Source organism: Meleagris gallopavo, chromosome 2 (genome assembly GCF_905368555.1).
Source record: "Meleagris gallopavo chromosome 2, MGAL_WU_HG_1.1, whole genome shotgun sequence".
In the NCBI taxonomy this organism is placed as follows: domain Eukaryota; kingdom Metazoa; phylum Chordata; class Aves; order Galliformes; family Phasianidae; genus Meleagris; species Meleagris gallopavo.
In genome coordinates, this window is record NC_139405.1 from 72,553,564 (window position 1) to 72,625,652 (window position 72,089).

The following is a 72,089-nucleotide window of genomic DNA, read 5'->3' on the forward strand; positions in this document are numbered from 1 at the left end:
TGCATATAAAGACTATCATTTCTTCAGAAAATTTAAAATCTAAGATTTTAATAGCATCTATAAAATGAAAATGAATGTGAGTTGAAATAGTATATGAGCAGAAAAAACTGGCAAGAGAGTGAGATTTGTCATATAAGTTGGTTAAAATGGCCTTTGTGCTGTCATAGTTAGTTGCTGGACTAGCTAAGTATAATAGTGACAAATTATTTTATTATATTTTTTGTTCATCACTGCTTGAGGTGACTCTACACTACTATTTTTATACGAAAAATTGCGCTGATTTCTCAGACTTTCTATCTGAGGTATTACTGATGTAATTTAATTAAGTGCACTTTTTTTTCTTACAGTTGAGATGGATCTATGTTGAAAGAAATAAGTTATAATAATTTAAGATTCAATCATACTGTAATAGAAGCTTCCATTTTCAAGCATTTGATCAAATATTATCCACTTATTTTAAAGATATTTTTATAAGATTTTGCTCTGTACTATATGCTTGAACTTTTCTTTTTGTTATACTTTGTGTAGTTAATCTTGTATTTCTGAACCCCATCACTGGATATCTTTTTTAAATAAAGCAATTTAACTTTATGTGACAAAAATGAAAAACACTTCTCAAATCACAGAATCACAGAATGGCCAGAGTTGGAAGGGACCTCATGGATCATGAATCTCCAACTTCCCTGCCACAGGCAGGGCCACCAACCTCCCCATTTAATACTAGACCAGGCTGCCCAGGGCCCCATCCAATCTGGCCTTGAACACCTCCAGGGATGGGGCATCCACAACCTCTCTGGGCAGCCTGTTCCAGCACCTCACCACTCTCTCTGTAAAGAACTTCCCCTTGACATCCATCCTAAATCTTCCCTCCCTCAACTTCAAATGATTTCCCCTTGTCCTGCTGTTATCTACCCTTTCAAAGAGTCGATTCCTCTCCTATTTGTAGGCTCCCTTTAGGTATTAAAAGTCTGCAATGAGGTCACCTGCAGCCTTCTTTTCTCTGGGTGAACAAGCCCAGCTCCCTCAGCCTGTCTTCATAAGGGAGGTGCTCCAGCCCCTGATCATCCTTGTGGCCCTCCTCTGGACCCTCTCCAACAGCTCTCTGTCTTTCTTGTACTAGGGGCTCTTGACTTGGACACAGTATTCCAGATGGGGCCTCACAAGAGCAGAGTAGAGAGGGACAATCACCTCTCTGTCCCTGTTGGCCACCCCTCTTCTGATGGAATCAAGGATGCCATTTGCTTTCTGAGCTGCAAGAGCACACTGCTGGCTCATGTTAAGTTTTGAAACATCAGATCTGATATGAAACATGACCTCAGCTAAGGGCTCAGTCTGATAAGTATTATAAAATATCTCACTGACATTTTTAGAGATATTAGTCTCTTATGTCTCCATTGTTCTGTAAGAGCTGTTCAGTACTGTTTTAATTATCATACTCTCTACTTTTAAAGTTAGCTTAGGACTACAGAAACACCTCTGTATTGTAAATCTGAGCACAGCTTGAACCTAGGAAATTGGTAAAATGCACAACAAATTCCAAATTAAGTGGCTATCTGTTTGATTCTTCTTTTTTTTTTTTTTTCCTTCACTCTTTCTCTTTTTCTCACTTATACATAATGCTGATGTAAAAAAAGTACCAGATAAGAGATACAGCTCTATTTCACATTTAACTAGGACAGGAATGAGAGTCCACTTTCAACACAGTGAAATATATCACTATCAGTCCACATTTTTCTTATTTCAGAATGATCCTTCATAATGATTAACACAATCAGACAGAGCACTATGCTCTTTCACAGTGGAAGTAAAATTACATCCTTACACCTGATCTTCAGATTATGTTCAAAAAATTTTGCAGACTTCCCTGGAGCAGCAGTGAGAGTTCAGATTGAATTGTTTTTCCATTTTGGAGCATTTCAGCTCTTGAATAAACTGAAAGTGTCCCAAGATTCATCATTTTCTGGCACAATGGTGCATTAAAAGGGGGCATACCTGAAAAGAATGAAGCTCTACTAAATTTTGCTGGTGCCAGTGTCAGGCAGTTTTATAGCAGTGACATAGACAAGATCTGGAATAAACACTGTTCTTTGCAATACCCACTGAGAATTCACTGTTCTTGAATCCAAAAGGGAACTTGTTCCCTGCCCAGGATGATTCTGCTAACAGCCTTAATGGCACTCTGGCTACATTGCTCACATGTAATCTGTATGTGCCACCACCTAGCTAGGGTAGAAGTCCTCTTCCCACTTGTGAACACTATGGTGTTCCAGTGTGGGGTGAAGATAATGCATTATTTATACCTTTCAAGTGCTTATCATCCAGTTGAAAAATAAACAAATAAAATATATTCCATGGAAATTATTTCAGACAGCACCAATGTCGTTGACAATGAAAATTGTCATCCTGGAGCTCTTAAATCATTGCAAGTGAATAGTCACGAACCACAGGTGGGAATAACATCAATGTCAGAACTTACAAAGAAAAGTGAAAAGTAAATTCACTGGCTGAAATGCAAAAAAATAACCCTTCATTAATGTAGATCATTCCATTTATGTTTTCAAAGTCTGCTTCACTTTTAACAGGTGACACATAAATTACGAACATTAAAATTCAGTTGTAACCAACTGAAATTGGTCCATGATAGTACTTCACATGTGCATTGTCAGAAGCAATTTAGCTGTAATCTGAGTGAGCTCTGTGTGTGCAGATGAGACATTCTAAGATGTACAAGCAGTGCCTATGAAGAATCACAGCCCACCTACCCATCTAGCACAAAGTAACTCCATACTTGGAGCAATGGAACTTTTTAGTCTTTTGTTTGTGGTGCAAAAGAGTATGAAAATAGAATTCTAAATTGTCGGGGCGTCATTTTAAATAATATTACTTTTAAAATGTTCTTGTGTATCCAGTACTAAAATTCATATGGGCTAAGCAATGTAATGTTTCAAGCAATAAAGATAACTTATTAAAAATATTAAAATTTTTCATTTAATATTTTCACAATAAAATTAGTTGTGAGAAATTAACAAAATCATTTGAATCAATACACATGTGCATATCATTTCCTTATATGCTCTTGAATATATTTGAAACAAAGTTTTGTTATTTCAAATAATCTTTTTTTCATCATTTGTGTATCAATCTAAACTTTTTTTTTTTTTTCTAAAGTTGTAGTCATTAATTAGCTTGTCAAGTTTTGAACTTTCTCTCATTAACTTTGGAGGAAAAATTTGAATTTTCTTTTTGTTTCCCGGAAGAGAAGAGATTTGTAAATAATGTTTTCATTGTTGCTTACTCTGTGGATATCTGAAAGTGACTGCAAAATGCTTATACTTAATAAAATGTAGTAAAAAAATGTTTCTGAGACAAATTGGGCTCATTGATAACATTAGGTAATTGCCTATACAATTAAACAATGAACTGTAAAATAAACTTCTTGAACCCACAGATCAGAAAATAATAAGACCTCAAGATAGCAATTTAGTTAATAATTCAAATAGCAATGTTGGATAAGGGAGGAATTAGTAATGGTCACCTACCCCCCTATTATCACAGCTGGGTGTTCCAGTCTGTGAATGATGCGACATCTACATAAAGGAAGCCTTGTAGTCCTTTATCACTGAGTTCTAAAGAAACAATACAGTGAAGGTACATCTCATCTGGCCATGGCTCCCTGCAGGTAATTTTCTTTTGCCCTCTGATAGAGTTCAATCCCTTAATAATATAGGCAAACAATTGATGAACACCTCAAGTAGTGCAAAGACAGGAAGAATTAGTCTAAAAACCATTCTGACACTAATGGCCAACTCACCAGTGCAGAAGGAGACTCCCTTCCTACTTCTAATCATCATTTTATTCATCCATTTGAGCTCTCCATCTTTTATTGTAGGATTTTGTTTGTCTGCAGTGCCTGGCGAGGAAATACAGCTAGCAACATAGTTAGCCCCAGAACATCAAGATCTTTTAGGAGCTCCTAGGGTGGGATCTTATCTATGCTGAAGTCAGTGATAAAATGCTATAGACTTCTGTGTTCTCAGAAATCTGTTGATTTTACATGCACATGTTTGTGTTTTCAGTGTAAAGAGATAATTTGTAAAAAAAATTGCAGGATTTTCCATGGAAACAAAGATTTTGGAATCCAGATTGAGCAGAGTGATGATCGGAGTCTAAGTGTTTAAATGACAGGAATTTGCTACCAAATGATGACCAAACATCCAAGTTAAGGATTAATTCTTTGTTTTTTACAGTGCACACTCCGCAGCACATAACTTCCATTTCTTAGTGCTATATGCCATCTGGTATGGTACATCATAGCATTTTTCAAATACCTCTTCAGTTTTTTAGTTCCTAAATTGACTGCCCAGAAGGGCGTGGTATAATTTTCGGTCTGTTTACAGAGAATGCATTTGCAGCTATATGTGTATCTATATGGTTACATTGCCTGTGTGTCCTTCTACAATTCAATTAATGTTAGAGATCTTTTTGTGCAGGTGGGTTAAAGCTGAGACCTATGAGGTTGTTTATCATCAAGTCCTGCTATTGCAATACTATACTGAATCAGGCCCTTGGAGATGAAAACTCTATTATTGACCAGATGTACAATTTATGAAAAAAGGAAAAGAAAAAAAAAGGAAAGGAAAAGGAAATAAGAGGGAAGAGAAGGAAAAGGGAAGGGAAGGGAAGTAAAACAGTAAAAAAGAAAAGAAAAAAAAAAGAAAAAAAGGGGAGAATTTGAACACAAAGAATATGATTTTATTATCCAAGGTGGCATTTATTTTCAAAATTAGTGGCACTTTGTCTGGTTCTTTAATCAGGATAAGTTGTTTTTTCCTTCTTTCTCTGAAAGTGAATGAAGTAATGGGGGAAATGGGGGGGGTGGGGCAAAAAAAAAAAAAAGAAAAAGAAAAAAGAAAAGAAAGAATGGTAATAAAGAAAGAAACAATGGTAATAATTTCCTGGCAATAAATACACATCTTTCTGCTGTTTTTTAAGCTCAGTGCTTGTCAGTTTACACTTTTCAGGCTTGTGAAATGTGAAAAATATCTCTTGTTCTTTTGAAATTATTAAAGAGGCATGGAGATTAATTTATTCTTTTTCAAGGCAGAGTGTTCTTCAGGCTCCAGATCGAACAGCCTGAGCTAACAGGTTTTTGCTCTAGAGTAGCTGGTAGCTGTTTGGAGAAATGTAATAACAGTCAGTAGTCAAAGCCACCTAACGAAGTTGTTATCCGGGGCAGAAGCTGAACTCTTCCCAACGTTAGCAGGTAAAAGGAGTTCTGGTAGCGGGGGTGGGTGCAGGGGACGCTTTCCACTAGGTGGCACTGATGAAGTGTGTGAAGGTTTGGGTTTCGGAGTTCAGATTTTCTTAAGGAATCTCTGCGAAAAGAAAAATATTTCCCCCAAGCCCCTCCCTTCCTTTCCCTTCCCTTCCCTTCCCTTCCCTTCCCTTCCCTTCCCTTCCCTTCCCTTCCCTTCCCTTCCCTTCCCTTCCCTTCCTTCCCTTCCTTCCCTTCCCTTCCCTTCCCTTCCCTTCCCTTCCCTTCCTTCCCTTCCCTTCCCTTCCTTCCCTTCCCTTCCCTTCCTCCCTTCCCTCCCGCCCCCCATCCCTCACACACAAAGTTATGCTTGTTTCAGCTGTCACAGATGAAAAGATATGCACATCTATGAAGAGGTTACCTTGAGATGTGCAGCTACATATAGGGAAAATATTCTTGGAGTCGATCAGAATAACGGGACCTCTGTTAAATTTTAGTGTTGGGGGTTGCTTAATTCGATCCTTTTTTTACTTAAATATTTTAAAAATACATTTATATCAGACTTGTTCTTCTTCACTTGAAATAGAAAATCAGTCTTACCATCACTTGCACTGAATAAATCCTGTACTTAAAGATCATCTTCAGTGAGTCACAACCTCAAAGGACAGTGGAGGGCAAATGTAAGGTGGAAAAAGTCTCATGTTATAGATGGAAGCAAAGTGTGTATTTACTTGTGTTTCCTCAAGTGAATCCCAATCTTCTGAGATCCTCTTTGTTGATAAATCTTACTCCTCTCTCTTCAGTGTATCACTGTGGACTATCACTCACTGTGAACAAAAGAATGACACATTTGTGCTACATTCCGCCCTGTGGTAAAGAATGCATGCTGACAATTGAGAAGCTTACTACATCTATGGCTTAGAGATGGTTTATGTTGTTTCACGAAAGTATTGAACAAGCTGCTGTGTATTATCTTCAGTAATGCTGTGATCCTAATGAAGTATTGGGTGTCAATAATCTGTGGTATGCAATAGCATATCAAGCTTAGAAAAAGACTTGATTTACCAGATGTTATTGATCCACCCTTTAGCACAGAAAAGGATCATGAGTACCATAACTGGAAATTTAAAATAACAAAGAGCAGGAAGTAAATTTCCAAATTTTCATTTTTTGTGAAAAGAAATCTTATGTTTGTGAATTCCTGTCATCTCTGGACCAATACCAGATACTTACTGGCGTATCCAAGCAGTACTTAATCACCTTTTTAAAAGTTCAGAGAAGTTTCTGTGGTTTGTTTGAAAATATCTCAACTTCGCTGAAATCTCCAGGGTTTGCTGACAGTCCTGACTCTTTGTGAATGAGGCCCTTTTTATTTTCCCTTCATTTGTTTAGCTCTTTACCTAATTGATTTTCTGTGCTAATACACTAAAGGTCTGAAGAAGGCAGAGCCTCAGGTGTGACAGATGAAATAAGGTGCTTTTAGTCATTGCTTTTATCTTCCATGTCTAATGTGTTGGTTACAGCTGTGCAGTTTAACAACAAAATCAATACATCATTTGCTGCTGGTACCTGAAAGAATTTGGAAGCCTGTTGGTATTTTAACTATTAGGTTTCCCCCATAAGACCTTCCTTCCTCAGCTCCCCCCTGCCTTGTTCCTCCTCAACTGAAAGGCTGCAGAAACACAAAATCCCTTCCTGTCTCCTGGTGTTAGTACATGCATGCAAATTTATTAACCATTCACCTTACTGCTGATTACTAAGGCTATGTTATTGGAAATTACATCATACAGTTCATTTATTAACTTTGCACTTATCTCTAATATAAATGAAATTTGAGGAATATGTACTGTTAGCATTTTAAGAATATTGTTCATGAACAGGAAAGATAGGATGGGTAAATAGAGAAATCATTTGCACAACAATGAATGAACAAAGCTCATGGCCCTGCATGAAGTCCTGATTTGCTGATGCAGCCACAGAAGTAGTCTTTTGTCCCTGTTTTTAAATAAACATCTTTTGACCTGAAAATAGCACAAAATACCAAGAAAACAGGGCTCTGCCAAAGAAAAGGCGAAGTGATGGATTTAAAATAATGTCGAGTCAAAAGGTGTCATGTGGAATATATTACAATATTTTCTTCTCATCTCCAGATTATACATTAAATATGGTGATCTTAGCCTTCACTGCTCTGGTACAGTATTATTTACATCTTGTTTTCCTCTGACTGACATTACTATTTTCATGATCTTTCACACTACCATGCTTATTGCCATTTGCTTAGGAAATCTTTAAACATAAAAATTGCCCTCTAAATAACATGATTGCCTTATTATTGATTTACCACATAGTTTACTGTAAGTGTTCTCAGCGCAATGCAATGAAAGATCTGTGCCAAGCAAATAACAGGTTTGAGTCCAGAAAGCATGAGAGCAGCGGCACAGTCCTGCAAAGAGCTCACTCATTACTGTGAGATGTTATGCACCTCTTCCTTCTATGAATTCTGACTCAGCCTGCTTAAATCACACTCTGCACCATGACGGATCTGGCACAATGCTTATTGGAATGCTCATTACGCTATGATGTGTTGTTTTTCTGACTGAATTTTGAGATTATTTTTTTAATGACTTAACCGAAAGAAATAATCTAGGACTTGTCAATCTCATATGAAAGTATAATAATCTGCTAATACTATTATAAGTAGGATTCATCAAATTATTGTGGATAAGAAAAGCATCAGCCTGAATGTGCATCCTGCTTTTGAGATAGGTGAAAAAAGATTTAGGTTTGTGATACTATGAATTATTAATTTTCTTCTCATTTTTTTTGTCTCTGGATGTATTTTCTCAAAATTATCTCTGCTGGCATAATCAAGAATTAAAAATAAAAAGTTAAATAAAAAGAAATAACTAGTGTTACTATTGTTCTACTAATGTACTACTGTATCACCAATGATACACTCAGCAACGTTCAACTGCCCATGAACATAGTACATTAGTACTGAAGAAATCTTTCCAGATACAACAAAACTATTTTAAGATACTTTTACTACCAATTATATGTTCAAGTCAGGAGACTGAAGTTTCATAGTAAATCAGATTCGTAGACTTTATCTGTGGTAAGCCAATACTATTACTTGAATAGCCCTCACTCTGGGTTTCTGACTGTTACTAATTGTTTCTGACTGTTACTAATTGCAAGTGACATTTACATCAATATTCACCAAGCAGGTCTTCATCTTCAGTGTTGCTAAGGGATTTCCTGATAGATTTCTAAGGCCAAAAAGGGATTGTTATGAACAAGTTGACTGTACATACAACAGAATACATATAATTTTACCAAATGGCTCCCAAAACAAGTTCCTTACAAGTTCCTTACTTCTTGCTGTTTTAGAGCATTACTCAGAAAGATGTTGTCAGAAAGACACGCTATCTAGTTGTAGTGATTAGCACATTGGGCAGCCATAACCTTCAGAAATTGTGCCAATTCCTAATTGCTCTCAGAGTTTAAAGTATGAATGGAGATGGTATTGTCTTCCAGTTGTAAGAGTTTATTATGTCTTTGTTTGCTACTTATATAGCACTCATTTAATTTCTATACCTTCTAGAGATACTGATAGACAGTAATAAATTCATCTCCTCTTTTGAATAAGAAATAGACTCAAGCTTCAGAATAATTTTATGCAGATTAGAATGCTTTTCAAAATATTTACATAACGTAATCTGTAAACAACAGATCTGGGTGTAGAGTCCAATTAATTGTTACACCAGTTTATTATCTTATCAGCACCAACGCCACTACCCTTCATTTCCTTCCTTACACCTCCAAGGATTTGATTTGATCTCTTACCATACCAGCATGAAAAATCATATGCATTTTGATACACACCGTGATACTCAAATCCTTTCTAAAATCTCTTTTTGCTGGAATTATCCATGATAATATTTATATAAGTCTAAAGGTTATGAATACATTCTGATTTTTATCTTGGGCTTCTATTTACTATGCTAAGCTCAGCACTGTGAAGTTTGGTGCTAGACATCTTTAAAAATGAATTTTTCAAAAGCAATACCTGTGTGAAATATGATTTGTTTTGTTTTTTAAACTTGCTATAGAAGACTTTGAATCTAATAAGCCCCCAAGAATGTCCATCATATCCTTAGTGTGGTGAGAACAGGAGAGATCAAAGTTCACTATAGATCATCGTATAGTCAGGGTACCTTATAATACCTTAATGACACTCTTCAGGAGAAGCCATTATGTCCTATTTTTCACGCTTTTCTTTCCAGCTGATGACCCCTGTCATATGGATATTTTAGATACTTCAGCACTACAGTGGCTTTTCCTTCTGAGAGTACATTATTTCACTATTAGTGACCCTTTGCTGTCTTTCTTAGAGGAGGAAAGTTGCTGACAATGATGGTAGCTAGCGGAATTTGGGTGCCTCAAAATCACATACAAAAGAAAAAGAAGCAGCCTTTCACTTCAGAGACTAGCTTTAGACTTCACAAGAACTAATCCTTTATGTACTGGGGTATGCTAAATAAGATGCACCATTTGAGATTCTGATACTGCGAAATATTACATTCATAAATATTCTTCAAAAAAAAAAAAAAAACCCGAGCTTGTTATTCCTAGATACAGAAGGCTCTAGTACAAAGTCAAGCCTCAGGTACTTGCATTTCAATTGCCTTTTCATCTGCTATATGTAAAATAATATTTTAAAAATGTTGGTATGAAGTACTCTATAGCATATTTAAACTTGTACAACATTCCTGTTTAGCTGGCTGTCAAGATGCAGGAGGTTGGAAGGGTCACCATAGCATCACCCAGAGCAGAGTCACCAACCATGTGTGCATCTCACTGCCTCAACCAAGGCAGCTGGGGGCATCAGGACAACCCCAGCCTCAGGTATCAAGCACCTTCCTAGGATCAGGGATGGACAAAGATTCCATACAAACTCCTTTGTTGGTGCTTAGCTACATTTTGTCAATACACAACAGATGAGAGTGTGGCTTTTCTATGTTGAGCTACAGGTGTATTTACTGGTTTTCAGTGGACATTGAGAGAAAGGAATTAAGTCAGATTTTTTTACACTACCTTCTTAATAAAAAGTCTATCTTTTGAAGAATAGCAATATTAAAAAAGGCTATGTGTGAAAATCAATTGTGTGAAATTTTTCACCAGTTCCGGTGAAAATTTGCAAAAGAAAGCTTTGGGTGATTATCTCAATCAACATCAATGAAGAGAGGAGAAGGAGGGCCTAAAATCTGATCAAAGCATCTGTCAGTGAAATTGAAAGTATCATATTTACAGTTTGACTCAGAGAAAACATTCTTCTTATTTTGTATTTATATATAAAAGGCATTTTATTGGAGATTACTAGTCTATATGTTCTTTGGCTTCAAGCCAGATTTGAGATATTCTCTTGAAATGCATTTTAAAATGGAATTAAAGAGAGAAACGTTTATTTACAAGTCATTTCCTTGTATTCCACACACCCAAATTCCCCACTTAATCAGATTCAGAGATGAAAGACCTGTTTCCTCGCAAAATGCTCAGAGCATCATCTAGGATGGGGAAATGGCAGGTTCTTAAGCACTTATTGTAAAGTTCCTCATGCAAAAACTTAAAATTAGTCACCTGCTAAATTTATATCATTATTTTTTTATTTGTAGGTAAGGAACAGAAAAACCTTGTTTCATGATCATACATTTTTGTTGCTGTTATTTAAGTTTATTTTGAGTTTGCAATCAGACATTTTCTTTTTTATCTGATGAATATCTCTTGGACAAGGGAATCCGTTGCAGCCAGCTGGAACAATGTGACTCCTGCCAAGGTTGGCAGAACTCCCTGACATACCATATGATTTAGATGTTCTCGGCCAGAGAGAGCTGCAAAATATGGAGGCGGTGTGAAGTGATAGGGAAAAAACAACGTACAAAGCTCAGCCTGGGAAAGGAGGGTGAATCTTTTGGAAAATATTTCTCTCTGGTCCAGAAATCTCAATCAGACACACAAACATTTATATATACATGCAGAAAGAAGTAATTAATCCTCAGAACTGGGATGGTTAATGATTGGTAGATGTGAGATCCATTCAGTCAATGGCTACTTTATAAAACATTTGTTATGGCTCAGTGGAACACTACCATACTCTTTGCAAGTTTTATTCTTCTCTTTTTTCAAGCTTACTCCTGCTATTTATTCAATAATGACTATTCAAGGTGTATTAGACATGATGAAAGCCCAGACATCCTCACTTTATTTCTAAGCAGGCTCATCAGTACACATCAAATATCTACTTCCTTTCCTTCTGAAGCATAAATACTGTATTCTTCTTTTGCTATTGCCCAACTACTGAAGAGCAGAGATACAGATAATGTAACTTATACTGTATTTTCAGGGTGCTCTTTGGGAGATGGGAATCTAAATGGTTCTCTGGTTTTATGCCACTGGAAAAGATGTGATAGGAAGAGTGGATAAGCCACCATTACAGAAATATGTAGCTCTTCGTCACACTTTTTTTTTTTTTTTTTTTCTCCACTCCAGGCTCTTACTGACAGAAAGACAAACAGGGAAATTGCCTTACATCTTTTTTTTTTTTTTTCCCTCTAGCTATAATGACATTAAGAGGCTCAGGGGAAAAACAGAAAAACAAAGCAAAAAAACCCAAACCCAAAAGTAAAACAGAACTCATACAAATACTATACAGTGTTCCAGCAAGAAATCAAAGTGGAATGTTAATGCTTATTCACTTGATCCCAAGTCCAAAATATTCTCCCTATAGGCATATCTTCTTTCCTTGTTCCTGCCTGATACTTACTACAGAAGTGCTGTAAATAACTTTTTCTGAATTTTCCTGCAAAAATGAAAGTACCTGACTTAGGCTGACAAAAATGTGAGTATGCTTTACTGCTTGGGGATCCCTTTCCATTTTTCAGGTAGTTTAAAAATTATTTAGTTGATCCATAGTTGCTTCTCAAAGCACAGGCATTGCTTCTTTATTCAGTTGGAACATTTTAAATACTGAACATATATTTTAAAAATAAATAAATATGAACTCTTGGCCAAAAGAATTCTACTCCTGAGACATCTCCTAGTGACTAATTTGTCTTCTTTTGAAAACACATGCTCCATTCCAGACCCCATGGAGACAATTTCTTCCATACCCTCCTCATGGGAGTAAGAACAGACAAAAAGGAGAAATAAATAAAAAGGGGAGCATGCACATATTTTGACAAGAGTATGTCCAAAACCATAACAGTTTAACAAATCCAAGTATTTGGGAATGCTCCACTAAATTCATTTCAAAAGCAAGCTGTTTGCAAACATTGCTTGAAGTGTGATTTCTACTACTATTCCTTTTATTTCATTAACAAATCTGCCTCCTACGTTTGTTTTTATTACTTGTTCAAGCCATGTACAGCAAGGAGAATTCACATTCTTATACTTGAGTTTCGACAATAAACTCAACCAAAGAGCCTCCTGCAGAGACCAGCCCAGATTGAAGCTAAATTTTTCTGCACATCTTTTAACATGCTCATGTTTTTGGCAGTTATAGTATAGTTATATTACTTCTACAGCTGAGGAAATGATATAATTATCTTTTTACTTTCTCTCTGCAATCTGAGATTTTATAAAAATATTTTGTTAGCTCATCTTCCTGATATCTGTGTGCTTGTTTTCTCTATGTGTTGAACATTCAGGTACTCAATTTTTATTAGTACAAGTAATCAGGAAAAGGATGTGTTAATCTCTAGTTTGTCAAAAGCAATTTCAAAATTGTCTATTTAATTGTAATACTCAGTACACACTGCTTTGGTTAATTAGATGTGTCAACAGAGGCAAGAAAAAATATAGCAGATGATCAGTAATCTATGAACATAACCGTGCACAAGCTGAGGACGATGAACAATCATTGAGAAATTTTTTTTTACATATTTATATGATTTAATAAAAGCTGTTATGCCATTTTCTTGATGTTATAACATATAGTTTCTATATAAAGAAATATCACAGGAGTGGAATTGTCCTCACAAGGGAAGTTTTTATATGAATTATGAGATTTTCAGATGAGAACATTTCTTTTTTCCCAATCTTTCACTATACGTGTACATACTAAATGCTAAAGTCAGGGGGATTCTGAACTGTAATGTTTATTTTTCTTTATCCTACCGATGTTTCACTGAAACTGCATTGAAAAAGCTGAACGGACAGACTGACACTCACATACACACGTACAAGCAAAAAAGGAGGGCGGGGAGGTGGTTGGGGAGGGAAGGAACTAACATTTCTTAACAAACAGAAACCCCACAGGGTTCCCTCCTCTGCCGAATTACTCTTCAGCCAGCCCTTATTACTCCTTCAAAAAAATGCAGTTCCTAATGTCCAAGTGTCTCCTAGTTAATTGGTGTTTTTTGCATTTGTGTTTCAGTAACGGAAGACAAAACTCACTTAACTGGGTCTTTGAAAAGACTTCTTACCTGAAGCATGTCAGCGACTTAAATGTAGCTTCTCTTTTTGAGGTAAAATCATAATTATTGATCTCAGTGGGACTGATTTTACTTTTATTTTTAATAACATTTTCATGCTTCCTCAATGAGAAAAATTTCTTTAATAGAAAATTGAATCTCTGTCTGGATTTCTTACTAGAGTTGAAGCAGGGTGCAGAATAGGATCTGTCTTAATGTATTAGTGGTTCTTTGACTTTATTATACTACAATATAAATTAAATACTTCTAGCAGATACAAGACAAAGAGCAGTTGTATTTGTGTAGTGATATCTATACTAACTTTTTTTTTATTGATTTGATAAATCAATATTAATCTTAGAGATCAAAAAACAAGGAAATAGAATAGATATATTTGCAATTACAAAAGTAATAGGAAGTTCAAAGTTTGTGAAGTAGTGAAAATGTGATTGAATGAACTGAAAATGTAATATATTTGAAGTTTTATTTTATGTTTTACAATTAATATTTTATGATTAGTAATGCTTTTATGTGGTTTTACAGAAATTCTAAAGTAAAAAATCAATTAGCATGATATGTAGAACACTCCAAAAGTGATGTCTCCTATTTATTTCCATGGAAACTGCAACAGATACGAAGAGGACAATAACTGCATTTGATAGAACAAATTCTCACCTACAAAAAATTTCTTTTCAGCATCATCATCAGCATTAGCTATGTATTTTCACCAGCAATGAAAAAGAGCCTGCAAGCCATTTTGTAAAAATCTGCACCAGTGGAGGTGACTGTCGCCACTGCTGAAAGGCACCACCCACAGCCTCACTGAGCTCACAGCCACTGTTTGGTCTCCAAAAAGGTTCAGCAAGCATCAGTAAATGTCAGCGGATGCTATTTTTTCTTCATGGAGGAATTCAGTTACACAACTTTGCTTCATATGCACTTCTCTGACAGATGCCGTTTTGTCAGACTACCCCTCCGCTGCCATCTGTCACATGGAAACAAAATGTAATGGAATACAGGTAAGAAAGTTCAACCTCTACTGCCATACCAAAAACAGTCTTCTCTGATACCATGGGGCATCATAAAATAGGAGGCATTACTTTTGGAGCATATTTTATTTAAAAGATAAGAAAAGAATACTCGCATCAAAGAATAAGCTGCACTTTGATTCATAGAATGTAATTGAAGTTATCATTTTATAACAATTGCTGTGATTCCTTAGGAACAATATAAAACTTTGGTTATCACTGTGTAAGAAACAAATTCGTAGCAGAATCACTGAGGACATTTTAATTAAGAATAGATGATATTTTGAATTCTCAATTCACAAGAATGTGTAGCTAATATATTAGAGGATTATGTCATTGAGATTATTTAACAAGACCTATGACATTAATGAACTTATATTTACTTTTATTCACTTCACTCTACTTCAACACAATTCTAAGGTTCCATATTTTTATATTCCCTAAATTAGCTATGATCACAGTAAATAATTTAAGGAATTAAGAATGTTGATCTATCTATTTATTTATTTATATCTCATTTCTCCGTTCTTTTCCAATTCTATTTTTCCAATGGTGTTGTCCTGTTTCTGCTGGTGAAGAAAAAGTAAACAAAATAAATTCAATGAAAGAAAAAGAAAGCAACACTAATTCTACCAAAAGTATTTTAATGAAAGTAATGTTTTTGAAAATTTTTTCTTCACTGAAATTTTCACAGAATATTTTTCAATGTGTTTGCAAAATTTCTATTTTAATACCTTTTTTTTTTTTTTTAATAGGTTATTGTAAAATTTCTCTTTCATATTTTTTCAGTATAGGGACTGTTCCTTTCCAGGCACAGTTTATGTCTTCACTCAAGTTGATTTTGACCATTTGCCTTTTTCTCTGTTTTTCTCACAAAAATGTGTTTATAATTATTATTACTGAACATAAGAACCCAGATGAGTTTGTATATGAATATTCCCTTCCCTTCCCTTCCCTTCTTCCTTCCCTTCCCTTCCCTTCCCTTTCCCTTCCCTTCCCTTCCCTTCCCTTCCCTTCCCTTCCCTTCCCTTCCCTTCCCTTCCCTTCCCTTCCCTTCCCTTCCCTTCCCTTCCCTTCCCTTCCCTTTCCCTTCCCTTTCCTCCTTCCCTTCCCTTCCCTTCCCTTCCCTTCCCTTCCCTTCCCTTCCCTTCCCTTCCCTTCCCTTCCCTTCCCTTCCCTTCCCTTCCCTTCCCTTCCCTTCCCTTTCCCTTTTCCCTTCCCTTCCCTTCCCTCCTTCCCTTCCCTTCCCTTCCCTTCCCTTCCCTTCCCTTCCCTTCCCTTCCCTTCCCTTCCCTTCCCTTCCCTTCCCTTCCCTTCCTTCCCTTCCCTTCCCTTCCCTTCCCTTCCCTTCCCTTCCCTTCCCTTCCCTTCCCTTCCCTTCCCTTCCCTTCCCTTCCCTTCCTTCCCTTCCTTCCCTTCTCTTCCCTTCTCCTTCTCTTCTCTTCTCTTCTCTTCTCTTCTCTTCTCTTCTCTTCTCTTCTCTTCTCTTCTCTTCTCTTCTCTTCTCTTCTCTTCTCTTCTCTTCTCTTCTCTTCTCTTCTCTTCTCTTCTCTCTCTTCTCTTCTCTTCTCTTCTCTTCTCTTCTCTTCTCTTCTCTTTATAGGTAAGTATTACCTTTTGAGATAAGTATGAAAGATTTTTTTCTTTTATTTTTTTTTTTAATTTTCCTAATTTGAACATCCTTGAAAATGGGGTTACAGATTATAGAAAGGGGGTTGAGCAAGAAAATTGTTCATAGTACATGCATAACAAAGAATTAATAGGAAACACAAAGAGATTTGAATAGCTTTTCTTTGTTAGAGAAAAAATTATCATCTTTAACAGTAGAAAATTTGTGCATTTCATTCTGCATCAACCCAAGACAGGACTAAAGGAATGATAAAATCTAATGCAGATTTCATAATAAGAATTCTATGGATATTATATGCAATCACAAAAAAAAAGAGGACTTCTGCAGACCATCTGGTCCAACCCATCTTTTTAAAGCACGGGGAGCTCCTTTGAGTATCTGCAGTAGACCCCACAACTTCTTTTGGAAAGATCTTCCAGAGTCAGATCACCCTCAAAAAGAACATTTTTCATGCAGTAGTTCCTTTTCCATCTTTATGGATCTTCCCAGGACTTGCTGCATCTTTATCCATGCTTTTCTCTCTTTCTTTTATGGCTGTTTATGAGAGTGGATAGTGATAGGACAAGAGGGAAAACTGAGACAGGGGAGATTTAGGTTAGATATTAAAAGGAAGTGTTTCACACAGAGGGTGGTGATGCACTGGAACAGGTTGTTCAAGGAGGTTGTGGATGCCCCATCCCTGAAGGCATTCAAGGCAAGGCTGGATGTGGCTCTGGGCAGCCTGGTCTAGTGGTTGCTAACCTGCACATAGCAGGGGGGTTGAAACAAGGTGATCATTGTGGTCCTTTTCAATCCAGGTCATTCTATGATTCTATGATTCTCGCTCAGAACCACACCCAAATCACAAGATATGTTTTTCAGATATTTTTTTTACTGAGCAAAGAGGAAAAGTCACCACCCTCAACATTGTTCTTCCTAGTGCAGCCCAGGATGATGTTGGGCTTTTTTCACTGTAATGGTAGCATGGTCATCTTATACCAGAACCCCAGGACTTTTTCGGCCAAGCTGATTTGCAGATAACTTACCTCCAGCATGTACTGGTGCTTCTGGTTGTTTCTCCAAGATGTGGTCCATGATCAAGGAATGAATATGTTAAAAAACACTGGCCTCAGTATCAACCCCTGGACCCATCTAGTCCAACCCCCTGCCAAAGTAAGCACCCTAGAGCAGGTTGCACAGGTAGGCATCCAGACAGGTCTTGAATGTCTCCAGAGAAGGAGATTCCACAGCATCTCTGGGCAGACTATTCCAGTGCTCTGTCACCCTTACTATGAATAAGTTCTTATGCACATTTTTGGAGAACTTCCTATGCTTCAGTTTGTGGCCATTTCCCCTTTTCCTGTCGCCACACACTGCTGAAAAGAGTTTGGCCTTGTCCCTTTGCCTCCTGCACCTTAGATATTTATAGACACTGATCAGATCCCCTCCGAGTGTACTTTTCTCAAAGCTGAACAGATGCAGTTTGCTCAGTCTTTCCACATAGGGGAGAAGCTGCAGGCCCTTTATCATCTTTGTGGTTCTCCTCTGGACTCTTTCCAGGAGATCCCTGTCTTTTTTGTACTGGGGAGCCCAGAATTCAAAATAATACTCCAGGTGAGGCCACACAAGGGCAGTGTAGAGGGGGAGGATCACGTCCCTTAACCTGCTGGTCATGCTCTTTTTAATGCACCTCAGGATGCCTTCTTGGCCACTGGGCACACTTCTGGCTCATCGTCAACCTGTTGTCCACCAGGACCTGCAGGTCCTTCTCTGCAGAGTTCCTTTCCAGCAGGTCATCCCCAACCTGTACTGATGCATGAGCTTATTCCTCCCGAGGTGCCAGAGTCTGCACTTGCTCTTGCTAAATCTTATCTGGTTCCTCTCTGCTCAGCTCTCCAGCCTGTTCTGTCAGTATACTTCTTCAGTATACCTGAAGACAAATCTTACCAGTAAAAACTGAGTTGAAGAAAACATGGTATACATCAGGCTTTTTCATGTGCTTTTTCTCTAGTTCTCCTGTTCCATTCAGCAGTAGGCCCATACTTTTGTAAGTCTTTCTTTAACTGCTAATGCAATTGTAGCAGACCATCTTGCTCCCCTTCACATGCCTTGTCAAACTCAGCTTAGGTTGGATTTGGCTTTCCTAGCCACTGCATGGCTGAACAAATATCTTTATTCCTTCTGGGCCACCTATCCCTCCCTCGAATTCTTGTACGCTACACTATATGTTTGAATGTAGTCAGGAGTTCCTTGTCCAGCAGAGACCAAGGTGGCTGAAGTTCCTCATGAGGACAAAGACCTGCAAGCATGCAGACACAGCTTCAAATCCATTGAAAAATTCTTTTGGCAAAATTTGAAACAAGCAAGCAAGAAAAAAACCTACTTATTCAGAATGTATATATCTCCTCTTAATCTTTCTTAATGGTTTCTTCTAAATAACATCTCATTGTACATAATTATTCTTGTAATAAAATATTACCATAATTGAATATCTGTTTCTTTCCTACTCAGATTTTTTTTCAATTTGAAACTTGCATTGTGGATGACCTTGAGGGCTTCTTTTCCTTTAGGATTTATTGGAGGATAAGACCCTTTTTGAGTCTATTTTCAACAATTCCACTATCAATCTGTGACATTTTTCCAAATGTCTGAAAATTAGTTGTAGAGAAAGATTCCTGTGCATTCAGAAAGTGTTAGTAAGTGCGTGGGAGGCGTAATGTGGGAGATACATTAGTTGCTATACATAAGAATTAAGTATGCGCAGCAAGAATAAAAGGAGAGTATGCAATCAGTCCTGCTACCCTCACTGGATTTTGGATGAATTGTAGCTAGTTTGACCTCTACACTTTAAATGGTAATGTGTGGAGAACTCTGTAAGATAGAGCTTGTGATTATTAGTATAATTAACTGAATATTAGCAGAAGAATATTACCAGTAAAAGACTTTATTCTGTTCTCTTAGCTATACCTAGATCCTGCTTTCTCCACTGCCTAAAATCAGTACTTACATATTATGACATTTTTGATGATGTATACACATTCTCACACTTAAGAATCCTAGGAGAGAGAAGCTATTTTATTGTTTTGATTAAATGTCTGGGTTCTGTCATTCAGATGTCTGGGAAAAATAAGTACAAAATACGTGTTCATTTGAGATTGTACTTTCAAAAACAACAACAACAGAATAAAAAAAGAAACAAAAATTCTACCCAAATAGGGATCACCTAGCGAGTAATAACTTCATTTCTGCATAGCTCAGGGGGGTTGCAAGGGGAGTGTGAAAAGTTCATTATTATCAACCAGAAAAAAAACTGAACGCTAAGAAGAAAGAACCATATTTCCTATTGAGATTTCTGTCAGACTACATGATTTGCATGAAGGGCGCCACATCAAACACGTTGGGTGCCCTTTTTCAAATATTAATGTGAATCTTGTTTCAAGCTCTCTCTTGACTTTGTGCCACCTTGTATCAAAGGAAGCTAAAAGTAGGACTTCGGAGGAAATATACTTTTCCAACTGTTTCAGCACTTAGCAAAGATCTTTCCATATTTGATCAGTTCTGCTTCAAACTTTTATTGTTTTGATAAAGATGCACTTTTTTTTTTTTTTTTTTTCCACTGAGCATTTTATAGCCATCTGATCTGGGCTTTTTTCCACTGTTATTGAAGATTTTAATTTTGCAGTGGTGGGTGCCACAACTGACACACTCAGAGCATTTATATTCTACATAATTATCTACTTTAGTCTTTTTTCCTGTGTCTCATTATTTCTACTAAATTTCTATTAAATATTTATATATCTGAATAAGATTACACCAAAGTATGTTTAAAAAAAAAAAAAGAGCATTTAAGATGTAGTAGTCTGAGCTGTCTTAATCTCCTCTAATCAAACTTCTAAACACCTCAGTCTAAGCTAATGAAAATGTTTATTTTATAGTTAATGGAGGAAAAGAGGTACATCTCTAAAAAATTCAGACAAAAATGTTGTCTGGTAGAGATTAGATGAATTCTATTCTAACAGTATCAGCTTCTTTCAACTGACTATAAAATGAGTCTAAAATACTAAAATGCATTAACGTTTAGTCATAAACTAGATAATCCCCACACTAATTAATACTAACAACACGAAAATAGAAAGTGGGCATGATTTCAGTTCCCTTCCCCCTTTTCTCAGAAATAAAAAGGATAAGAGGAAATTCACAGGACTTCTTTCTGAGCAACTCGAACGTAAATAAATCTCTCATAAGAACAAATGAGGCACATTACAAAAGAAATTATTAGTTCAAGTATGATATTGTGGAAATATGCAGAACAGCAGTCCTAGAAGAATTTTGCCTTTACAGACTGCATTAAACACAGTCTGCAGGACAAAAATATGAAATTACAATGAAATAGGAAAAAAGCCGGTAAATGGTAATTTAATAAGTTTTACTATACTAGCCTGAGAACTAAATGTTCTATGTAAATGCTGGGAATAACTCTCATGAATGAACATGTTCTCAATCACTAGACAGATTTGTATCTGAAATCATCATCAAGAGAACACGGATCTATCCACTTATTAACATCCGGGGTGATGCAACTAAAGATCTTGAAGCATTTTCAGAAAAGAAAAAAGAAAAGTACTCTGGAGAATAAAAATGAACAGAGTATTCAGCTTCTAAGACAAACCTTCTAAACTCTTCTTCTCATTATTTTTCATGAAGAAGAAACTAGAGAGAGATTAAAGTGAAATAGTGACAAAAGCATGTGAAAATGTAACCGTTCTATTAAAAAACAAAAACAAAAACATAAACCAAAAAACAAGCAAAAAAAATCATATACTATTAATAGTGGCACTAATTTTCAAATTTCAGTATTAATTAGCTTTAGGAGATTAAATTCTGTGGTACAACTGTGGACAACGGCAGTCTCGTATGTATTGAGACAGTCCAAATTCTGGCAAATTTCTGTTGAAGCATATAACAACAAAATTTGAATAGAAATGTTTATTAGATTGTCTATCTGATAACACAACAAATCAGTATGAGTACTCTAAACTGAGAAAAAAGAACCTATGAGCTTTTGCCACTTAGTAAAGTACTGTCAGTGTTTTTGCCGTGGTCATAAGTAACAAATGTAATATTGGAAAAAGTGTGCACTAGAAGGAATAAAAAGCAACACCACACATGTAACTATTTTCTCTTTCTTCCTAATGTTCTTATGTTTCACACAGTAATTGATTTGCACAGACAAGAATACGTAGGGTCAGATATGTTACAGAGTTGAAACAAGAAGAGTTTGTTATTTCAAGTTTCCTGCTAACTTACAAGAAGAGGAAGGAGTCAATGCTCATCTGAAGTTATCAGGATGATTAAAAGACTTTTATTAAAAAAAAAAAAATGTTTTCTGATTTCAGTGACAATTTGAAATGAAGATAAATAGGAGTTGGATCATTGTAGTTACATGTTGCAACAAATTCAACCATATTTTCTACCCACTTTAATAATGTTTCAGTTTGCTTATTTTGGATTGTATTGCACATCAAGATCCTGTACTATCATAGAGCAATTTGAAAAGATAAATGTCTTTATGGGAAATATTTTTCTTCATCTTACTCTGTGTGTGAGCCTATTGAATTGTATTTAACATTTTCTTGCTGATGTTACTCTTTTGTATAAAGTTCTAGTATATATCACAAGATCTTGAAAAGTTGTAAAACACAATGTATCATCAAACAAAATATTAACAAACATATGGTCTTAAGATTCTTGTACTTGTTCCCATATCTGTAGTATGCCTGCACCAGGAAAAAGATATATGTTCCGAAAAAGATATATGTTCCCCAATCCATTCCAGCTTGATCCTGTTTTTCAAAACTACCAGTAAGATGTGAAATAAGACTGTGCTCACCTGTCCACTGTCAAGGACTAAACATTTTATCCTGACTGCAAAGTTAGACATTTATGTTCAGGAACATTGGGCATATTTTGTTTTCATTCCTGTGCTAGAAAATGCCCTAGGAATATTCTATTTCAGTCATTCTCTGATGCAGCCCTTATTTCTCTTCTAGAGAGCAAAACCAAAATCTTATTCAATTTACATATTTATTGATTTTTTTTTTTTTTTTTTTTTTTACAAACACTGTATTCTTTGCTTTTCATTGTTTCTGAACAGAATTTTTTAATATTTCTGCTCTCAAGAAAGCAGGAAAAGAAAACAGTTTGCTCTCTGCAGTCAAAGCATGGCAATTTAGAAAGTCTTAGATGACAGTTTGTTTTCCTTAACTATTCAAATAACAGTGTAATAATTAATACATCACGTGCATTCAGGACTGAAGATCCCATTTATGCATTGTTGAGAGGGACTTGCATACACCTGCACAGCATTACGGTTCTGACTAGCTGCATAGACACAGTGGACATACACGATTGCACAGCTTGGCACTTACGTTCTATTAAAGCATGTAACAGAATTAAGTTTTACTATAAAACAAAGCAATTACTTTCAGCTTCTTCAAAAGCTCATATGAAGTAGATTCCTGTATTAACTATTCTATTGGATCAAACCAATGTGTTTGAGAGCTGTACTTTCCAACCTTTTTGTCCCAAATCACACCTTAATACTATGTTTCTAGTCTAGAAATATGATGGAAACGCAGTTTGCCTGAGGAAAAGCAATAGAACAGGCATCTCAGTGCATATATCCAAGTCTCTAGATACTGTTTTCTAGTAATTTAGGTTGGAGTTTATCCCTTGGTATATAGAGTTATGATTTCTTCACACTGAGGGCTAATACGAAATGCATTAACTGCAAGCAGGGAGCTATAAAAATCCCGAAAGCCAATGGTTTAACACATGAATTTTCAACCCAGCTGATACTGTATAAAGTGTTAGCAGTAAACACTGGTCCACAAGGGGATTACCAGGTTGTATTGTATGCTCAGTGTTAGACTTTGATCACGGCTTTTTGATGCTTATGATATTACTGTTTGCCTCCTTGTACTGGAAGTGAGTAGCACGATCAGCAACTTCTTTTCCACTGATGTCTCTTTCTTGGCTAGTGCTTTATAACAACAGAAAGTATATGGGGAAAAATAAAAAGAATAAAAATAAAAGACTTCTTCAGAAAAGAAAGCAATAAAATACTCCTTCTGATTAGCCTACTACTTGTTTGGCAGACAGTGTATTCTGCATATCATATTAAAAGAAATACCTGTTTTATGAACAGACACAGATTAAACTAGTAGAACCAGTAGAAGATACTACGTAAAGGAAAGCATAGAAGTACGTTAGACTTAAAGGAAGTGTGATAAAAGAAGTACTATGACAGAAAATTGAATTATAACATATTTCTGAACATCTCGAGTAAACTTGTGAATCCAGGATGCAATGCAGGTACTTCAATTTGATGATGTTTATTTAGAATTTTTAAACAGATACTTAATTTCTGAAAGTGGATAGCTTTATAGACAGGTTATTAAGTTGAGCATTCCTTTTCGTCAGATCGGATTTTATAAATTAAATATTATTGGATCATAAACTTTTTTTCCAAGAAGGACAAGAAGTAATAAATCTGTGATTACATTAACTGCGGAAAAGTTAATAGATATTTTAATTAAAGAACCACCCTAACAGAATTAGAATTCACCATCCTATAACAGCTGAATCATGCAGTGTTTCATTATAATTTCTGAGAATGTACAGGTGTTAAATTAACTCCAGGACTCTTTTGTTCTCTGCATAAACTAAAAAACATATTGTAAATTAAAATGAAAAATTAATTTTCAGTGTTATCAGTATAAATTTCAGACAAAGTCTGTTGGCCAGTGAATTTGCTGAAGTTATTTATGTATTTATTTTTGAGAACATTGACCACTGTAATTAAAAAATTCTTGGAAATGGATCTATTAAACTTTATTTAGAAAAAAGTGTGGCAGAACTTGTCTGCTTTTCTGATCATAACTGGAGCAAAAAAATGTCCTGAACATCTGAGTAGACAGACCTCTTGAAACACAGGCAGCTGCTCAGTATAGATCCAGGTACAGAATAAAACTGTATTTTCCACCTCTACAGAGAGTGCCAGTGGTGACTAAAGTGCAAACAGCACAGCTGGCCTGAAGGACTGCCAGCAGCATTTCCCATGTAGTTAGCAGAATAAATGTCGTGGTATGTGCCAGCTAGAAAACCTATTAAGATCAGTGCTTGCCTTCTGGTTCACACACTTGCAGTAGCAAAGCAATGTATCTGATTTGTGCTGAATCGTGTAAATATAATATCTCCATTTCACAGTATCTTGTAATTTTCTCTACACTGCCCTCCTCTCAATTGCATGGGAGGAGAAGAAACTTCATTTCATTTATTTCTTTATTTTTAATTTTCTGTTTATAATGAGCTAAACTCCACTGACTCCTCTGCATGTCCTTGATTTCAACTCCATGTAAATAGGATTTGAAATTAATACATTAAAAAAATTCCCCATTGAAGGAAAAAAAATCTTATGTTCACTCAAGCCTCTACTTTGTACTGAGTGTGTGTACATGTAAAATGTCATGAAAATGAGACTAAATACTGTGTGTTATTTTGATAGCTGACCACAAATTTTCTTATTTCAGTGCAGAGTATTTTTCATGCTAAAGATTACTGAAAGTGATTGCTGGAAACTGATGAATTAATCTCTTGAATGTATAACTTGTCAAAAGCAATCTAGTGATGGAATACTAAATGCAGATGATTATTTCCAGTGGTTGGAGGAACATGTAAGTGGTCTCTGCCTCTAACTTACTAATAGTGATGTTTTTTCTTTCAGTCTCAGATACTATTTGCTCTGTTTCTGTGGTAAAAACACAATTTCTTTCATAAATTTCAGACTCTGAGGAGGTTTTATAGATCACTTTCTGCGATACATATCTTTCCACAAAAAAAGACTTTCACATGAAAATGAAAGCTCTCTGATCTGACAAAAAGAGTGCCCTTTTTTAAAAAAGGCTCACATTATTGTCTACTTCCCTGTCAACGGCTTTAAGAAAAGACACAGAAGTTCAGATTTATCAGATTTAACATAGACATCAACCCTGTAAATGTTAATAAATACATTTACAAGATTCTTATTCCAAAAGACAAGCTAATATAAGTTATAGACAATGCAAGATAATGCACTTACATCGGTACGGCGCGAAGGGAAAAAGATTAAAGACATATAGTATTAATGATCAGATAGTTAACAAAATACTTCACTGGCTGTTGGAAACAGCTATGGTTATTGTCTTTAAAAATGGTATAAACACAGCTTCATTTTTCACATGCAGTCCTCTTGATATTTTCTGTTTGTTTTTCTTAAGACAGCAGCAATAAGGTTGCAACAGGAGCAGAATACATAGGAATTATTTCTTTACTGTTGTTATTACATAATCATTCCGTTAACATTTTATCAGATGCATCACTATAAAAACAGTGTTGAGTTATAATTTATAATTTCCCATAGCCAAATTTGGATATGAATTTTAAAGAATGTATTTTGATTCCAATACATTTTGAGAAACAAACTCCATCTGGTCCTTCCCACTCTTACCTTATGGTTGATATTTAGTTTAAAAACAGCAATGTCAATGCAGCCCATTATAGAAGACATTTAGGCAAGAATTTCTATACTATATTGAATATACTCTCAATAGTAAACATGATTTGAACAACCAGCATTCTACTTCAAGGTTATCAGTTTGCATATAGTACAGGCTTATATCAAGAAAGAGGTACACTGCAGTTTGAACAGTGTGAACAGTGTGAGCAGTGTGAACAAAGAGAATAATTATCAATATAGGACATCCTGAACAATCTTCAAATTTTATACCCTAAGTACAAGAAAAGATAATTTGAAAATAATGTCTTAATTTTACACACGTTACACTCCTTTGCAGCCCCCTCTCCTTCACACACTGATTTCAATGGAGAAGGCCCATAGCCAAGAACATTTTATTTATGCCTTTCATCAATTTGTAGAAAATAACTCCAACACAGAGAATGGGAGGGGAAGAAAACAGAATTTGCCATATGTTATACTATATAAAGAATAAGCTGACACATCATGGAAACAGCTCTTCATTTCCCAGGCTGTTCCCTGCCCTCCACTTTATGTACAAATGCAGTCTGTGTCCTTGAGATGATGGAGAATTCAGGCAGGTCCTGAGTCCTTGCCAAGGGATTAGGATCCTGGGACCATGACTCAAGATTCTGAGCTCCCCAGTAGGCATGTACAGACAGCAATAAAAAAAAAAAAAAAAAAAAAAAAAAAAAAAAAAAAAAAAAAAAAAAGTTGTAATTCTGGTTTTGGGCTTTGGTTTCCTTTCATACCATCACAAAATAGATCAAAATAAAATAAAACCCAAACAAGCATAAAAGAAGGTAAATGATATTGGAACTCTTGATTCAGGTTATTGCACGATTGTGGTTTCATGGATTTATGGTGGGTTTGGATTTTTTTGTTGTTGTTCATTTGTTTTGGGTGGGTTTTTTTGTTTGTTTGTGTGCGTGTGATTTTATTTTTTTGTTTGATTGATATTCATTACCTATTTAAGTAACATATGAATTTCTAGATACTAAATGTAAGCATTCATTCTCCTCTCCTCTCCTCTCCTCTCCTCTCTCTCTCTCCTCTCCTCTCCTCTCCTCTCCTCTCCTCTCCTCTCCTCTCCTCTCCTCTCCTCTCCTCTCCTCTCCTCTCCTCTCCTCTCCTCCTCTCCTCTCCTCTCCTCTCCTCTCCTCTCCTCTCCTCTCCTCTCCTCCATCATCTTTCTGGCCCTCCAATGGACTCTCCCTAGAAGTTCTCTGTCTTTTTTGAACTGAGAAGCCCAGAACTCGACACAGTACTTCCAGGGCAGTGTAGAGAGGGAGGATCACCTCCATCAACCTCCATCAACGCTCCTTCTAATGCACCATGGGATAACATTGGCCTTCTTGTCCACCAGAGCACACTACTGACTCATGGCCAACTTGTTGTCCACCAGGACACCCAGGTTGTTCTTCACAGAGCTCCTTTCCAGCACGTCATACCCTAACCTGTATGGATGCATGCAGTTGTTCCTCCTCAGATGTAAGACTCTGTGCTTGCCATTGTTGAATCTCATGAGGTTTCTCCCTGCCCAGTTCTCCAGCTTGTCCAGGTCTCACTGAATTGCAGCACAGCCTTCAGTGTGTCAGCCAATCCTCCTAGTTACATATAAAATATTTAGGCAAGCAATAGAACTACTCTGAGTTCTTTAATTTGTTGATGTTAATCCATTTGGTCAACTAATAATTTCTTGTTCTGAATTAAGACATCATGCAATATAATTTTAATTCATTGAGTTGTTCTTTCACAATCATTTAAAATTACAAAATCAAAATTTAAGCTATCAACATTCTGAAAATGGCAGAAAAAATAGGGAAGTGAAGACAAGGGAGAGCAAATTTTGCCATGCTGTAATTTTTTATACTCTTCATTTCTCTAAAATAGGCAGAAGCATATACAACCAATACATTTCTTCCTTGGATTAAGTGTAAATTGAGGCTAACAAAGAGATTGCAGTATGATTTCATAATGCTTTTTTCAACATTTTACAATCCAACATCCTCTGATGGATCTAACACAAATACTTAATGCAATTTTATCTTAACTTCATTGAACTTATAGGCTACCTGCTATTGTCAATGACCTTAAAGATTCATTGATCCAGGCTCCTGTCAGTTAACACTTTCCAAGTTAACACTTTCCAGGGGCAGTCTGATTCCACTCTGATATGTCTAATGTACTGGAGGAAAGCTGAGTGGGGTGTTATTAAATATCCAATGTGCAGCAGCAGTATGTACAGAGCAGGAATGAATAAATTCATTTGTTTTTTCATTCTCTCTGGATTAAGTATATTGACTTCCTTCCTATTTAAACTGCTCATGCAAATTTATCAGTTTAATCCTTCATCCCATACTCAGGTTTATTCATAATCTGATTCAGGTTGTTGCACATATTTGAAGTGATCATCTATTTATGTGAATAAAGGCAGCAGTGCCACATGATGCTGTTCGTACACTTCTTTTTGTTTGATTGTTTGGTTGTTTGACTGTTTGTGTGATTGCTTTGATTTCATTTTTCTAACACAGGTTGAATACCTAAAGGATGGCTTTGACCTAGATAGGCCACACCATATCTTTACAAGTCACAACTGCAGGCAGGACAAAGGGATCTCCCAATGGACTATGCAAAGTGTGATGTTATACTCCACATCTGGAAAGTCACTGCAGCTATTGACCAACACATGAATAGCTTAAGAACAAATATTGAAGAGATTAGGATCTTTTACTCTCTGTATGTTTTCAATGAGGACTTCCGCTCTGCTGAATTTTAATAGCTTTTAATCAGCCTTAATATTATTTTGTAAATGTTAACTTATTTTTAATTTAACAAGATGAACACTGTACAATTTATATGTATAGTTTACAGTTTTTCATATGCCATTAGTTTATTTATATTTTTCTTTTGAATTCTTTGTGAAATGTTTATTATAAATTCTTGAACAGAGCAATTAGACAACTTTTCATAAGATTGGACTAATAGTTTTAAATTTAATGCCTCTAAAATCCTGGGCAAATTTAGAGTGGGGAAATGATATTTAAGGCAATATTAATTATTAGAATTGGTGTTATTCATAGAGAAAAGTTCTCAAGTTAATTGAAAGTAAATACCTACTGCTTTAAAGAAGAGTTTAAAAATGCTGGTTTCACACAGAAGATTAAAAAAAACACTTTAATGTTTTATAGTTGCTTAAATACTATTTTAGAAGACGTGGATTTCTGGACACAGAACGGAAACATGGAAATATTGTTTACAATAATTTTTTGATTCTACATTCTAAATTTTTGCATATGAATAAGATTTCTGGGCAAGATTTATGGAGGAATTTAGGATATAACTCCCACTGGAATCTGTCAAATGGAAAATTAATTTCCTAGATATATCTTTGACTCTAGTCACTAATCTTTTTTGCTTCTTCAAAGAGAGGCAGATTTACTGATTTCACTTCAAGTCTTCAATTATTTTAGCATTTTTTTAAGTGAAAAAGAAAATGGTTAGAAGCAAAGCCCAGAGAATGATATTTAACTACTTTTCTTCAGTACTCTGCATAATAGGCAGTGCAAATATTGTATGCATTAATAAGTATTAAGTTTAAATGTTGAAAAAAAAAAAAAAAAGAACCAAAACAGGAAGACAACAAGATCTTGCTTACCTGTAGGGTTTGAAGTTCTTGAGACATTGTCCAAAATGGTTCTGAGATATCTGAATCTGAACTGAAATTCAAGTAATCCTTGAATAGTGTGATGTTTGAGAATAGTTGAATTCAGCCTTCAAGTGTAAGTAAATTCTAATTACAAAGGTATTATATAGTTGAAATAATTAACTATGACTAAAATTTCTTTTTCTCATTGTTTCTGAGACCAAGGCTTATTCTAATAAAAAACAAAAACAAAAACAAACAAAAAACAAAAATACCCTTTCCCTTTACTACTGGTGCATTCTTTCAGCAATTATAATTGCACACAGCACTAACTTACTTGTTCAGTTTATTTTGACAACATTACTTTAAGAACTCATTATTCATAAGGTAAGAGGCAACCTTTGAAGATGATAAGAGCAATACAATGTGTTCTGTTCACGTAGCAAAAATAGTACTTGAATTCAATCTTCTTTCAAGTTTGATCTGCCTCTGAGAATCAGGAATAGTACAATAGAAATCAGTATGTGTATAAAGTACCTACAAAAAGATATTTTGCAATGTGCTCTTTCTCATCCTTCTCTTGCTCTTGTTAGCTCTGGGTGAACTTTTTTTTCAGGTTGTTGAATACATTATTAAAGAATGTAAGCCTGGCTTACTGGAATAGGCATATGAATCAAGTCAACAGAAAAATAAAACAATAGATCTCTTTTACCCTTTTATTCCTTTAACCTAAGACAATATCATGGCAAAGAGAGTTGACCTACATGGGAATGTCAATCAGATTTTGGAAAAAAAAAAAAAAGAAAAAAAGAAAAAAAAAGCAGTTCAGTTCTGATCTTACTTGAAAAAATTAAGGAAAAGAAGAGAGAGAAGGAAATACTGTGATATGTAAAGATAGCATGATTAATATAATTCCATGAAAGTGTAAGTAGAGTAGAATACCTTATCTGTCTGCTTGATTCAGTAAAGCAATAGCATAGTAGCTTGCTTATTTTTTATTTCTTTCATTTGCTGTCTTGTGTTTATTTTACATTACAGGACATTTATTTTGCAGGAGGAACTTTTCCTCTTATATCATGTCTCTCTTGTGGTATCATACTGTGGATGTTATGTTTATTCATGAACAATGAAACACATTTCCATGGCACTAAGGAATGTATCACTTTAGATCTAGTCTCAAGCTATGCTTAAGTCTATTCCTGCTAATAATTTACTTAAAGGGACTTAAGCACTCATATAAGTTAATTACATGCTAAAGGGTTTTTCTTTACAGACGTGAAAGTTATTTTCTTCTGTCATTACAATGGTGCTGTTTTATAAACTGCGTAATAAAGATATTGAGGCTGGTGTATTACTCTCATCTTATTCTCTCTCATCCATACTGCTCTTATGAAACTGATTATTCACACAAGGGGATCCACCAACAAATCTCATGGAGATGCCGTATCAAGCTATGTTTGTGATTTACTTCTTTAGGATTCATAATATGGATGAAGAGAGAAAACAATGCTTCAGATCGCTGGTGAAACTTTTATTTCTAGATTTCCCAGAGACAACAGAAAGTTCAAGAACCTTGGAAGTGGGTACTCCTACAAAATCAAATCATTGTAGTTTTTTTATTGTCTTGCTTTGGCAAACCTGACACAGCACCATATGTTAAACCCCTAAAACTGCCCAAGAGAATCATTGTAGAAGATGGCAGTAGAGTGGCAGCTAACAGTCACTGCCTTCACATATTTCCTTGACATAGTCATATATTCTGGCATCCTGTTGCGACTGATTAAAGAACAGATACAATTTCAAAACTACAGATAGTTAAATGGAGAGCAGAAGAGTGGGTCTAGATCCAGGGCTTTTATCTCTGGATTTGCCCAAACAAAAGCAAGATGAATTTGCATCATCTTCAGTGTAACTGGCTTTTAATCAAAAGTGATTTTAACATAAATATTGAAGGTTTTGTTCCTTAAGCAGCATGATTGTTTGCATTTCCCCTTGAAGCAGGATGTAAGTGCAGATGCCATTCAGCTGGAACGCTGACAGCCAGCTGAACTGTAAGGGCCATGACCTCACAGAAACTATAATTTATATTGAGGTAAAATGTGCAAGTAGCTTCTAATGAAGAAAGTAGAAAAGAAGCACTTCATAACTAATATATAATTTCTTAGTTACAAACTGAGACAAAAAAAATCAACTAAAAAAAAAACAATTTTTTGTCCAAATGGTCATTCAAAAGGTTCCATTAGCAGTTAGGACAAACAAAGCCTTACAAATATAAATAATACAAATATAAATATAAATAATACAAATATAAATATAAATAATACAAATATAAATATAAATAATACTACTAATATACAGTGCTAAAGTGATTGCACAGCCTTGTAATCTGGATTGTTCCTCCAGATCAGACCTCTGAGGTAAATGCAAAAGCTAGATTGTCACATAAGCTGTGTGTACCAGCATAATCAAGAGAGGATGAGGCTATTTTTTCCACTCTTTTCTGTGTCAGTAATGTAAGCACAAACAAGGTTATATTTCTGCTAATTTACATTACAGAATTGATGAGTAAAGAGGGAGGAATAATAAGAAAAGAGTGAATGGAATGAACACTGTTTACCATCACTAAACTATAGTAACAAATACAGTTTGAGTATGGCAGTCACACTGCATTTTGTTAACGGGCGTGACTTCACTTTACCCTCTGAAGTGATGATAAAGATGGAATTTGAATAATAGGAGTTTATTAAGGAAATCATAAATCCTACATTATCTAATAAGCCTTCTTACTGAGCTCGTCCAGCTCAAGAGCCAAACCAGATCAAATCATGGCAGAGTTGAACAATATACAGTGTAGTTACACTCAGCCAGAATACCCTTAAGAGTTTTCTTTGGAGGAAGGAAATCTACCTTAACATTTTGTCAAAGGAGGAAAAATCAAAGAAAACATGGAGGAGTTACAAATATATGATAAAGATCCTCAAATCTGTTGTCACTTCAGGACAGACTGTGGTGTTATTGTGAACATACACATTTTATCACTGTTAGTTCAGTGCTCTGTTAGGAAGTAGGAGAAAAGGAGCTGAAAACAACTGAAAACTCGTGGAAAAAAAACATTCCATCATTTTATGAATCATGCTACATTCACATTGTGAAAAACACATTAACTTAAGTTATGCTACAACAAAAGTGATGGAAAAGAACTTTGGAAAGAAATAAAGAGACAAAATATTATCAGATTGGCAGAACAGCTTAATTACAAAGATAGATTAATTACTGCAATATTCCCAAGCTTGGAAGGAAGACAAATGAAGGAGGGAGAGATACATAGAGAAAAGACTGAATAGTATTGATGAATTTTAACTACTATCTAAAATTTTAAATAGTAGACAACTCAAGGGGCACCAAATGGTGGAAACTTTAAAACAACCAAAAAAGAAGCTTGTTTCACAGAGCACATAATTAAAGCATTATACATGTTGCAAAAGGCTATTTGGTTACACAACTGAAAATTTGTTTGAAAAACGAGTAAGCAAATACACAGAAGAAAAGACAATTCAAATCTACTCATTGGAAGATTGAGAATAAAATATCCAACTCTGGAAGTCCATAAACTGGAACTTACTATCTACAGGTCTGGTATACACCTCAACATCAATTGTGCATTTAAATTCCATTTACTGGTTAGAGAATTTTATCTCTCAGGAAAAACTTTACCTCTAACAGGTATGTTTGTAATGATTTCATAATAGAAATCAATGAATGAACTTATTATTACTTAACTAAGAGATAGAGCATGATCTCCAACAAACTGAAAGTTACTCTGGAGTAATTAGGTAGATTCTGCTTTATGGTATTACTGTATGGTTTTATTCCTTCTTGGGGAATGCCACTGTTTCCCATTCTAAATTATCTTAATACTAAAGACATAGAAATGCTTATTGGCTTTGAATTTTTGCACAGTTTCAACATAACTCTTCCACTGAATTAATTAGTTCCATAATCAGCTTTTATCTATTTGTTTTTTAGCAGACATATTTTGAGCACTATTTCAAACACTTGGCTGATATTTGTAATTTTTTTTATTATTATTATTTTTATTTTTGCATGAGAGACCATGTCTATATGAAGCATTCACAAATAGTGCAGGCATATGTTTCTTTCTGAATTTGAAAAAAATATAATCACAAATTTTCCTCTGCATGCCTTGAAGGGACACATACTTCACAGATGACATGCCTTTTAGGCTGCTTTCATAATATTCTGAGAACTGGTGCCAATGAAACAGAAAGGGGATATTTTTAAGATAAGAATACAAGGGATGTCTTATTTTTCTTTTTTATTTATAAATATATGTAATTTAAATACTTTGCTTCAACCAAAAAAAAAAAAAAAAGTTTACTCAATATGTGCTCATTTTCCCTTCATGTACAAGCATTTGCACCAAGTAGAAAAGCAGCAGTAAATTATGATGCTTTAACCACAACAATAGATAATAGATTTTGAATTGAGCATAATGGACCAAATACAGTTCTGCTAACCTGCTTCCACACTGCCCTTGATAGCTGCAGAGGTCTGCAAGGCAGATGTGCTGTGACTGAACAATGCATTGCTGCTCCCCTTGCCCTCTGCCTGGCTCTTTGGTTTTCCTTTCTGGGATTTGCATGCAAGCTTATGTAACTTCTTCTCAAATGTGTTTTAAGTACAGTAGAATTCTTTACAACTTGTCAGGAATACACAACAAAGATGCACTAATGCCTAATTGCTTCGAAAGAATAAAAAGGACTTGCCTTTGGGATGCCTTATTTATTTTCCCTTTTAAGGAAAGTGTTACACAGTGCATCTTTCTGGCTGCCATCACACAGGATGTCTGTCAGAAGCTACCTTTTTTAACTGACAACCCATCAAATTAATTGCTTTGTTCTGAATATGGGGTTGGATGACGACTTTTTGTTGTTGTTGTTGTTTTATTTCATTTTGTTTTATTTTACATGCTGATAAGGTAGCTTTGAAAGACAAAATATAGACATTTTTGAGAAGGACAAAATGGACATTGCAGGAACTGAAAAAGTAATCATGTTTATAACCATAAGAGGTAAGTAAAAGTATACTGAAATGGTAAAACAAATGCAGGCATCTTGCCAGCATACCACTCAGGCTGCAGTACAGGTCTTTTAAAACTTTGTCAAATATTTTGGCAGAAAGAAACTGCTGACAAATTAATATGTTTATGTCCCGCATATAGCATCTATTTTGGACTGTAGCATCACACTAAACATATTTTCTTAAATACGCTCACTTTTATCAGATTTATTTTTCCTCTCGGAGGTTTCCTTATCTACCTTAAACTATGCAAGAAATATATTCTTTCAACTGTTTGTTATAAATATCTCAGATTAACAATTAATTACTCAGACTTACAGAAGACTTTTGACACTCCTATAATTGTATATAGTTTTTCTATATTACCTATAATTGTATCAAAAAAGAAAAACTCTTTAGACAACTAGAAACTGTCTAATTCTAATTAGACTTGCATAAGTCTCATTATGAGTACATAAAAGTGGTGATTATTAGCTTTGTTTACTAACTAAAAAAGTAAAACAAACAAGCATAAATCTTTGTTAACATCAGACTAGTAATGCTATGTATACACGCAAATAGACACCAACATTTTGATTACATCCTCATATGTATTTATAAGTATGAGTTTTATTTGAAAAGAATATACTTCCAAGCAAAACATCTTATTTGTATTCTGCTAAAAGGCATGTCTATTAAAAGAAAGTAAGGAAAATGAAAGGCTCTACTTAGATATTGAAAATGCATGAAAACAATACCCTTATTTTATTGAATAATGGTACTCTCAGTCTATATCCAAACTGCAGGAAACTGGATTCAATGCCTTCTTCTCTCTGATGAAATTTGAACCCAGTTCACCTAAGTTGAAACTCTGTCTATACTCTGTACACTGTGCAAAAGTGTATGATGTATAGTCTGAATACACATGATGTTGTGTCTTGGGACATTTGCCCAGTGCATTGAATAAGTCTTGCAGTTTAAGTAAGTCTCCCTCACCACCTCTCTCCTGAACTCAACATAATATTTGACAGTGCATATGCATTCAAATCATGGAATCATAGAAACATAGAATGGCTTGGGTTGGAAGGAACTTTAAATATCATCCATTTCCAACCTTCATGCTGTGGACAGGGCCATGTCCCAGTAGACAATGTTTCCCAGGAAACATCAGTAGAAATGGACACTCTGTCCTCTAACCGTTCTATTTAGGGAGAATAAAGTATGCTGCTAGTAACATGGCTGCACCCAAATTCAGGCTGCTCCTTGGAGTGCCTATAGCTATCCAAAAACCAACTGTCATTTCTATTGTTTTACCCATGTATCAGAAAATGTTTGCAAGATAATTCTCCTTACTACCATTGAAATATTTTAGAGAGTTGGCAGTATGTGTGTTTGGAAATGTTTAAAGGGAAAATTAGAGAAGTTTTTCTTCTCCCTTTTCTCTCTTTTTTCTCTCTCTTTTTTTTTTTTTTTAATTTTCTATATCAGAAAATAGTTTTCAACTAATTAATTTACTGATTTTTGATCCTAAAATCTGTCAAATTCTACCTAGTCAAGAAGCACTTTTATACATCGTCAATATAGTTCTTACCAGTCATTTTGGTGATATTAAATTGTGTTTAGAGAAACAATAATATAAAGTAAACACAACAAATGAGGCACTGAGGAAACATTTAATGATATTTAGATGCCTTTGTAGATGCCGATTTGATTCCAAATGCAGCTTATGTTAATACTGTAGTGTTAAAATGAGTTTGTTATCTGTTGATGTAAAGATACCTTTACAAACCAGTCAAGGAAAAGAAAAATAACATTATGCTCTATGATTAACTGACAGGTTCAGAAGATCAGATAAAGATATCAAGAAACATCTAAAGTGTGTGTTAATACACAGTCTTAGACCAAACAGGAAAGGGGAAAAAAAAAACTAACAACAACACACATGCACACACAAAAACTCAAAACAACAACAAATCTTAAAAAAAAAACACACAAAACAAAACAAAACAAACAAACAAACAAAACAAAAAAAAAAAAAACAAGAAAAAGAACTCCAATAATATCTAAGTTGACAGAAAACCTTGTAGTAAAAGAATGGGACTGAAAAGAAGCAGAAAATTGATAAGAAAATAGAACTGATTAAATCGATTCTATTAAAGGCTCTGAAAGAATAAATGATTCAATACAGGTAATCTGCAGTTCAGGTTTATTCAGTAACCCACTGAAGGTCTTTGTCAAAACCTTTTGACAAGATAATTAAACAGAGACAGTTATGCAGCACTGGGTATTTACCTCTGTGAAATTAATCAACGCATCTTTAAATTTCTATATCCACACTTTCTTAGCAGTGTCACAGCGACCTTCTTGTATGCCATTAATAAACTTCTTCATCTTGGCAGCTTCAAAGTAGCATGCAGTTTGACTGTACTGTTTTGGGAAAGATATTTTCAATATGTAAATAAAAGTATGGAGAAAATATTATGTTAAAATCCTAATTTGTTTGAGTTTCTTCAGACTGGATCGTCTCTCTGTATGTCTTGCTGTCTTACAGATGAGGAAAAAACTGAAAACAAACATGATAAAATCTATACAGAGCTTCATGACAGCTGGCCATTTTGACTATTCCTGTGCTGAATGGAGAGAACCAAGCCTTCTGGAATCTTTTCATCTACCTTTGACATCTATTTTATAATGGGATAAATAGCTTCTGAAGATGCCTCTCTTCATTGACAGAACATAGACCCTAAGGATAGAACTAATCTAATGTTTATTAGTCTCTAAATACTTAGTTGATTAAATTCTAGATAATTAATGTAGACTCATTACAATGAAATAAAGAAATACAAGAAGGTAATCAATCTGACATTCTATCTGTGAGATAAAACGACTTGCCTTCTGAAAGCAGTGTCTTCTCTGGCTTCTGTAAAGTTAGACTAGCTTTGACAACTTTATATAAAAGACTTAAACACATGTGAATGAGTACCTTGATAGATGAATGCCTTGCCTAATTCAAAGAGTACTTATGGCTGTGGGGAAATGATCTGTGGAAGAGGAGTGCCTATAATTTGTATTTATCCAGGGTTCTAGGCAATGGATGATAGTCTAGACACAATATATAAATGTACACATAGAGACATAATGTCCTGTGCAACTTCTTTTTAGCTTCTTTTTCTCTCTACACTGGATACCCACAGATATTATAGCAGACATTATAGCCTTTAAAGGCTATTCTCATAGCCTTTCCCAGCTTCTAGCGTAGACAATATCTCAGTGATTCTTTGTGTCAATGAATTTTCCTGGCTGACTATATGTTGATTAAAAACAACAAAAAAAAGTGTCTCTACTGATTTTTAACTACATTGAAAGATTTGCTATATTGAGGCTTATTATGCATTAGACCACTGTTATTCTGCCACAAGATAATGAGGAATTTTCAGTTCTGAATTTTCAGTGCTTTGGCTAAGTCTGTTCTGATTCAATTCACTTAAGCAATAAATAAAGTTAGGTTTTGCAGTTTCTCATCCAGTGATAAGAATGTGTCAATCTGCGATAATGCTTACTCAGCTCCACATTTTTTATTATGTACAAAATAAATTTTGATTTCAGGTGTCTAAGAGGGAAAGCTCTAGATTGGCATATTATTTGATACTTCTGTACAGTTCCCAATATGAAAAAGTATCTTTAAAAGGCAGTAAATGAAAGAACACTGTCTCTGTGTTTTCTTCAGATTTATTAACTAACATATTGTCACTGTCTTGCTATTAGAATATGCAATGATATAAATCATCGAAAAGTTCAAATTAATATAATGAAATGTTCTTTTATTTCTTTCTGCTAATCGTTTCTATGAGATTTAGTTTGAAATTCTTACTTTTCTTTTCCTCCAGAATTTCAGTTTGTAGCTTATGGCTTTTAAATATAGATCTCAAATTTCTTAAGAGTGTGACTTGTTTTGTTACTTGTTATTCACAGGACACGTGGAACAGACACTGTGTTCCAATTATGGACTAAGAATCTAAACATCTCTTTCCTGAAATTTCAGATGACTGCATTCAATTAACCAGCTAGGCCCCTGTACTCTTCTATTTCTCTATATTTGGGCCATCTTCTTAGTCAAGTCAACATGAGGTTTTGAAAGTAATTTCAGTAGATTAAAGCCCATAGGTTTGAAACAAATGTTAATGCAAAGCCAGTACTTCTAAATCCTGTGAGACTACAGCCACAGAATCACTCACAGGAGGTGTTTGGCACTCAGGGATAGTGCTCAGCATCTTAATGAAGCATATAAGCCCTCATCACACAAAAGCCAATATTTGCACCTAGTTTTCACAAGAGAAATTGATTCTGTTGAGCTGAATCTACAAGTAAAACTGTTTCTATTAGAATTCATACCAGAATTGCATGCTTTTTCCTTTTTTCTTTTTCTTTCCCCCTCTACTTACCCCCTAACTCCCCCCCCCCCCATATTCTTTGTGTATGTATATACTTGGCAGACTTCACCAAGAAAATGTGCTTTTGTATCAAGAATCTCTATCAGTAAAAATGTCAACAGGCATCCCAGAGTAGCCTAATACTGTGAAATACTGTGGTACTTTTCTCTTTCTGATCAGTGTTTCAGCATTTATTGAAGATCACTCTCTGGCAAGATATAAGTAAATAAATACAGAAAACAAAACAAAACAAAACAAAACAAAACAACAATGAAGGAAAAAACAAAAACAAACAAACAAACAAAACCTAAGTCAATATTAGATATGACTTAGCACACAACGAAAGATTAATAATGAAGCAGAAAATGATGAAATTCCCTTTAAAATTTGTGTGATCTTGACCATAATATATGAAATTGGTCAAATTTGTTTCTCAGGGTACTCTGGTATTTTGAGTATATTTTCCAAACTTATGACCATTTTGAGTGTCTCAGTAAATACTGGCAAACTTACTACTACAGTGAGCAGTGATTCTGATTCTTAATGCCCAGGGATCAAAGGTGGAGGCCTGCAAGAATATCTCAATGTACCAGGGCCTTTCTGAGTGTTTTGAAAGGATATCTTTCCTTATGGAGATCATGACTTATGATCATATTGCAGGACAGTGTAGGAAGGCTTTCTCAGCCAGGAGAATCTTCATAAAATAGATGGTCAAAACATTCATCCACAAAAATAACTTACATTGTCAACACTGACCAGGTAGATAAGCGTGTTCTTTGTTTATGACATACTGCCACTTGTAGGGAAGTTTTGCAGAAGGTTATGTTGTTTGTTGCCATACCACAGCACAGTTACCAATCTCAGGTGTCACTGGTCAAGGGCCAGTGCCACTGCTCTGCTATTCATTTCCATGCATCTTTTTTTTAACTCTAGGATCTTCTTCCACTTGCAGAATCTTTCCTTCAGCCACAATATTCACTTCTTTCCAGGATTCCATATTTCTGAGGCCAGTTCTCTAAAGAATCCCTTTTACAGTACCCAAACACTGTTTTCCTGATTAATTTAGTCTACAAACAGAATAGCAATGTTTGATTGACCATACTAATCAGTGATTCTGTCTCATGTCTTGTTACTATTTGGAGGATTCAGGAAATGCCATTGTTTCAGTCCAGGTGGCACAAAACTTTTCAGACAGCCTGTACCGTGTGCAGCAAGCAAGTAGGAACCTCATGCTTAAGAGCTCAGGAGTTAAATTTTGGACATAAGTACACAAAACATTGTTATCTGCAACTTGTCTTGGTGATTGCAGGAAAGTTGAAATCTAGGGAACTCAATACTGCTAGGGGGAGGAAATGAATGGGTCAAGTTCTAAGTAAAGTCCTCTTAAAATATCAACTGCAGATGGTTTTTTTCTTTCTGACAAATGGATAAATGCATATGACCTTGCATGCATAAAATATATAATAATATTGACCTGAAACATTTACTGAATTAATGCAAATGATAAGTACTTGTGCCAAATCAGATGGATCGGATGTAAAGAAAATTATTTCCTTTTTTTTTTTTTTTAATAAAGTAGCAGCCTGATACTCCTCTGCTTAGTTCTCTCAGAACATAAAACCAAAAGAATATATTTCTAATTGAAATCTTCCGATGAACATCTAGGGCTTGATTCAGTCTATCTTAAGCACTAAGCCTAGGATGTCCTAGGATTCTCTACTTGGACTACGAGTTTCTTCTTTAGAAAGATCTGATTTTTGTAATATATTTGCTTCATGTGTTATACTCTAGAGAATTTCTCCTAAAAGTTTAGCTTTCTCTGTTTAAAGCCAGTTCTCTGCCAAGAGAGAACTGCACAAGAATCTGTGGGTTGTCCTGGCACTTCAGATAAAAAGTATGGAGAAGTGCCTAGAACAAGCCTCTTAGGCTCCTCTGTCATCTTGGGAGATGCTGTTGAGCTCCTACATTTGGCTCCTGCCTGAGCTATGCTACAGTAGATTTTCAACTATGCCTACGCCAAAGCATGGATGCATTTCTTCTGACCCTGGCCTGAAGATAGTCTTGGCCTCAAACTCTCCTGATCCTCAGGAGGCTGAGATTTGGACTGCCCCAGTGTCTTCACATTACTGCCTGGGACAGTGGAACAGTCTTCAACTGCTAGGCCCTGTCCTGGGGGACTCTGGGTGAGCCCCGCTTCTTATGGTCCCTAGGAAGAACCAGACCTCTATGCTGGTGTTGCTTGGTCCTTAGTGTCTCAAATGGTACTAGGTGTTTGTGCAAGAGCAATTGACTTAGAATTTGTGACGAAGTAGTTTTTTAGATAATCAGCCACTAAGGACGTTATTCAGATGATGAATGTCTAATGTCATTAAAGATGGCACTGAGTACCTGAGAAATTTATATGTGATTGCTAGATGTAACACGTGACCTATAAGAGTTCCATACCCTTTTGCAATGGATGCTGGAGGCAGAACAGGACACTGAATCATTTCAAGTGGCACCAAACAGTTAATATGTCTGCCACATTCTAAACAAGCAAAGAAGAGACAGATAAACATTTTCTAGCTTATATGTAGAAAAAATTTCTGGTTAGTGCCAGAATTAGAATTTCTAAGTCTTAGTTTAAAGCTTGTTCAGATGAATTATGCCAATAATGTCATTAGAAAGTAGTGAAAGATACATCAGCTGCATCCTCCATAGATTTCCCTGTCTGTGGTTAGCCTGTCAGGTCACAGAACTGTTACAGAAAAGACAGATCTCTCTGCTTGGTAATGTATCCTTTAAAAGTTCAAGCTGAAATATGAACTTCTACCAGGTAATTGTAAGCTACAATTATTATTTTTTTCTTCCCAAGTCAACTAAGTGTGATAATTTCTGTGGTTGTAGATGTTATTAGCAAGTCTTGCAAACCTAAAGCAGACATTCGAGGTCAGACTGGACAACCTAATCAAGCTGTGGATGGATGTCCCTGTTCATTGCACAGGAGCTGGTCTAGATGGCTTTTGAGAGTCCCTTCCAACTCAAAGGATTCTATGAACATACATCCCTATAAAGTTTTTTACCAAGTAAACATTGTCTGCTAACATAACCTAAAAACTGTTTTATTTTTCTTCTCTAATTTATTATTTTTATTATAATATCAATTGTCATTTCATAATGTTATCATCAAGGAATTCTTGATATCTTCTGAACCTATCCTTGATCTATTCATTTGACCAGCCAACAATTGACACAGAATTTGTAAGGAAATTTACAAAAAAACAGATCAGTGCCTGAATGCATGGGAAAGCAAAAAGAAAGCAATTTTTTAAAGTTAAATATCAAAGGGGGGGCTATAGTTATGTCTTAGTAGATCTTTTTAACACACATGTAGCACATATGATTCTGCACATGAATTTACTATTTCACCTGTGCTTGCTCTTTTTTCCGTTTCAACCTCTGTGAATCTTGCAGACTACTGGAGCTTGTACAAATGTGAATGTTGAGCATCCAGGTAATTTCTTATGGAGATTTTACATAGAATGCGACACTGACAGAGCACAGGACTCAATCCTTCTGCCAAAGTTCTAGCAAAGAGACCTTAAGAGATTTAGACAGCTCTTAACAGTCACTACAAATGTCATTACTTTCCAGGAAAGTGTCAGGAGAATTTTAAAATTTTAAATTAGAAAATAGATAATACATCTTTCAGATGAATGATTTTCCTTGGAAATAAGCCTGAAGCAAGCTCTGGGTGGCCTAGGCAGGAATAAATGAAAAATCCTAATTGTCTAGTATCTTAATCTAATCTCATACCTGCTCCAAATGCTTACCTCCTTCTGAGGGATTTGGATTCCAATTAAGTAAAACACTTAAGTGTCTGTTTGATTCTAACAGACTTCAGACTTAAAGTCTTTAACTTGAATTTTCAACAATCAAGCGCTTTACATAAATGCTTTGCATTCCATTAATGGAGATAAATATATATAAATATATGAATAGCTGTGAAATTTTCAGGTGTTGATATTTGTTTGTCCAAATTAAAATATTCATGTTTCTTTTAAAACAACAACAAAAAAGAAGTTACAATATTTTATATATCAGTCTAGTAGCAAGCAAATTTGCCTTTGAAGATAAAAAGACATTTAAATACTCCCTCAGTCCCAAGGTTTTCATATCTAGATTTTCCATCTCATGAATAAAGCTTCAACAAAATATGCCTTGTAAATTGTTATAGTGACAATAATCTTGCCATGTTGCTATGGTAGTATTTTTTGTTTAGATAAATATCAATATTTCTAGCATAAAAAAGTTCAGGAGATTATGGTCTACACAGACAAGGCCAGTACAGTAGGGAAGAGGAAGGACAGAACATAGAAGTGACTCCTGACATAGTAATGAAATTATATTGTCTCATCAGGGATGTTTTAGATACTTCTTTAATTTTGTTCTTTTGCCTGGGCTAAAACCAGGAGGGAATTTCTAACTGAGTAACAAAAGAAAGGTGAAGTGATAAACTCAGTAGTGAATGAGAAATAGCGTCCAAATTTTCTAGTTGGGAAAAAGACGTTCAGAAAGAAACATTAGGTCTGATGCTTTCATTACAGTATTTGGTCCCTTCTTAAACAATAATTTCTGGATTGTTTGGTCTGCCTATAATCACTTTCCCCAGTCACACCATGCTGAAAGAAAGGAAAACTTTCTGAGATTGTGCACTAAGGAAACAACAGCATTTCTGGCCTTGGGTGAAATAAAACTGTACTGGGCTAGATCCTATCACAGGGGAAAAACAGTCAGTTCACATTGTTTCAACGAAATTAGGATCAAAGAAGTTTACTGATTTATTAACAACCTCGTAGCAAAGTTCAATATCAACATTAGTGATAAATCTCACCTAAATGAATCACCAGGCACTTACAAAGCATAAACAAACAGCTACAAGTTTCCCAGCTCTGCAACTGACCCCAGGGGCCCAGTGCATCCCGCACCTCCAGGCCAAGCAGGGGTGCCAGATACCTCCTGCACATCCCCCTACCTGTCAAATCTCCATCCTGCCCTGATGCCTGTTTAATAGAACTTTGTTTTCTCCTGGTAATTCCTCAGTCACTGTTTAATCTTGCTGGTGCTAGCTGTCGTCCTTTTTAGCATGTCAGTTTGGGGCAGATACCCTCCTGGCAGTCCTGGCACACATGCATCCCCCCCCACACACTTACGGTCCTACCTTAATAGTTGGAGTTACTCTGGACATCCCAAGGGTGGGTCATAGCAGCAACTTCACAGATCTATTCTTCTCTTTTCTACAGGACAGCAATAGTTCCATAAACAGTTTTATATGAGAGATTTTGAGGTTTTGATCTCTCAACTATTTATTCATGGTAGTTATTACTGAGAACAACACATACACACAAAAATTAAAGTGATGTGAAATCCTATGGGAAAAATATTCCTGAGTTCAGAGACTGTGAGTTATGAGTGTTCAGACAATTCATTTTATTGAAATTTGGCTCAACATGTTGTTCCTGGGAGATTAATGAACCCAGAGCACTATCAAACTTTTACGAAGAATATATCAACTTTTATCCTTTTAGAAGCATCTTAAAAAATATCTTGTAGCACAGATATGCAATGCAACTGATACAACCATCCATTGTTTGACATTGTATTGGAAAGGTTTTTGAGGGTTGCAGATTTGTCTTCTTGAGAAGGGATGAGTAGCTGCCATTAGTCAGATAGGACCGAATCCCAGATGGCTCTAAAAAGGACCCACTGCTGGCAATATTTAAGAAACGGTTAAAAAACACCAAAGCACAGCTCTCAGACCATGCAGTGAGAAAATGTAAGAGAAACAAGCATGCAGATACCAAAGTCAGTGAAGAAGAAAGAATAGGTGTTGCAGATGCTGGAGCAGAAATTCCCTTATAGGAGCAGTCAGACCCCTTGAAGCCCATGGAGCACCACTTGGAGCAGCCTGTTGTGGACCTCACAGTGCAGAACGTGGATGTGCCCTGTATGAAGCTGCAGCATATTGAGAACCCACACAGGAGCAGACCCCTGGATGTAATTGTCATTTATGAGGCACCCACAGGTGGCCCTAAGTTGTGTCTGTTTTGCTTGTGATGGTATCCTGACATATGATCTATTTCATTTTAATTTATCCTTGTCTTGCTGAGGAGGAGGAGGAGTGATAGTGTGACTTGATGGGTACCTGACAGCAAGAGAAGGTCAACCCACTGCATTTAAACTGGTAAAAAAATTCTTTATGGACTTGGACTTAATTATAAGTTTGGTAGAATTAATAATATTTATTAACCAACTATTTTAAATGGTGAAACTAAATAGAAAATAAATAGGTGTGTTGTTATTTTAGACATTATGATAGTGGACTGGAAGTAATATCCACATATACTTCAGGCACGTCCAACCTGTGGCCCATAGGCCACATGTGGCTCACTCCAGCTTGTTCTGCAGCCACTCCCTGCCCTGAGCTGTGGCCTGGCACGGTCCCAAGCATGCATTCATTGCTTGGCAATAACCAGACACAATCAGTGTGCAACTGGCATTGTCTGGACTGAAACCAGGAAATGGGGAAGGCACAGTGGAGTGCTAACTCAAGTTACAGTAAACAATTGCATGCATTTGGATAAATAGTCCTATGAAAAGTGAAAAACAGGTAGCCCCACTTTCCATTTTTAAAAAGGAATTTAAGAATAAGTTTCAAGATTGCTGAAAAATATCAATTTTTTAGTATATTTGCAACTCCATTATTAGTTGACATAAATACATTACCTGAAAATTTTCAACTGGAATGTGTAGAGTTGGAAGCATATATTCAATTCGAAAAATATAATTATGTCTGTTTACTAGACTTTTATAAGACTTATCTTACCAGAGAAGGATATCCCTTTCTTCACAATCATGCCTTATTCATGTCATCACTCTTTGGCAGTACATCTTTTGCCATCAAACCAGCCTGATGTGTTAGCGTCATAAAAACAAGGTCACGTATCCCATTAGTTTTCTCTTTTTGTTCCTCTTTTTTAGGTTTTAATTAAAAAAAAAATCAATATTTATGTACATTAACTATATCACATATTTTATATACAGCTTAACACAATTCCTCTAGACTTAATGTGGGCCAGGCACGCCAAAAAGTTGGATAACTATAAGAAAAAAGTCTTACAGTGAGGGTGATGAAGCACTGGAACAGGTTGCTCAGAAATGCGGTTGATTCCCTGTCCCTAGAGACTTTCAAGGCAAGGCTGGATCAGGCCCTGAGCAACCTGATCTAGCTGTGGTGTCCCTGTGGTGTTCATTGCAGGGGAGTTGGACTAGATGGCCTTTAAAGGTCCCTTCCAACTCTAGGGATTCTATGATTCTATGGTTCTAATTGTTAGAGTACGAATTTATCAGCAAAGGAATATAGTTTTGCAGTTTAGCTAAAGCGTATTTCAATGACTGAATCATTCAAACATCTGGTATAAATTTCAATTCTGATAACATAAACATAGAATGGCTTTCATTGGAAGAGACTTTAAAGATCATCCAGTTCCAACACCCCTGCTGTAGGCAGCATTTCCAACCACTAAATCAGGCATTAGATCAGATTGCCCAGTGCCCCATCCAACCTGGCCTTGAATGCCTCCAGGGATGGGGCATCCACAACTTCTCTAGGCAGTCTGTTCCAGCCTCTCATCATCCTCTGAGTAAAAAATAACAAATAATAGCATGATAATAACAAATCTTCATCTCCCCTCTTCTAGTTTAAAATTATTCCCTCTTTCTTATCACTAACAAATCATGTAGAGTCAGTTTCTTTTCTGATTATAATCTCGATTTAAATACTGAAAGATCACAATGAATTTTTTAACTGTAATACTTCTGCATTCATGTTGTACAACTTTTAGGAAAAAAAAAAAAAAAGACATTTAAAATATCAATATGCAGAAGAAGAGAAAGTGCCATGATGTGTATTTGTAATTAAATAACATAAAAGCCCAAACAAGGCACATAGTTTGTTCAAATTCCCCAATCTTGGATCCACAGATCTGCATAAAGTAAAATTTACAGTGATATTTTTCACCTCAAATATGCAGATCTTATTCATTGCCTCCTCTGATAATTTCTTCAGTGAACTTGTAAAGCACATACAACTGGATGGGAAATCCATCCAGCAAATATCTTGTCTTTGATGCTGCAGATTATCCCAGCTAACTTCATTAACATCATGGTAATGCTATCAGTCATCATTGTTCACTCCCATTAAATTTCCACTGAATTCAATACAGCAAACCCGAAGAAATCTTATCTCACCTCTCTCACCCAGTTGCATATGCCTTCCTTTCACCTCTGACCTGGCCAGGAGGACAGGTAATCGGCCTTGTTATCTCTTAGCTTTAGAGTCTCATCATAATATTGTTTGCTGTCAGAGAAATAAAATATGGACCCTCCAAAGGGAGCAACAGGAGAGGCTTATGTACCATATGGGAGAGATACATGATTCATGGTGTGCTTGCCTGCATGCCTTCAGTAGCAGAAGAGCCAGTGTCAATAATACGATCTTAAATAAAATATCAATGCAGCTGTCATCTTGTAAAAAATAAATAACACTTAAGAGCTTAAAATTAAGTTAATTTGCTACTGATGATGAATAAAAATAATATATAATACTAATAGGATAATGTAAAGTTGTCAGTTTTAGCTTAGGTAATATGCCTGACAGGAATGTAGCATGCTGAATTTTTTTTTTTTTTCAAAGATCTCTTTATTTTTAAGAAAGATATTCTTGGAATTAAAACTAACTCTCACAATTAAGATGGTAAGAAAAAAGTGAGAAGGACTTCAAAGCAGAAGATACTTATGGTAAGATTTAGGAAGAAAACGAACCACATAAATGATTTTAACTTCGTTAAATTAAATTTTTGGGAATAAAGCAATGACCTAAGTCCAAAGATTTTGAGGTGATTTGTATCTTCTGCTAATTCTCCATTTTATATCACTTCTTTAGCATTATTTTTTTCTGACTGTTTAAATAAGTTAAAATATAATAAGTGTTGCTCAAATATTGAAAGGACCACCTTTTCAGCACTTTATACTGAGTGTTGATAAACAATAAGTATCATGTGTGCTTAATGAACAGATTATTGTCTCTTGTGAATAGAGATTACTTGAATAGATTGCAAGCAATCTATTTGATGAACCTTTCCTTTTTTTCCTTTCCTTTTTTTCTTATTTCCCAATTGTTTGGGGAGAGAGTTTAATTTTCATAAATTTGTTCATTGAGAGCAATTCCTGAACTATTTGATGAGTTTCTGAAAACAGTGAGTTAAAGCATAATATTTAAGTGCAACAGCTTTTCTTCATAAAAGGAAAATGTTAATGTGCTTCATAATAAAATAATAAGTTGCATTTGTAAAATTTGTATTTGTATTTATTTTGTATTTGTAAATTACAACTGTACGTGTCAGAGTAATCTTATCCTCCCTGGGGTGCAGGCAAATATCTTTGCTTTACAAACCTACTAGTTTGATAAAATGTCAGGAAGGAATGGATTAAACTAAGACAGGAAATCTCCATGACACCAAGCTTTTTATATATATGTTTGCCAAGTTGGACTGTGTGATAGAATGGACTTCCTTATACTCTCTCATGATTACTCTCAGTCTTCATTTGAGTGTTGCTTATCTTCTTGATAATAGTTGGGGTTTACTTCCTTAACTTGTAATTCCCCTTCCCAGAGGAAGGTCTTCCTGTCTCAGAGGTAACACCTTTAGGTACTTTGTCTTTCACGGAAGCCCTTGTAGTGTATTTTTCAAAGTTTATTACTAAAAGTAGACTTTCTTGTATATCATCCCTCTGGTCAATTAAAATTTCTGATAATTTTCCTATTTATTCCTGCTACCAGCAATTTGTGCATCACTGGTCAGTCCATTGATTTCCCTTCCTGAAACTTATTATCAGAGTTGATCCAGAGTAAGTTCTTTATTTTACGGTTAGTACTTCTCCTGCGTCTTCTACTCCTTGGATCTTTCTCTCACTGACTGTTTTTCTCTACTATTTTAATTTTTTATTTATGGTTTTACTGTTCTTGCGTTCCTTCTAACATTCTCCATCCTACTATTGTACTACTTAGAACTCTGTTGCAATCCCTGCAAAATGCCTTTTACACTGTCATCAACCAGTACATCATTACAACATAAATTTTAATGACAGATTTCTTGTTTAGCTATATAGACAATAATTTTAGATATAATTTCCGGATTTTAATGACTTTTGGAACCAAGAAAAGAAGAAAAAATAAAACATTAAAAATAAATAAATAAATAAAATGTTGGATGGTTGAAGAAAAATTGTTGTAAGGATATTTATTAGACCAGTGATTCAAAATGAAGTATCTGTTGGGAAAAAAATATATATATATATATATGATTTCTTCTGTATTCATCTGTTTGTATTTGCTCATGTGTTAATTTTTTCCAGTAGTACTAAGATAGAAGGAATACCGGGGATGGCGTATACTTGCACCTTGTCCTGACACGTTCTTGTATGCCAGAATCAATTTGTGCACATTTAAAACATTCACAGAATATGTCAAAAGCTGAGCTATCAGTGGTATTTGTTGTTGTTGCTTGTTTATTTATTTATTTTTTCCCCTCAGGTGATTGTTTTTGTGAGATCACTGTTTTCCAGTGCCTCTTTTGCTTAGCAATGACAAACAGGATTTGCTTCCTCCATGATACTTACTGGATCTGGGAGGAAAGCTTAAAAATTTAGGCTGAAAAATTGGGGCAGATTAGCAACATCAGTATTTTGTGCATAGAGTAGATTGTTCTGATGTAAATAATGATTCCTTTCTGTTGGAATCTGAAGCCTTTTCCCAGAAAATATATTTTCCCAGTTTTTCTTGTCCGTTGTTTGAAACAAGAAAAATATTGCCACACAAGCAGTGCACTTTCAAACTGATAAATGTTCATTAAAGCTTCAGATTTAATCTAAACATTTGGCAAATATGCTTGCAGGAGATTAATTATGTTAAGACGCTTCTGAACATGAAACACCTTGCTAAAAACAGGTACACTCTAACAGCAATAGTTTTCTTATTTAAGAATAAATGATAATCCACACAATGTTAGTGTGCAAACTATCAATGAATATCTTGTAGTTAGATTTTCTTCTTATCCAACCTGTTCTGTTAAAAAATACATCAGGATGACTTGTTTTAATTATCAAGTGTTGTGATAGAGTGCATTCTCAATTTGGTGCAATGGAGTATATGAATCACATTCATTTTCCAAGTGTTAATGTTAGCTACATTTGTGAAACTGCTGAAGAGGGAGATTCTTTTATGAAGATAATTTATTCAGATTTTTTCATTACTTCATAGAAACCAGAACCTTATAAACATAAATTTACACTCAAATCATGATGTAAAACTTCCAAATAAAGAGCAATGATCTTACCAGAAGAGACATAGAACTTTGCTTTAAAGAAACTTAAATTATTTTGTTCTGTTCAATTATAAATGATTTCTAAAGACAGAGGAGATTATTTTTATCTTAGATGCATTTTCAGTCTTTCAAGGTTGAGTGCTACAATTATTGGTTTAGTATGAACCAGATCAGCCAGTCAGGCTGGCTTTCATTCACATCAGTGGGACTGTTGGTGCCTTTACCAGTTACAGAAATAGTGCTGGGCCAAATGAATATGATATCCATAAGATTTCTGAAAATGTATAAAGAACTTTTTAAATTAAATCTTTATGTTTTAAAATTTAATCTCTCTTGGTTTTAGCTGGGACAGTTAATTTTCTTCATAATGTCTTTTGTAGAGGTTGGGGAATTAATTGACTGCAGTACCCACTGTTTTTCTATCAGATCAAGAAAAATTTTCTTATCACTGATGGTGTTAAATAGGGTTTGGCATACAGGGGACAAACCCCGGAAAGTTGCAGTGATTTGTGTCTCTTTAAAATGGTCAGAGTAATGGCATAGTGTATGGTGCTTAGCTGCATGCTAGGTTAAACCACATTGCATGGTGCGATGAGAAGATGAAAATTCCTTGACTTTGTGAAAGTACTGCTCAGCAACATCTGTGTGTTATCAAAATATTTTCATCTTCAATCCAAAACATTGCACCATAGCAGACACTATAAAGACAATTAACTATATCCCAGCTCAAATCTGACACAGTGAACACTGATACAGTTCATTTCAAACAGACAATGAAAGAATAAAGCAAAGCACCCAACAAACAAACTAAAGAAAAAAGAGTAAAGAATCACAGTGGAAAAGAAAAACAAAGCATAGTGCATAAATAATAGATAGTATAAGAAATTCAACTTGTGTAACATACTTAAACAACAAAAAGAGTTGAAAATGCTGATGAATGATTTTCATTTGTGAAAATCAAAACTCACCCAAATGTATGTTCACTGTTATTATTTAGTCTGTACAAAGTAGAGAATGGGTCAGTCAGAGAATGTCCATTATTTCACTGAATCCAGGAAAGATGAAAGTGGACAGGTGTATTTTTCATCTTTTGCCTTTGCTTTTGAGGCAAACAAAGCTGACCCACCACAATAGGTGCTCCTCTATTCCAAAGCCATTTCTCATCCTGCCATTTCCCAAGCATTTTGTATCATTGTGGAAAGCCAAAGACATTCTTCGTGAGGAGTTGCAACTGCATCACCTTCTTTATAAGGCTGCAATATGAGCTTTCAAGCTTTTCCCACAGTTTTCACCAGTTTTACAGCTCTGAAAAATTATCATTACAAGAGTTTCTTAAGTATCGACTCACCTAGAATATAGAGGAGACTTTTGCCTACTGTAGCCAATTATCTAACCAGGAGAGATGTGATGCAGCATACCAGTAATTAACATAATAATTAACACAATTGATAAATTATTACCTTGTGCCAACGTAGCATGAAAGTGAATTTATCTTGTATACCACATCTGGACTGATAAGCCTAATTGTTACAAAACGCAACTATTTCCCCTCTCAAGTAACTCTGATGCATGTCAGCTATGCATTTCTCTTATGAAGAGAGGCATAGGGAGTTGGGATTGTTTAGCTTAGAGAAGAGAAGGTTCCAGGCAGACCTCATTGTGAACATCCAGCACTTGAAGGGAGCTTTACAAGCGGGAGGGGGACCAACTATTTACATGGTCTGCTAGTGATAGGATAAGGGGGAAAGGCTTTAAACAAAAGGAGGGTAGATTTAGGTTAGATGTTAAGGTGAAATTCTGCACTCAAGAGTTTGGTGAGGAGCTGGAACAGGTTGCCCAGAGAGGTTATGGGTACTGCATCTCCGGAGGCATTCATGACCGGGTTGGATGAGATTCTGGGTAGCCTGATATAGTGGGTGGCAACCCTGCCTATAGCAGGGGTATTGGAACTAGATGATCTTTAAGGTCCCCTCCAACCTGAGCCACTCTTTGAATCTATGATTCTAAGATATAAGCCAAAGTTAGACTATTGCCAGATCAGAGCAAAATCTAAACTCAAAGTTCATTCTTAATCCATCTGATAATGGAATTATATTGTTGATTTCTTTGCAGCTAGCACTGCATTTTGACTCCAGTTGACCTGCTGTAATCCTTTGGCCCACCCAGGTTCTCCCTGTCTATTGTATATACCAGAGAGTAAATGTAGTACTTTGCATCTGTCTTTATTGAATTTCTTTCACTTTGAAAAATTTCTTTGTTTTATAACTAGATTTGCCTAACATATTCCCAAGTAGCCAAATGGTATTACTTCTATAAGTGTTTGTGTTTTATGGTACTAGCCTAACCTTCTGGCATGCTTCCCAGAATGAACAAATGATACCCAGGTAATATCTTTTTTTTTGTCATAGTAGTTTCTTGATGTAATCAGTGGTAATCACTCCTGTCTGGAGGAAGAATGGGAAAATAGTAATTCACTTGGCTAGATCATACATTTTCCTATCTCTGAGCATAAATATACACACAGACACAGTCAAGATAGTGTTTGCTGATTTCCCTGTCTGATTCTGCACTTCTTGATTACAATACTTTTTTGCGTTTTTATCTCCTCAGCAATGTCTGTGACTACTCTGCAATAAAGTATGAAACAGTGTCATCTAAAATGGGGTTTTGTTAATGAAAACTGAACAAACTGAATGAGTCTATGGTCCAACTATACTCTATTCTGTATTCTGTATATACACTAATTTAATCTTATGCCTGACAAAAAATGAAAATAACTTTGCTAATGTTCTTGATTTAATTTTGCTTTATTTCTCTTGGAGCTGTTGGTGGGAGTATAGCCTCTTTCCTGTACTGGAAAAGCCCTTAGAATGTCTGTATAAAAATTTCCTTGCATGATTATTTATTTTCATGATTTTAGAAAATAAATGCTGGAGTGAGATGTCGGTCTGTTGTGTTCTTATGATCACTGCAAATTCCAGTGACAATTGCCTCAGGAGAAGATAATTTTCGTTAAGTGTAATGAGTGAGTTGTCCAGTCATAAGATACTTTTGCCTCACATTGCTTTCATAGCCAGGAACTCGAACTTTTCTGTTATCTGGCAATGATGTTTCCAACATGTTCTGAGTATTTGACTGCTTTCATCCAGTTTTATATCAACTACACATTAGATTTTTCAAACTTTGTCATCATAAACATGAACCTACAATCTCAGCTACAGTAGTTCTCAGGAAGAGTGTTATACTGTTTGACAGAAAACAAAGGTTGTAACATTTCATGTACAGCCATTTGTAAAAAAATATTATTTGTTGTGTAATCTCACTTTTAACTACAACTTATTCATTATAGAGAGGCTTAATTACACTTTATTTGGTGTCTTCCTGTGAGGTATTTCCCATTTTCTTTCTTTAAAACCAGTGCAGCAAGCCAGGTACTTTTAGACTGAAATTCATTTGAGAAGTAATGAGTATACAATGATATTAACCATACTTCAGAAATATCTATTTTTCTCCACAATTATAAAGGAGATTTGTAATGATTAGTTTCTAAATAGTTTAGATTTCCATCTAAAGAATGTGAAAAAAGTTTGGGTGTGAAATTGGACCCAAGCCCTCTTCTTATGCAGATATGGTCCAGACCTGTAGAACATAAAACAGCATATTTTAATTCCTGTATCATTTCAGTGATATAAAGATACAGTGATGTAAAGAAAGCGCAAAATATCATACCCTACTTCATTGTGATTCAATTTAGTCTTTTTCTGCTTCTGAGAATGTCATGTGTAGGAAATTAAAGGAATGTCATGACTATTATATCCTTCTTACCGACCAAGCAAGTTCTGATTCCTCGCAATTCTCTGTTCACTCACTTTCCTTAGGTTCTTGAGAATCATCATAATCAAACTCCAAGTATGAGTTTCAGGTGTTTATCACTTTCAAAATAATACAAATATATATTAATATATTTGTCGTGAAGAAGTATCATCTACTAATCTTGAAGATAACAGTATGATTTAAGGCTTTATTTAAGGATTTATATGGCAAGATATGGGGGCCAGTTAGCTTTTTAGTTTTCTGAATTCAACATTCACTATGGTACTTTAATAATCAAATGCATGGTTGTTGGAATGAATTTATTTTTTTATAGTGCTTTTATCTTATATATTTATTCTATTGCTAAAGAAAATAATTGTCTTGATAGCTCTTTCTCCTATTTGGAAACTGATTTATATCACAGAATCACAGAATCACAGAATGGCCAGGGTTGGAAGGGACCTCAAGGATCATGAATCTCCAACTTCCCTGCCACAGGCAGGGCCACCAACCTCCCCATTTAATACTAGACCAGGCTGCCCAGGGCCCCATCCAATCTGGCCTTGAACACCTCCAGAGATGGGACATCCACAACCTCTCTGAGCAGCCTGTTCCAGCACCTCACCACTCTCTCTGTAAAGAACTTCCCCTTGACATCCAACCTAAATCTTCCCTCCCTCAACTTCAAACCATTTCCCCTTGTCCTGCTGTTATCTACCCTTTCAAAGAGTTAATTGCCCTCCTGTTTGTAGGCTCCCTTTAGATATTAAAAGTCTGCAATGAGATCACCCTGCAGCCTTCTTTTCTCTGGGTGAACAAGCCCAGCTCCCTCAGCCTGTCTTCATAAGGGAGGTGCTCCAGCCCCTGATCATCTTTGTGGCTCTCCTCTGGACCCTCTCTCTGTCTTTCTTGTACTGGAGGCTCCTGACCCAGACACAGTACTCCAGATGGAGCCTCACAAGAGCAGAGTAGAGAGGGAAAATCACCTCCCTGTCCCTGCTGGCCACCCCTCTTCTGATGGAGTCAAGGATACCATTTGCTTTCTGAGCTGCAAGGGCACACTGTTGGCTCATGTTAAGCTTTTCATCCATCAAGACCCCCAGGTCCTTCTCCGCAGGGCTGCTCGCAAGGATTGCTCCTTCCAGTCTGTATAGATGCCTGGGATTCCTCTGGCCCAAGTGGAAAACCTTGCCCTTCGCTGTGTTGAACCTCAATAGGTTCACCCAGGTCCACCTTTCAAGCCCAGTGAGGTCCCTCTGAATGGCATCCCTTCCTTCCACTGTGTCAACCACACCATTCAGCGAACTTGCTGAGGGTGCACTCGATTCTGTCATTTATGACATTGATAAAGATGTTACAGAGCACCGGTCCCAAGACAGACCCCTGGGGGACGCCACTCGTTACCGACCTCCAACTGGACATAGAACCGTTGATGACCACCCTCTGCCTGCGGCCTTTTAACCAATTTCTTATCCATCGAGTGATCCGCCCATCAAATCCACATCCCTCCAATTTGAGATAAGGATGTGGTGGGGAACCATGTCAAAGGCCTTGCTCAAGTCCAGGTAAATGGTATCAGTCACCTTTCCCTTGTCCACCAGTGCCGTCACTCCATCATAGAAGGCCACCAGATTAGTCAAGCATGACCTCCCCTAGTGAAGCCATGCTGGCTGTCTCGGATCACATGCTCATTCCTCATGTGATCAAGCTCATCCAGGAAGATCTGTTCCATGATCTTCCCAGGCACAGAGGTGAGACTCACTGGCCTGTAGTTCCCCAGGTCCTTCTTTCTCCCTTTCTTGTAAATGGGAGTGACGTGACCCTTCCCCCAGTCATCCGGGACGTCACCTGACAGCCATGACTTTTCAAATATGATGAAGTGCAGCTCAGCAACCACCTCAGCCAGCTCCTTCATAACCCTGGGATGCACTCCATCTGGCCCAATATACTTGTACACATTCAGTCTCATGAGGAGGTCTCAGACTTGCTCTGCCCTTATAGTGGGGGGGGATTTATTGCCCTGGGCCCGACCTGGATGTTTAGGGATGCAGGTCTCAAGGATGTGAGAAATACTGGAATCCTAGCCGCCAGTGAAGACCGAGGCAAAGAACTCATTCAGTACCTCAGCCTTCTCTTTGTTGAAGCCAGTTCTCCTTTTACATTTACCAAAGGAAGCACACTCACTTTGACCTGTCTCTTTTGACCAATGTACCTGTAGAAAATCTTCCTACTGTTTTTCACGTTCCTAGTGAAGTTCAGTTCCGCCTGCGCCTTGGCTTTCCTGATCCCACATCTGCAAGTCCGGATGGCATCCCTGTATTCTTCCCAGGTGACACGCCCTTGTTTCCAGAGCTTGTATGCACCTTTCTTTGCCCTCAGCATGCCCAGCACATTCTCGCCGAGCCATGCTGGTTTCTTACCTCCTCTGCCCGCTTTCTTATTCAGAGGGATGGAGAGCTCTGTGCTCCCAGGGAGGCATCCTTGAAGAGTAGGCAGCTGTCTTCAACATCTTTGTTTTTATATCCTAAGACATAACTATGAGAGTCAGTGTTACTGTTACTTTCGATTGTTTTCTGAGCCATAACAGATTCTTAGGCATTACGACCTGATAATTTACTCTTAAAAAAGATGAACATTTTGAATTCCTTGTATTTAAAATATTTTGCATTTCTCTTATATCTAGCAATGGAGACAAAACAATATTTCACTCAAGTTTTTTGATACAAATCTCCAAAATAGGACTGTACAGACTTTCTGAAAATAGATTTAAAAGCCTCTCTCACAATCTCAGCTTTTTTTTTTCTTTTTTTTTTCTCTCTCTCTTCTCTTAGTTTTCTGGCACATGATTCACTTTCTTCACCTTTTATCAGGGAAATGTCTTAATTTTATCATTAGCCTTTGGCCACTTGAAACTTCAGTTCCCAAAATAAAGTATGGGTGACTTCGGGGGAGCTGAGAATTAACTTCCCTTTTATACAGCTGCTTTACATCACAAAGTAACCTCCAACAGGTTTGACATTCTCAGCTGGAGTCAGCTCCTTTGCCAGGCCTTATCCAAGAGAAAGAGGACTTAATCCCCAAAGCCCCTCCGAGGACCATTCAGGCAGGATTCCACTAGCTAGTCCACCTGGGGGCTTTAGATAGGCCCTCATATGTAACCTTTTCACTTGAGAGTTTCATATTGAGGATTTGTACTAAATAATACATTTGCTTATCACTTTTTCTTGTGACATTTTAAACTCTGTTTCTGGTCACTGAAGTAGAACTTGAAGGTACAACAATTTAGTTGGCAATCTGTTTTAACTGTTATGCATGATAAAGAAAATCTGAGCTGTGACTTATGGAAGTATTTACTCTGCACTTCACAGACAATTGAAGGTATGCTTTGATATTAAGTGACTCGGAGCAAAACAAAACAAAGCACATAGGACTGAGATTTCCCATAAGAATTTAACTCACTGTATGTCTAGGGACATTATTTGATAAAAATGACTTGGAAAAGATGTATACATCTGAATCAAAATGAACATACATACAATGTACAGGTAATTTACAAAAGTGAACAAATTAATTGCTTTTCCTTTTCTTACAGAGGGAGTGTTGTAGTTCTAATGGTTTTAAACAAAACATTTGTAATTATGTTTTACAAAAAGCAGTAAATAGTATTTTACAAAATAAAGTGAAATGTTCTGGGAAGCACTGCTACGGATCTATAATTTGCAAAAAAAAAAAAAAGTCTATAAAAAGGGTTAAAAATATGAGGGATTCTATATTTACATTTAGATAAAAATAAAACATCCCAATTTTAAATGCACACACATCTAAAAAATCTAAAAATAATTTCAGAAAAACAGATGTTTTCCTCACTCGTGTTTGAAATCAGTAATCAGAATAAATAGCAATATGCAACATTAATGTATGGAAATTCCTAAGGAATGTTACACTGAAATTTATTTAACTATTTAAAACACAAGAGACTAAGCTATTTTTTATTTAAAATGTTATATAAAATGTGCTGCATGTCAGAGGTCTTCATTGTTTTCAAGAAAGAAAAAAAAAAACTTCTTTTAAAAATTATAATTTTGAAAAAAAATAAAATGTTAAAATTTTCATGTCCCTCACATTTTATGTATCCAAGATGAAATTCTCTGTCAAGTGATCATTACTGAATCAGAGTTAGGGATTCCTGAGTGCAGATACTACTTCTTGTTTTAATGGCATGGTTATAAAAGATATCAATCAGAAATCAAGATATTTTGCAAAACCTATTCAGTCATGAGACTTCTGGCTGAAACTTACTCTGCTTTTACTCATTTCAGCTATAAAATCATCTGAAATGTTCAAACAAGGGTTTTTTTTTTTGTTTTCTTTTGTTTGCTTTAATTCTTATTTACATATTTTATTACACTTGAGTGAGATATTATAAAATGTTATATCAAAAATTCAGAATTATCAATTTGAGCTGTTTTAAATAATCCAAAGTATTATTCCTTGATTTTCAATATTAACAGCCAGACAAGAAAAAATGCTTTCTCTCTTGTGTTCTTCTTTCTTTTTTTCTCTCTTTTAACTAGAGAAGCCAAGGCATAGGCTATATATACAAATTTAAATAAAAATTCTTAAAATTAGAATATGTAGTAGTTTAGTAATAAAATATAGTTGGATTAGAGCTTTGAGTTCCACTTCTATAACAGATTCTTCTTCAGCAAAACAATGAACAGCTTCTGCTCCAAGGAGTTTGAAAAAATAGCCCTTCCCTCTGCATATGAGGGTAAAAAAAGAATAAAAACTGAAAACATATGAGGACACTGTTGGATTTATTACCCACTTATTGTAGAGATACTTTGTCAATAAGAAATTAGCAACACTGGCTTTAAATATTTGAAGAAACAAGAAAGTGTAAAGGCCAGAAACCAGTAAGCAAACATTCATGAAAAATTACCCAAATTATCACACTTGATAATGAGATATTTGCTTCCACGGCCTTTTCTGTTTTCCTTTCATGATGATGATGAGGTGGATGTCAGTTTTAATTTAATAGTAACATATAGATTTTTCTTTGGTAATATCTTTACAGATCAGTATACTCCAGACCTATAGATAATAACAGATATCAGCTGTACAGCCTATACCTTAAGGTGGGACAAATGCATCTCCTTGAAAAATCATGACTTCGTAGTAAACAGCAAAGTAAGACTATTTTTTATAGCGCATAAATATCACTTGATAATTAGAGGTTATAAATGGATTTTCCTTCCATCAAAAGTATTTAATAATAAATACTTAACATCAAATAACAAGATCTTTAATAATTAAATGAATCCAAAATCTGATACTATCAGAATTTCTCTCATGAAAACAGAACAGCAAAATATGTGAGATTTTTGATGGTAGTTCTGCAGACAGGACAGTGTTTATGTCCTGGCCTTTCTGTTCTTGAAATCTTTTGGGACTGAGAAAAAGAGCCTCTGAAGAGACTTTGTAAAAATGAACTCTTTTAAATACTCCTTGTTGTAGTATTTTAGGTTGATTAGAAGGGCGAATTTAAGTGTCATGTAAAGTCAAATCCAGTTCTTGGATTCACCTTTGGTTTTTGTTGTTGTTGTTGTTGTTTTTCCCCCAAGAAGTAGATGAGAGCTTGCTACTATTCAAGTATTACTGTGTAAAATGGCTTTTGTAATTTATTTTTGTAAGGGAAAGATAGACAGAAGTAAATGAAAATATTTGTCTACATATATGTCTATTTTTCACAGAAATAACCAACTTTCAGATAATTGTAATAAATATTTCTGTGTTGTCCGAATTGAGTTGAGTTCAGGAAACCATCACTGTCACATGTAACGTGCTTTTTAAATTGTTTTCTTGGAAGAATATATCTTGATACATGACAACAATGATCTGGATTATCATACTGTTTAGAGGAAAAAGTGTTGCAGTGTTTTTTTTTTTTTTTCCATGGTCTGAGTTCATTGACTGCTTTAGGATAGCTGTCAATAAGGTATGTTGAATTTAGATAAAAAGAAGACTGTATTGGTTAAAAGAAAATGTACAGTTTGTTTTTTTCTGTCCACAGCAATGGGGATATTATAATTTTGGGGAAGGGGGAGAATAATTTTCTCATTTTTCTAGACACTCATGATATTGTTTAATTATGAATTATATAAATGCATGCTATGGTCTGTGAGCAAAACATAAAAGCACTATCTTGTTTTCAGTATTACATTAATTACTGGACATTCATTCTTAAATTGCTTTTAGATTGTGCCTTCAAAGCAAACAAGATGTTACCCATTCAGAAATCAACTGTCTATTTCTACTACTGCATCTAAGCAACAAAGTGAGGATAATATTCCTTAAGGTTTAAAAAAAAAAAAAAATAGAAGTCAATATTCTGGTGAATGTACTAATAAAATGCTAAATAAAATTAGTTGCATTTGAATAACATGAATTATACATTTATTTTTATAATTTTATTTTTATTATTATAATTTTATTTATATAAACACAATATTTTAAACAAATTTGCTATTAATCAAAATGCAATGGTTTTGAAACTGCTTTTGCTAAGGCAGGATTTGCTCTTAGTAAAACCTTGGCAAACATGCATTAGAGCTTAGCTTTCACTACTCAGAAAGGAACAGAATCTTCTGATAAAGCTCAGCAAGCTGAAATAAAATACAGACTGCAGAATATGCATAAGGAACAACTGATACAATTGCTAAAAACAAAATTTCCCATTAAATCCTGGGAGTAGGGGCTATGAATTCATCTTTACAAAGACAGACATGAAGAAACAAAGAGGTTTTCAAAGCAGTATTATGTATATAACCAACGTTAATCCAAGTTAGTGGAGATGTATGTGATTGAAATGCGGACCTTATATGTTTGCACACACATATACACACATACACACACACACACACACACACACACAAAAACCCACAAAAGTTCCTAACTCTCATTACAAACAATGAGAATCAGTTAACATTTCTTGAAGAAAATCGGTTTTGAAAGTTCTTTATCTGAAAGCTGAAATGCTCAGAAAATTCACTGAATTAAAATGAAACTGCCATATAGCCCAAAAACTGAAATTTTCCCAATGCTAAATTTAGCTCACTGAGTCACTAAACGATTTTGCAGTGCAAATCTATCAACTCTGATAGATTTGGCTACAGGGTCTCTTACCATCATTGTGGAAAGCCACACACAAAAAGTAATTTACATATTTATTATGTCTATTAAAATTATATAACTAAATTGACATCTACAAACATTCTCAGATTTATCCCTATCAGTTATAAATATATAAATGACTCATATCATTGAAAATAATAACAAAAGCAAGTAATTTGCTAGATTAGATAACTGAGAAATAGCTCCAAGGCCTTCTATAAAGTTTCTTATTAAAATAAAACCTTTCTTTAGGTCTTTACTCAAGCAGATGTTGACGTGATGTGCATAAGATGAATAGAGTTTCAGATCTAGGCAAAAAAATCTTATGGAAACTTAAGAAAAAAAATAGGAGCTGAAAAAAGGTAGAGTTAGAATAAATCATTACAGACAAATCTCTGGAAAGAGAAGCAAAAAACTGAAAAAGAAATGGGTGAAGTAGTTCAAGCCTAAGTGTTCATGATCTACATTGACCCATTTTAAATTGCTGGAGAATGAGACTCTAGGAGTGGAAAAGTATACTTTTTCTTTAAAAAAATAAAAAAAAGAGAGAGAAATGAAATTTTGGAGAAAGGAAAGAGAAAGTTGTAGAAATATGTGTAAAATACTCTATAATCTTTCTAAATTGAGCTTTCACTAGCATTTTGTATAAAATAATAGAGGTAACACAAAGTTCACTGTTAAAATCTGGACTTTAGAGGGGTTAATACTGAAGATGGAGGTAGAAAATTTCTATTGCAATGGAAGTTACAATGAGAAAAGCTGGAGATTATAGCAGAGTCTATATTTTATAATTTGAGTTGTTGTTATTTATTTATTTATAAGCACACAAAGCATATTTTTTAAAAGTGATTTACTTAAAAAGTGAGATTTCAACCTTCATGGTAGTTGAAGTTTGGTGTTCCACTGACAAAACAGATGTTAGTTGATCTAAACTGTGTCAAATTACTGTCCACGAGGGACAAAGATGAAGCCACTTATTCTATTTAGGACTGAAAGATGGATTTAAATTGTAGTTCTAGGGATGAAAGGCTAGTGCTTCATTAAGTAAACTGTTCAGCCTTCATGCTTACTCCCGTTATAAAACTATGATCCTACAATGACAGTGAATACCTTTGAAATAATATTGCAGTCATTCTTTGATAAGAAAGTCAGGATTTTTTTTTGCTCTGCCTTGCAACTAAATAGCAGATACATAATTTATATTAACCTTGACTTGTTCTTCACCTACAGATTCTCCTGATTTTATATCATAAGGGAGAATCCTTTCTTGTCTAAAAGTGAAAACATGAATTATTTCCCTTATACAGACAGTTTCTTTTTATTTTCATTTTTTAGAGGAGCCAGGGTTCAGCTGAAACTATTCCTAGCTTTAAAGAGGTAACAGCTCATTTATAGCTGTCAGACTTGTCCATAAGTATTGTCACTTTGGGCTGAATCTATATAATATTCTTCTCTGAGTGGAGATTCTATGGCTTATATGCAGCAGTAATACTGAGAACAATGAGATTTCCTTTTAGATGCTCATGACACAAAAGTGCCATTGGGGTTTTCAGGAGTTCATTTTACACAGCTATATTCTTAGCAGAGTGCTAAAAAAGGTACTTTCAAAAGTAGTACCAATTACATTAAGAACTGCATTTGTACTAAAAGAATTGTCATTAGAAAGTCTCCATAGCTCACTGCCCTTCTGATATTTCAATTATTTGGTTGTAAACATGTAGCAAAGTATATATTGATTTTCTGGGTATTCAAGTTGTACCTCTAAGCGCAAGACAGTAAAAGGGCTTCATTATTTGAAATTATACACTATTTGGTGAAGCCAATTTTTCGAGTACAAAGGAGCATATTTTATTTTAAACATGACATTATACAAAATAGCTGGGAGGGGAAGGGGAGTGGTTTTTCTTTAAGATTCAATAATCAATACTAGCCCAGGTTGTGGATGCCCATCTCTGAAGGCATTCAAGACCAGGTTGGATAGGGTCTTTGGCAGCTTGACCCAGTGGCTGGCAAACCTGCCCATGGCATAGGAATTGGAACTGGATAATGTTTAAGGTCCCTTACAACCTAAGCCATTCTATGATGCTACAGTCATTTTGAGAAATCCTGTGCTCTTAAGTAATTTCTGAGACACAATATGTGTAAAAAAAATTAAAGCTGACCTTAATTCCTGATAGATACACCTGTGCATTTTTAATTGTACGTGTACATATGTGTTAATTTATGTGTTCACATTCATAGAATCATACAATGGCCTGAGTTGAAAAGACCTCAAAGATCATCTAGTTTCAATCTCTGTGCTGTGGGCAGGATCATCACTCACTAGACCAGGATGCCCAGAGCCACATCTAGTCTGGCCTTCATTGCCTCCAAGGAATTATTTACAATATATGTCAGATAGGAATGGGCTGCTATATCTTTGCTCATTGCTTTTTTTTTAAACGGACAGCCCGAAACCCCACCACCAATATGGGGCAAACAACAACTAGTGAGAAGTTAATACATTCAACAGAGTGAAACTCAAATGCATTTTCAAGTTTTGGGATAGCCTCTGTTGTACACAAAAATGTCCTTCAAATTACAGATGCTCTTACTCATCATTCCAAACTGGAAGTTGGTGGCCCAAATGCAGAGATACTCCTTCAAATCAGATCTTCACAAAAGACAGTACTCCAGCCACATCTTTCTGCCAGATGCTGATCTCCCTGGCCAAAGCTGAAAAATGAAGTAGCACCTATCCAATAGACTAGAGAGAAATTTAAACAAATACATAAGAAAAACAAAACAAGAAAACAAACAAACAAACACAAAGAAATAACCAAGCAAAAACCTATGTGCAATTTCCAAGAGGAAAACAGGAAAAATCATACTGTTGGGTTATTATGTTACCTAGGCTTTCCCCTTCAATCCAATCCCAATCTCCCCTCCATCCCCAGTATTTTACGTATGTCATGTTCTCATGTACAGATCTTACTAGCATGTTATCCTTTTGAGAATACAAATAAAATGTCCAAAAGTTTCTGGTCTTCAAAATAAAGTAAAATGTCTTTCTTACTCCATCTTTGTTTTTTCCTGGTTTAAAAAATAATTTTTACCAAGAAAACAGGCATTAGACTACATTTTCTATCATATTATGTTAACTTTATTTTTAATTAGTGCCTTACAAGTAAGAATATCTTAAGTATATCATGATGCCCTTAAGAATCTATGGAATTTCAAATAGGTTTCTGTTTTTCAGTCATGCACATAATTATATAATTACAGTGTATTTACAGAAAGTACAACAATGTTTGTTGCAATGGATCCTTTTCCCCTTACTGTGACAACCAACAGAACAAAATCTTGTTTAACTAGTCACTTGAGACTCCTTTCATTGGTAGAACACTATGTAAAATGTAGAAAAAATTATGCATCTAATGGCAATCTGAAGTTCAAGAATGTGCATTCATTACAAATATTTTTTGCATAAATTTTCACTTTCAGGAATGATCACTGTGAGCTGGCCAAAATATAGATGAAGAAACTGAGAAGGTTCACTTTCCTCACAATAAGATGTGTTTACTTCCACCCATGCACTTCTGCTTGTCCTGTCACTATGTCCTGTCTATTCACCTAGGTTCTTTTTGAATGTGAGGAAAAAAGTTCTATATCTTCTATATATGCTAATACACTAAAGAGCAGAGAGAGGAAATACCTTTTTCAATTCTATTCTACTCAAATTATTCTGTTTACTTGGTATCTTTTTTTTTTTTTTTTTTTTTTACATTATATAACTATTACATGCAGTGAAGATTGTAATGATACGACTTAATTTTTTTATTTTGTCTCTCGTGGTTTTGCATGTTAAACCAAAATTTATATTCAAACTCTAGTCCAGTGGCTCTTACATTAAACTGCATAGTCCACAGCAATATGGTCATAGTAGCATCCTGAAAAGTGGGAAATTTTAGGCTGAGTAGTGAATTGGCACCAGGCACCATACCTTGCTTTAGTCATTAAGACATTGGATAAAACTTGAGTTAAACTCAGTCATATAAGAAAGAATGCCTAATCAGATCCCTCAGGGTATTTAGGCAAAGGAACACTTGGAATAGGATTATTCTCATGTACCTTTAGCTATATAAAAGAGAGACAACAGAATCTGAACTAATCACTCCAGCCTTCTATAAGAAGAAAAATAAATGTATTCTGAAGCATATAATTGTATGTATTTCAAATACTCATCTTAAATGAGATTAATTAATCCCTTTTGGAGACATCCACGTCTCTCATATGACTACTAAATGGAGGTAAGGTGTTTAGCTCAATCTGACTTTAGTTATGTCACATTTCAGATACTTGGCCTGGCTGAGCCAAGAACTGTATTGCTTTGTCACCTATGTCTGCATATGATCACTATTTTGCTTGTTATTTAGTGAGTTTCTTATCAATCATTCTGTCATAACTCTTTTTTGCTAAGTGTTGGCTTGACTACATCTGAACTACATGGGAATCCAATTAAAAAAAAAAAAAGTTCATAAATAGCTTAAATAATAGTTCAAAAAGATAAAGATCTGAAATTCTTCTGCCCAAAATAAGATAACATTTGTCCTGTTCTGCAACTCTAATACTACCTTTAGAATTGCTTTCTGGATCTGAGCAAACATTAGTACTGATTTGCAGCTTGAATTACTGATGTTTATGAGCACACAGTAATGCTATGGGGATAAGTTCAAATGGCATATCAATACAATTTGCTTTTTATAATGAGACAGTCACTAGTAATTACAAACCTAATTAAGCAACAATTGATTGTCCAGGTACCCTGAAGCTAAACCTTTCTTTGTTAGTCCCAGATGAGAGTTTCCGGCCTGTTCTATATAAGAACAAAAGCTTAATTTGCTACATGAAATAAGGAGAAGTTTAGGAGTTGCTAAAACAGACTTGGTGAACCTACCACAAATACATTAAAAAAAAAAACAGAGAAATTGTTATAATTATCGATACAGAAATCTATCACTGAGACTTTCCAAGTGTTGTGAGAAATAATCTGAAACATAAGTAAGAAACGTGTCATTGTTAATTATATGGGCCTGCTGTGCAGCTATTCCATTAAATCAGGAGTTGATAGAGAAGTTAATATAAACTGAAATTTTGTTACTGTAGTGTATTAATGAAAGGACTTAGATTATAAAGGTGCTGTCTCAGTATTCAGGCAGATAACAGAGTAATAATTTAACATTTACAAATGAATGATACACTACTATCTTTACAGATAAACCATACAGGTGCTTCTTCATTCCTAAACATGTATATTTCAGTCTTCAGAATGTTGAGCTAGACTTTGTGGAAAATGTAACTTGAGAGTACCTTGGTCCAAAAGCTGCTCCTAGAATGACCTACCATTCAAAACTGACATTTTCACAATATAGTGTTTAGCATCCATTTTTATGCCAAAAGCCATTTATGAGTATTTCCTCCTTCTTTTTTTCAGCTGCTGAATAGAATTAATTCAATCCTTTATTGTTATTTTTCAGTTATAACAAAGTTCTTGAATAGTCCTTAGAGTCTGAAGTCCACTCTTCCTTTTCCCATGTTTTTTATAGATTCCAGAATAAAAAGGCATCCTTTATTTTCTTGAAGAAGCCATTCTGCGTAGATCTCAATTTTGGGTCTGTCCACTTTGTTTCATAATCTGAAACAGTAGTGGATTTCAATCTGAAAAGTGAGCCAGATCTATAAAATGATCTGGAATCAATTTTAAAAAGTAATTTTTAGGAAGCTTACATCAGAATTTTGGAAAAGCTGAGGAGTATTCCTAGAAGCTGGTTATTGACTTGAACCCTCTGAAGCTGATAATGAATTGAAGATGATATTCCTCATCTAGGTGCTTAAGAAGAAGAGTAGTTAATAAATAATATAATTTCCCAGACTTATATGCACATTAAATAAGGGCAACTTTTTATTTATTTATTTATTTTTAAACAAGAAAAATGATGACACTTCAGTTTGGACCATTAGCAAATGGATACAGGTGAGATGAACCAATTTCTACTGAGAAGGGAGCAGACATGGTCAAAGGGCTAAAGGTTAGATGATCAGAAGCAAAAAAAATGAAAGTTTATGTACTCTCAGTAATATCCTATCGTCATTAGATAGGAGTTTTGTTAATCAGTATGTTACAACCTTATTACTTTGGAAAAAGAGGAAATTCCCTTGGAACATTGCATCACTGATTCAGTTTAGCAGACTTTATCTCAGTTACTGCCTAACCAATCAATTGTATAGTTCATGACATTAACTGCTTCAAAGTAAAAAAATGTTCCTAGTGAGAGTAGAATGAAAAAGGGGAGATTTATTTTTGCTTTACGAATGAGAATATAAAAGGGCATAAATGTTTTCTGCAAGGGAATTTTTAGCTTTAACTGCATACAAACATAAAATATTATAAAGTAATTCAGAGGATTAATAGAAGTATTTTTCTTATTCCTTTTCTTTTTTTTTTTTTCTCCAGCACTACTCTTAGAATTGTGACTTCCATACTTCAGTCATTGTTGAAGTAAATTACATCTTTAAAAGCAGAGCAGAAGTCTTGTGATATGATTCCAAAGTCTGAGATTAGGCATGTATGCTTCTCCCGTGTTCCTGTCTAGGAAAGACAAAGCTTTGTTCTAGATCTTCCTCTTATTTCGTTTCAGCTAAAAACAATAGCTGACACTTTATGATGAGCTTTGGCTATTCCTCATATCAGGTTATGCTCTTTAATACAACCAAAGAAATATAGATGAGAGATCTAAGGAATAAAAAATTTAACTCAGCTGCTATAAAATGACAAAATGAAAAAAAAAAAAAAAAGAAAAAAAAGAAAAAAGAATTCGTTCAAGGCTGGTTAGAGAGCTATCTTTTTCAAGTATGGACCAGGGAATTAGTAGAAAGTTTGACACAGAAATAGACAAACATTTTGTTCATGGAAGTTGGTAGCCCATGACGAAATTGGAAATACATAAGGAAATGAATACACAGAAAAAAGTTAAATAATCTCGAGGAAGGACATGAAATAAGAAAAATTATGGAAAAATGAAAGAACCTGCATTTTCTGAGCACTTTTTAGTAAAACATCATAAGGCACGCCGTTCTGCACAAAGCACTGCAGAATGGCAAGCCGTTCTGCACAAAGCACTGCAGAATGGCAAGCTGTTCTGCACAGGCTGAGCTAGATAAAAATCTCAGATAATTGATCTACGTAAGTCCTTTAAAAGTTCATCTGATCTGCTTAATATAAACTGAAAAAAAAATCATGAGTTTTACTTATTTTATTAAAATGCCTATCCAGCTTGCAGCTTTTTGTGCTTGTACTGTCAGTTATATATAATGAAGAATCTCTGCAAGGGAAACAAGGGACTACTCCCAGCATTGTTCTTCTAGGAATTCCTACCAAGTTCTTTGCAGATAATCAGGCTTTCAATAATCAGTTAAAATATTCCTATTTAGGTATATTAAAACAGGGTTTATAACCTGGATGAGAGCACTGAGTGCACCCTCAGTATGTTTGCAGATTACACCAACTTGGCAGAAAGTTTTGATCTACCTCGGGGAAGGAAGGCCCTGCAGAGTGGTCTGAATAGGCTGAATCACTGGGCTGAGAGCAGTAGGATGAAGTTCAACAAGACCCAAGTGCTGGGTCCTGCACTTTAACCACAACAATCCCAGATAATTCTACAGGCTTGGAGCAGATTGGCTGGAGGACTGTGTAGAGGAAATGGACCTGAGGGTATTGGTCGACAATCTGCTGAACATGATTCAGCAGTGTGCCCAGGTGGCCAAGAAGGCCAATTGAATCCTAGCTTATATAAGAAGTAGTGTTGCCAGGAGGAGAAGGAAGTGATCATCCCTCTGCACTTAGCTTTAGTGAGACTGCGCCACAAGTTACTGTGTTCAGTTTGGGGCCCCTCAATACAAGAATGACATCAAGGCTCTGGGGTGTGTTCAGAGAAGGGCAAAGAAGCTGATGAGATGTCTGGAGCACAAGTCTTATGGGGAGTCCTTGAGGGAGCTGGGATTGTTTAGTTTGGAGGAGGCTCAAGGGAGACCTTATCACTCTCTAAAATTACTTGAAGGGAGGTTGTGGTGAGGTAGCAATCCACCTCTTCTTCCACGTAACTGGGGATAAGACTAGAGGGAATGGCCTCAAGTTGTGCCATGGGAGATTAAGGTTGGACATTAGGAAATACTTCTTCTCCAATAGAATGGTAAGATGCTGGAATAGGCTGCCCAGGCAGGTGATGAAGTCACAATCTCTGGAGGTGTTCACGATGTTGTTCTGAGGGAAATTGTTTAGCTGGAAATATTGGTGATAGGTGGACTAAACGATCTTGGAAGGCTTTTCCAACCTTGGTGATTCTATGAAAACAGAAGTTATTAACAGTGTCTGAGCCACTTGTTTCATTTTTTTATTTTTTTATTTTAATCTGGAGAAAAGGAGGCTAAGGGGGGACCTCGTCACTCTCTACAGCAACCTGAAAAAAGGTTGTGGCAGGATGGATGTTGGTCTTTTTTTTCAGATGACATGTGATTGGATGAGGAAATGGTTTTGAGTTGTGCCAAGTAGGTTTAGATGGCATATTAAGAAAAATTTATTTAATGACAGAGAGAGGAACAGGCTGTTCAGGGCAGTGAAGGAGTCCCCATCCCTGAAGAGATGTGCAGGTCTAGTGATGGGACTCAGTAGATAAAACTGATTGGACTTGGTGATCTTGAAAGTCTTTTCCAATCTAGATGATCCTGCGCTTCTGTTTATAAATTGAAAACAATTAAGCCTTTTAAAATTTTGTTCTGTAATATTCTGGCTTGTATTGATTTTTATTGATACATTCTACCTAAAAATTTTGTTGGGATATATGATTACAAACGTGAAGTTGTAAGAATTTCATTTGTTTGTATTATAGATCAACTAATTAAATTGGATATTCCTTTGTTCTTCAGAATATCATGACAATGATCACTACTCCTGCACTAAGATACAATTCACTGAGTTTCTCAGAGTGTTGTGGACTCACACATAGTTACAGGATTGTTGCTATCCAGAAAAGTGACTCTTGCTATGTCTGTACAGCCACGTTTTGAAAAGGCTGAACTGGAATTTTAGTTGTAGTGGAATCATCTACCATAAAATTGCCCTCTGAGTCCACATTTAGTCACACATTAAATTCATTGAAATGGCTTGTGATATTCTGTTATTAACAACTCACCTCCATTCTTACATGCAGAAGAACTTCTTTAAGGTAAGGGTAAGGAGCACTGGAACGTGTTGCTCAGAGAGGTTATGCAGTCTCCTATGGAGATATTCAAAACCTGATGCTACCTGACAGCAATCTATTGTAGAGTACCTGATTTAAGAGTGGGTTTGGACTCAGTGATCTCTTGAGTCTCTTCCAACCCCCATGATTCTGTGATTCCTTATGTATGTCAACATTAAAAACTGCTGACAGGTTATCTGAGTTGCCTATAAAAAAAAAAAAAAATAAAAGAGATTGAATAGATAAGAAATAACTGAAATAACTGCTTTATACAGAAATAAAATAAAATAAAATAAAATAAAATAAAATAAAATAAAATAAAATAGAGCCTAATACAGAATATGGCTCCAGTCAGTGAGTCCTATGGTATTTCATAAGCTCTCATTGACTATCACAGAGAATTAGACCTGCAAGTTCCTGGCTCCTGTGGGATGGAGGAGATGATAGATGATACTATGTGTAAAAGCTTCCTCTGTCCACCTGTGACAGGTGCAATGTCAGGGTATGGTGAAAAGGGAAAACAAAAGGAAAACAAACCAATCAAACAAAAAACTATCTGCAAAATTTTTAACTTGGCATCAATAGGAATCTCCCTTAGAACAATTAATCCTTCATATTTTTGATAGTAAACTGAGGGTGAGATGAATCAACGTCTCAGGGTATTTATCTCTTTAATGACTAGATTATTAGTTGACTACATGGTCAGATGACACTTTTTTACAAGATACCTAAGTTTTAGATTAATATAATCTGAAGTTTTAGGCTTAGTATAATTGAGATGAATCCTACACACTGTAATATACAGCTGAATAGTGCAAAATAGGGAGGCATTCATAGTCTAATAGTGATGAACCTGGCATAAATCTTGAACGGAATAGAATTAAAGGAGAATATTAATCCAGTTTTAGTTGAATGCTTTATTAAATTTTACTTATCTTACATTTTAACAAATGTTTCCAAATATAACTTATTATCTCTGTTAGAAAAGGCAGCACATATGGTACTATTTGATAGCTGCAGAATGAAATGCCAGCTTGCATAAATATAGACTTGGGGAAATTATCCTTAGAACCAGTAACATATGAGGTAAGTAATTAATAGGATTTATAATTATTTATTACATTTAGGAAAATATTAGGAAAATATACAATATCTTGTGTCTTTAATTTACCCATTTTGTTCTTTCACACTTTTATTAAGTCTTATAAGTCCACTAATTTCAGGAACAAAAGCCAGAACTAATGCTTTTTGACTACAAAATATCCCCTTGAAATGTGTTTTTGAATACTAAATCAGGAGTGGTTTAAGGTTATT